Source organism: Arvicanthis niloticus, chromosome 2 (genome assembly GCF_011762505.2).
Source record: "Arvicanthis niloticus isolate mArvNil1 chromosome 2, mArvNil1.pat.X, whole genome shotgun sequence".
In the NCBI taxonomy this organism is placed as follows: Eukaryota; Metazoa; Chordata; class Mammalia; order Rodentia; family Muridae; genus Arvicanthis; species Arvicanthis niloticus.
The window spans coordinates 120,600,614-120,658,119 of NC_047659.1; the positions used below are offsets into that span (position 1 = coordinate 120,600,614).

The following is a 57,506-nucleotide window of genomic DNA, read 5'->3' on the forward strand; positions in this document are numbered from 1 at the left end:
AAATAAAGGAACGTAAAAGGATAGGGAGTGGAGAACAAAGTTCTCAAGAGGGAGAGAAAGAGAGCAAGAGACTTCTAAAACTCTGATTGTCCAACAAAGAAGTGCATAGACCAGGCAGATAAGTATAAGAGGATAAGAGAAGAGGAGGCTGGGTGTGGTGGCACACACCTTTGATCCTGGCACTCAGTGCAGAGACTGGCAGATCCTTGAATTCCAGGACAGCCAGGGCTACAAAGAGAAACCCTGTGGTATAAAGCGTCTTCTTCCTCTTTCTTCTTTTCATTTTTACTTTTTCACTCTGTAGCCCAGGTTGATCTCAAGTTGTAGTAATCCTCCTGCCTCAGGCTCCTAAGAGCTGAATAAAAGCTTTTAAAAAATAAAGTCTCCCAGCATGGTTGTACACTATAATCCCAGCAATCAGGAGACAGAGGCAGGCAAATCTATAAATTCCAGAACAGCAGAAGACATACAGTACGTCCCAGTCTCAAAAAACAAACAAACAAACAAACAAACAACAAAAACCACAACAAAAACCAAAACCACCACAACCACCAATACCAGCTACCAAAAGATTAAAAAAAAAAAGCTTCTGTGAGCCTTAAACGCAAAAAGATGATGTGCCAGACAAATTTCTCTTGGCCTCTAAATTTAGGGTCTCTTAGTTAAGAGTGGGGAGGGGAGAGGGAATCTTGTCAGGTGCCCACTGTTGTCCTTCCTTTAGAAGAATCCTTTGTCTGTGTATCAGGAACTTCTGCTGGCCACTTAGCTTTGCAGTATGTGGACCAGGCAGGTTGTCAGTCTCCTAAGACTCAATTTGTGCACCTAATGTTATAGTCAGAGGGTGTCTCCCAAGAGCACTGGGAATGGGAATGTAAATACAGCACTCAGAGCCATTCAGAAGGACTAATTTTTGGTGTTTTTAGACCCATTCAGCATTAAACACACTCCTGGGATGAGGCTAGGAAGTCAAGTAAATGCACATACCTCTAACAAACTCCCACTACATACATTAACCCTCCCATGTATCCAAAAAACTGCCACATACAACTTCATGGAACATCCCCCCCCCCCACCTTTAGCCGCATGACACTAGAACTGCTTCTCACATTGGTACCCAAAATTTCACTATGCATACTACTACATACACAGCTCTTCACAGCCTTCCCCTCCACTGTCCACATGGCTTTATTACTTACACACATACACACTCACACAGAGAGAGAGAGCAAACACTACTCTGGGTATCCTATTCACAGCCTGCTTTTGATTGTCTATCCAGGCTGTAGAAATTTTATTTCACCATTTCTCATGAAGATCCCATTGCTCAAGCAGGCTGACATTACGTCTTTGGAGATGACCTCCTCCTGGCTGCTGATGTGAACCAGTCCTGGACAGAATTTCTCTCTAATAATGTTCTCTTCCTTCTCTGCCCCAATCAAATGTTTGATTCCTTCAAAATCAGTTTAGGATTTAGGACCTACATAGGAGCACTCTTGTTTGACCTTCTTTTGCAATTCATCTATATAGTACCTGCTTGCTTATATACCAGGTTATCAGAGTCAACACTTCGAACTAAATGGTAGATACAGACATCAAAGCAAACCAGAGACTCCTTGGAGTTCTCAAAGCAGCTGGTGAGGGCCTGTTTCTTCCCAGAAGCCCCTTCTTTACCTTTTAAGAATGAGCGGAGAAAAGTAAACATATAAGGGAATTGATGGGAACTTCTCAGTGTTGGGGATGAAGCCCAGGGCCACACATGCTAAGTAAGTGCTCTACCACTAACCTGTAACCCACTGTGTTCCAGTCCTATCTCCTTGAAGAGCTTCTAGTCTATAAGCCCTTTTCTCAAGCTGAGTGTATAGTCCAATGGTGGAACTCAGGGTTGGAGAACAGGCATGCCTCCCTTGTAGAGCAAAAGTATGTAAGGGGCTTGTGGCAGGGTCATAAAAGACAATGGACAATATGGGTGGGATATACCTTCTCAAGGACAAAGAGATGAGGACACGGGATGTCCTCAGGTGTGTAGAGCACCGTTCAGACTCACTTTTGACGTCCAGTGATGGGATGACAGCCCCTTATGCAACAGCAAGGTGAATACTGATGCCTACGGTTGTGTAGAGAGGACCCACATATTCAGGAATTGGAGGCTAAGGAGGCAAACTCAGGACAGGGGCAGGGTTAATCCTCTCCATCCTGCTCCCACCAACCAAGGAGGAGGGAGTATGGGAAAAAGATGCAAGCAACCATTCTTTATGTCTCAACAGTGATGGCCTTGAAGGCCTGACCAGACTCCACTAGTGGGAAGGTCCACTGTTGCAGAAGGGAGTGGGTTAATCCTTTGTGCTGGGCCCATTCATACTTCTGAGTTGCTTCTTTGACTGACAGTGATCATACAGCTGTTTACTGGAAACAAGCAGAAACAACTAGTTTTTACTGTTTTTTTTTCCCTTGAAAGACTCCCCCCACTAAGTAGCTATTAGGATAGTAGGAACAAAAGAACAGACATGGCTAGATCATCTTTGCCTTAGGTCACTTCTAGATGGTCCAGCTGTGAAACATCCATTGTTCTCTGCTACCTGAGTGTGGACAATGTGACTGACTAGCTGTCTCCTGCTTTTATACCTTCCTGGACATGGACTGAAACTAAGGTTGAGAATTGCCCTTCATTCAGGGGAGGACTTTGCACTAGTGTCTATGACTAAATGTTATTGAGTTGATGATCTTATCTGTAAGGATAGGCTGACTTTCTGCAGGGGGAAAAATCACAATGACATTTTCTTTTGTCCACTGAGAAAAGGAATATTCAGGATATCTGAAAAAGCTCTTGAAAACTTGAAGTATGATATTAGTGGGGGAAAGGGCTATAAGGATTTCAAGATGAAGTTGAAGAAACATCTCAAAAAGTTAACAGGAGCAAAACAAAGTGTGGAAAGGGATCTCAACAGTAGTAGTTCCATTAAAAAAAACACAACACAACACAACAATCCCCACAAACCAAAGGCAGTAGAGAGGCTTTCAAACTAAGCTGGGCAGATGGCTCAATGGTTAAGAGCTTTTGCAAGACCTGAGTTCAATTCCTAGCACCCAAATAAGGGCTCAAACTATCTCTGATTTCAGTTCCAGAAAATTCAAGGAAGGCCCTCATCTGACCTCTGCACATATATGGTACACACAACATACAGGCAGGCAAAACATTTATATACATTCATAAAGCATTTCCCAATAACAAAGAGTATTAAGCTTTTGGAAGGGTGCAGAGGAACAAATAAAGAAAATTTCTCATCAATGCCACTACCGTTGACTGCTTGAGTTCCCAGAGCACAGGGGAGAAAAAGAACCTCACCACACACAAATGACCACTAGAGCACAAACCAATACCTTGGGCACTCCAAATGAAAATGTTGTCTGGATGTGCACTGTTAAACTGTCAGCAACCAAAAACACTTGCAAGCATTTATGATCTTGGTAATTTTGCCTCACCTTATTTCTCAGAAACATATACAAAAATGTCCAGCACCCATATGATAGAAATAAAAGGGTTCATACAAGACACAGATAACTGGAAATCCAAGTTAAGAGACAAAAGGGGAACCACAGGATAGGGCTACCGCCAGGTGGGGAGCAAGCCCGTCCAGATTGGGGCAGGGGCTAAGAATCTAGCTGAGCTAGCTTCCTTCACCTCATGAGCCTTTTTGCTATGCTCCTTTCCTCCAACTTGTGTATAACTAATGCTTTTTTCATATATGAATGAAATATATTTCTATTTAAAAAATGGAATGAAAACACCAGAGTACCATATGAATATATAAATAACATACAAGGCTGTGTTTAACAGGCATATATTAATATGCTCATTATAATTAAATGTGTCTAAGGAGTTATAATTTTTTTCCAGTACTAAGAAACAAATCCCAGGCCTTGTGCCTGTTGGCTCTCTACCATAGAACTATGTAGACTCTACCACAGAATTACACCACAGCTTGAAAAATGTTTACTGCGAGCTATAAATCAGTTTGAAGGTCATTAATCAACTACAAGTACTTCTTTAAGAAAATCCTTGCAGTAGATCAGTCCTTACACAGTGAAGAATGCCACAGACTTGGAACATACCTACCTGTGTCAATACCCAACTAAGTGCCCTGCCCACATCTCTAAGTATTCTAATAGCTACAGTGCTTTGGGACCTCTGGACAACTGAGAACTTCTGGCTTTGTATGAGCATGTCATTCCTGGGGAAACTATACAATAATATAAATGACAAACATTATTTATCATTGTTTAATTTTAAAGAATTCTAACAACCCAAAAAGCATTAGTAATACCATAGGCCTATTCAAATCCTTCTTTACTATCTATGTAACATTCCACTCAGAAAACATCAACGCTCTTTCCCGAGGAAGGCATAGAAAGACTGGGATGTCACATGCTTAACTGCCTGGGATATGCTATGAAGAAATAAGTTTACTCTTGTATTTTTCCCAGATTACTTTTGCTGAAGAATTGCTAACATCTTAGAAATGATAAACTTTCAGTTAGTATAGTAAGCATGACTTGGCATATCTGTGTCTACTACCTGTGGGGTGGCTAAAAGTAGTATTATTTTCGTTACCATTTTACCTGTATTAGCCATCCATTCTGAGCCTGTTTATGAATTCATGAGACGAGTCATCCTTTTGACTGGGGGAAATTCTCTGGTTGCTAATGTTACCTTGGCATACTAATCAAGCTCCCGGTAAGCTCTAGAGATACAGTGCTTCTTCAAAGTGTGAAAACAAACTTGAGACAGAGGTAACTGTGAAAGCCATTCAAGTACTTGCTTTTTGTTTGTTTTTTTGAGACTACTGTGTAGCTCTGGCTGGTCTTACAGCTCCATCTGGTTTTGGCTACTGAACGCTGAAAGGTGTGTGCCACTATGCCCGGCTTTCAAGCCTAATTTTCTCTCCTAGTTTGGTCACCTGGGGGAATTAGTTATCAGAGATCAGGCCAGCAGGGAAACGACCTGCTCCAGAGCACATGAAGGTAATTCTTTTCTTGTGAATCCAAAGGAACAAAATGACTTCTGGTGCTACATGGCCAGCACTTAACTTGAGCAAAATGTCCAATTCTCTCCACTGTGTGCTGGAGAAAAGGTAGTCTTTACTCTTTAGGAGCTACAAGCTCACTCTAAAAGTATGAAAATGGTGTGGAAAAAAAAGCACCATGGTTTGATTTTTAATAGTTTTTCCCCAAACTATAACAATGTCAGGTTCACGCCACAGAAAATTCAGCCCTCCAAAAGTCATGCAGAAAAATTAGATAATAGATAAGAACATATACACTGAAAGTAGGCACAATATTTATAACAAAAATTTGCCTAAAATATGCAAAATTTCACTATGAAATGTCTTGATTTGTGTGATTTAGTACTTATATTGATCCGATTCAGCTGCCTGAATCTCTATTTTAGAATATCTATTTTTAACAAAAATCTATTTCTGCTCTAGAAACCAGTACATCATCATATAAGCTATTTTGCCTTTCTTCAAGTTTTCTGGACTACACGACTGAAACCTGGATTTCGGACATGAACATAAGCCTATGGTTATCAACAGCAGCAGGGTTGGGAGGATCTTCACAGCTTGACTATGAATTCCTCCCTCACATTATTCTTAGAATTGAACAAAATATACAGGCACACAATTAGCTTTCCTTAGTTCTAATCCTGGAAACTGGCTCTGAATATGGTCACTGTGCCCCTCTATATTTACACAGACATACTGACTTTGCAATCTATGCTTTGCAAGAGAGCAGGTAATTCTAACACAGAGGAAACCATATAGTGAGGCATGGGGGATGATGTCAGTGGCACTCTTCCACTCTTGTTTATCCAGACTGTGGCTTTCAGTCCTGCATTGAGGCCTCCTTGTATATCGGTTTCTAGTGTGTCACCAACCATCACACAGTCCCCTGGCTGCACTCCCAGAAGATCACAGCAGTGATAAAATATGGAAGGTGCTGGTTTCTCTTCCTTCTGTTCTCCTCCTACAACAATGGCATCGAAGTAAGACTGGCAGGCACAGGCCTCGATCTTTTCCCTCTGTGTCTGTCTGTCACCGTTTGTTAACAAGAGTAGGCGGACCTCTTTTCGAAGTTCTGTGAGCATGGCTTTGACATCTTCTGCTAGGGTCATGTGCTGTAAGCGTGTAGATTTCCACAGGAAATAACATTCCTCAGCCAATTTCCTATTGTCAGCACCACCTTTGGTTTCCTGGATTGCTTCTTCCCAGTGTGAAGTCCTCACATCTGTAATGCATGTACTATAGGGATGAAAGCACTCCTTGCTCAGTTTAACTTGAACTTTATCACAGATGACTTCAGCCTCTTCTTTGTAGTGGTATTTTGATTGTAAGAGCTTTATTACCTAGGCAGAGAAAAATAACTTGGTCAGCATTCCTTGTCTTTAATAGTCATGTCATGAGAAGGAGTGACTTCTTCCCATTACCACAACATCTCTAGAGAGATGTGGCCAAATTAAAGACTCTATACCTCAGAGACAATCAATAATGCGTATATCATCTGTCTGCTCCACCCACCTTGCTCCCTATGTCTCTGTCCCCAGTATCTAGTCTAAAATGATTCTTCACACACAAAGCTAAAGACAAGCTTTTATTTGTTTGGTAGCCTACCATGTTTCATATTGGTTATGAAGATATGAAAATAAGAATTTCACTTAAATCTAATGAAATGTTTTAATACCTTATGAAAATCATTCTCTCTCTCTCTCTCTCTCTCTCTCTCTCTCTCTCACACACACACACACACACACACACACATACATACACACACACACACAAAGAATTTAAGGCAAAAATACAAAAAACTAGCCATTTCAATTCCATGGTTTTGTCACCATCTTAAAAAAAAGCAAAAATAAAAACAAATAACAAAACCAGTATTTATCTGATTTTTTTCAATTTATCTTCAGCTATAAGCAAAGGACACTCTAAAAGTCTCAGCAGTTACATGGTAAAGTGTCACAGGCCTAGTTGACAGAGAGTAGACAGCCACAATGCCCCAATGTCCTGTTATTGCAGTTGGCAACACCACAGCCTCACTCCTGAGACTCTGTAAATGTGGGGATAAACACCTCTGAAGGCACAGCATACCCTTCCCCTAAGTTCCAAAATCTTTCCTGATCACATCTTTAATTAATTTTCCCATTTGTCACACCATTACCGCTACATGGCAACTAGTCAAGAGATTTGTTTATTATGACCATAGCATTTTAATCACATGAGCAATAGTCACTATTCTATTGCTGTGAAGAGTAACTATGACCAAGGCAACTCTTATAAAAAAGGAAGCATTTAATTGGAGGCTTGCTTACTTTCAGAGACTAAATCCATTATCATCATGGTGGTAATCAGACAGCATAGTGCTGGAGCCAGACCTGAGAGCCACATCCTGATCTGCAGGCAGAGATGCTGGCCTGACAGGGGTTTTGAACCCTCAAAGCCTATCTCATGATACACTTCTTCGCACAAAGTAACACTTCCTAATCCTTTTTGAATTGTGTCACTCCCTGATGACTAAGCTTTGAAATATGGGTGCTATTTTTACTCATACCATTACATAGCTTGAGCAAGAGGGTGGGGTGGGTTGGCTCAGTGAGTAAAGAACTTACCTTTTGCAAGGACCAGGGTTCAAACTCTAGAACTCGTGGGAAAATGCAGAGCAATCACAAATGCTTGTGATCCCAGTCCTGACGAAGTCTAGAGGGAAGATACCCAAGGTTCACTAGCTAGCCAGTCTAACCTAATTGGTAAGCTCTGGTCCAGGAAGAGACCCTGTTACAAGGAGGGGATGGTGTTCTTGAGGATGACACAGTAGAGGCTCTCTTCCAGCCTCCACATGTGTATACACATGAGCATGTACACTCGTGAGCCTATAGCCATGCACATAAAAAATTAACATCTTTAGAAAAAATCAGTTACTCATGTTATTAGTTCAAACAGGAATACCACTTGAGTTGAATCAGCACATCTTATTACTTTCCTAACCCTTCACTGAGAATAAGTTTGGGCTCAATTGGAGGTAGAGGACAAAGGCCTCTAATTTGAAAGTGTGGAGGGCATTTTGTACGTGGAGTAAGACAGATTTGGAAAAGATTGATGTAATGAATGCCCTAGGTAACTGCAGGCTGGGGGCCTGAAGTGAGAGAGCAAGCACCAGTCTAGATTAAAAAACATCCACTTCAAATCTCTACCACTCTGAACACATATGAAAAGAAGTATCTTTCTATTTTTTACTCCCTGGACCTGGAACTAGTCTACACTGTCACAAGTAAGAGTTAAAGTAACTGTTATTTTGCAAGACCTTTTAAGGGTTAGTTTGGGAATGACATAACAATAATACTTTATGAGAAGTTATTTCCTGAATACCTGTGATTTGGATGTGAAGGGGCTAAATACACACACACACACACACACACACACACACACACACAAATGACTGTTACACAGCCCAGAAATTTAAATGACTTTTGTTACTTTAAGATTTCTTTTTATGTCTATGTATGCATGTCTACCACATGTGTGGGGCTGCCCATGGAGGCTAGATTCCCTGAAGCTGGAGTTACACGTGGTTGTGAGCCATCTAACATGGGTGCTGGGATATGAACTCAGGCCTTCTGGAAGAGCAGCAAGTGTTAATCCTTGAGCCATCTTTATGGCCAATGACACCTGTTTTTTGTTTGTTTTTCCTTTAAAAAATGTTTTAGAGACAGGATCTTATATAGTCTGGTCTCAAACTCTATTTGTAGCTGAGTGATGACTGAATTTCTGATTCTTTTGTTTCTACCTGATAAATGTTGGGATTATAGATATACACCACCATGGCAGTTTTCATGATTCTGGGAGCTCAGACCAGAGACTTGTGAAGATTGGGCAAGCAGTCTTCCAAATGAACTGCATCCTTAGCATTCTTGGTTATTCCTAGTTAAACCAAACATCACTCACTAATGCCAAATGTGATGAATCTACCTAAAAATGAAATACATTGCCCCCTCTACTTTTTCTAACACACCTGTAAATGCATTTATCATGTTCACAGCTATGTCCATTAGACATTTAATTTACAAATGATTTTTAAAAAATCTGTTCAGTGAGGAACTAACTATACATTCATGCCTTTTCTTCTTGGCTATGAAAGTATACGGCAGTTGTCTGATTAAGAATGGCCCCAAGAAGCTCATATATTTGAATGTTTGATTTCCAGGGAGTGGACAACAAGGTGTAATGCTGTCGGAAGAGGTAAATGTCATCTAGGAGTGGGCTTTTTCAAAAACTAGGCCTAGTCTTGCTATCTCTGCCTCTACCTTGCAAGTTTGATGTGAGCTCTCAGCTCCTGCTCCAGCACCAAGCATGCCTGCCACTCCACTCCACATCATGATGGTCATGATGAAACTGTAAACAAGCCCCCAAATTAAATGCTTTCTCTTGTAAGCTGCTCTGTCACAGCAAGAGAGCAGTAATAAGACAAAAAAAAAAAAAAAAAAAAAAAAAAAAAAAAAAAAAGGAAAAAACTTGCCCAAACAGTTCTTTAGAAAGTAAAACTGATATACCCCTTCCCCTAGGAAAAGGCCAGACATCTTCCTAGCCCCTCAGAAGTCATTCAGAATGGCTTATGACAGCTGGCATGTTACTTTGGGATAGGTCAAAATTTATAAGGAATGTTGTATCCTTACAAGATAAAGTATTTACAGCATTTAATTTTGCTAATTTCATAGACCATTTATAAGTAAAGGAGGTGGTAAAAGAACCAAGACTGGAGATATGAATTCTTATCCACCATCCACTATTCATTCAGCATTTATTACATGTCAAACAAAGATAATTAAGATAGCATATTCCCTTTCAGGAAACTTAGGATCCTGCTGCAGGCATGAGTTGCAAAAATTAATGATAACATCCTCTGACAGGTGCAGTGAGAGATACTGGAAGAAAAAAAAAGGTACAAAATACAGGGTCAATGCCATGGAGAAATATTGTGGGGTGGTGGTATTGCTTTGCTTAGACTGACCTCAAATTCGGGAGCTCAAAGGGTATTCTTGCCTTGTCTTCTAAGTCAATTTTGTTGTTTCATAAAAACAAAACAAAACCAAACCCAAAACTCACTGTAGCAGGGATGTGAAGAACGAACTGGATGTGGTCAGCTTGGAGACAAGACCACAGCAAAAAATTTACATAGGATGAGCCTTTCTGTAATTAAGTGGAGAGTAAGGGAGACTGGGAGACAAGAGTGGATGGGGACACAGTTCACGCATTAAAGCAATCTGACAGTGTTATGTAGACCAATGCTCAAATTTATGAGGATTTGAGGCTAGGCACAGACAGAAGAGAACTGTGATTCAAATAAATGTGAGGTTTAATAGTCCTATTTAACAAGAACCAGCCTAAAACAAAAAGAAAATGAGTATGAAAACACCAGGCTCAGCTGGATAAGGGCACCGGTTAAGTGTGCACTGTCTGCAGTTAGAGATAACGGAGGTAGAACACAGAAGTATGTACTTGTGAAGGTGTCAGAGTGCAAGGGACAATCAACAGTGTGGGAAGCTTCACTGATTCCAAGTGTGGGGAGAAGTAGCTCAGTGTAGAACCCATTTAAGATGGCAAGAAGGTGGGTTCAAACCTCAAAACCAAGAAAACACACACACACCCCAATTCAAAATACCTAGTGACGTTGGCACTTTGGGAGCCACCTAACCACTTGGCAAGCCTATTGTATTCTAGTGGTAGAGACAGAAGTTACCTCCCAGTGGATTTGGAAATACAGAGAAGAGAGACCTGATGGAGACAATGGGTGTAGATTTTTCTTAAAACATAGCTGTGCAGAAAAGCACAGTCCAAGAGAGGTATAGTGTTCGACAATTTTAAAGTAGGCCGACATGAACAAACTGTGTATGCAATGAGGCAAGATCCGGATAAACAAAACTACCTGAAGCAGCATAGGACCCTTAGTATTGAAAGGGCTGGCTTTTTTTGTAAGTGGGCTTTCCACGTCTGATACTCCTTCGGGTTCTCCTTGAAGCTGAAGGCAGAGGAAGGAAAGTAGGGGTGGGTTAAGGGCTGGCCCGGAGAAGGAAGATGACCGACAGCATCTGTAGCTATAGTTAGGAGGATGCAGATCAGCAATGCCTCACTAAAAGACTGCCCCGTCAGCATTTTATGTGCTGAGGGTCTCAGCACCAGAAAGCCTGGAAGACCACAGTGAGGCCTGCAGGGAAAAAAAAATTGCTATGATGTAGATTAAGTCCGGGCCCGCCTCTCAGAGTTATATAACTTCCTGGGCCAAAGCTTGTCTGAGCCTCTTCCCCCAAACCCACCGCAGCCCATCTCGCGCGGGGCTGCAGTGAGAGGAGGGCGGGGGGTCTCGTCCCGCGCCGTCCGAGCCCGGGTGACCGCAGGTGGCGGCGACTCTGCAGTCGTGGCAGTTCAGAGTCCAGCACCCGGCCCTACGCGCGGGAATGAAGCTCCACGGGCACCTGGCGGGGGTTTGAGGGTGCGGAGTGCTGGCCCGGCAGGGGAGGGCGACGGCGCAGGAACGTTACCTCCAACATGCCTCTCCTGCTCGCCCCGGCCGTGTCGATGAGTGTGTTGTCCAGGTCAAAGAAGACCGCGCGGACCCGACTCAGCCCCATAGCCTCGGGAACCCAAGCAGCGCGCGAGCCACCTCCGCTGCTCTGCGCATGCGCAAGGCGGTCAGAACTACCTGGGCGGAGTCTCGGGGTCACCTGACTCTTCCAAAGCTCCGGGGTCTCTGTGGCAAGATCCCGCGAGATTAGGACACTATAAATTTTATAGAAGGTGCGCGCAGATGAGGCCTAGGAAAGGTATCGTGGCTTCTTGCTGAGTGTGGCTGGATGGTTACAAGCGCGGCCCTCTCCGTTAATGGCTGGGTGGGCTTGCTTGGGGCTGGAAAGGACGTCTGAGCCAACCGTACTGGAGGAATTCTCCAGACCCTTGACTGGCTTGTCTTTCTATGATGACCATACAGTCACCATCAGGAGATGGAGCAGGAGTGTGTGCTCTCCAACGGAACCCTGTTGCCCGGTGACTTCTGCGCTTCACTTCTTGTCCATAGCTTTGTAGGAACTGGAGCCGAACATCCTTTTAAAGATGCTAGAAGAACTGAAGAGACGTGGGAGCCTCTGCAGTGTCTGCCAAATGGTTTCTTTTGTTTTGTTTTTTAATGTGTATTTGTGTTCCTGTGCACATGAGTGCTTGCAGAAGACGGGCGAGGTCGTCAGATCCCCTGGAGCTGGAGTTACAGGCGGTTGTGAGCTGCCTGCCCACTGTGGGTGCTGGGAACTTGGGTCCTCTACAAGAGCAGTATGAGCTCTTAACCACTGAACCATTTCTTCAGCTCCTTTTCCGCCATCTTTATTCATTTTCCTGAAACTTTGCAACCCAAGTCTTGTGTGCCTATTCATTGCATGGTTTTCTGCAATTAATTTTTTAGCAAGGAACCTAGACAGTCTGTTAAGAACCCCAGAAATGCAATAACAAGGTTTGCCTTCTGCTAGTTGAAATTAACCTCTAATCCTTTTTTTAATTAATGAAATTTGGAGTCACCTTCACTAACCTGGAATTTATTGGGTCAGTCAATGCCACAGACTTGATTTTGAGCTTTCGAATTAGGATTGGTTCTTACACTGTAAGCTGTTCAGAGAAAAGAAAAAGTATTTCATGACACATGAAAATCAATTAAATATAAATATGTTTATTTATAGTTTTAGTTAGGTTTGTTTGTTTGTTTGTTTGTTTTTTTGACAGTGTCTCATTGTGTAACTGATTGGCCTGCAGCTAGCTATGTAGACAATGCTGGCCTCAAATTCAGAGTGATTCACTTCCCTCTGTCTCCCAAGTGCTGGTTCTAAAGGCATGCATCACCATATCTGGCTTGCCTTAACTTTGACTAAGATCTTTGTCTATACTTGAATGATACTGGCTCAAAGTGGCTTCTGTTCATAGTGAACTGTACCCTACCTGGGTAATATATACAAATTGTAACAAAATGGCTGAACCTCCAGCCAGTTAGCCCCAAACTGCCAAAACTATGTAAGGTAAAGGCTGACTTTAGTCAGGCAAATTGTTCTGTATACCATTGTTTTTTTCATTGGCTACAAATTTAACTTTGAGCTTGTATTGTGTTCATAAGGAACTTGTTGAACCATCTTTGCCTGGCTGTAGAACTTTCTGTCTGTTGAGATAAATTTAATGGTGTTTAATGATTGGAATGCAACATACTTGCTTCTGTGTAGTAGTATATTTCTGCTTTTGCCTTAGTGATGGAGTTGAATAACATGACTGTGAGGTCTAAAATATGTACAGAAAAAAATGCTCCCATAACCTGGGGTACACAAGTCACAGATGGGTTTCTGATGCTCAGCAGAACGAGATGAATGGCAGACTGCCTACAATTTCTGTACTTTGTGGAGCAGAGTCACAGGTGGTGTACTTTCCCCAAAGTATTCCTCCTTTAATAGCCTGCCTCTCATTGTTGTAGTAGTAGTGAATCAGTTGTGTGCACTTGGCTAGCAGTCAGTCAAAATTATGAATGAATATTTGCAATTGCTTTTTTGTAGTTGCGTCAAACGTCATAATAGGTATAAAAGAAGCTTCTGATGGGCAAATGAATCTTAGAGACATGGAGCAGGTCTTTGACACCTTCTGATGTCCATATAACATCTTTCTTGATTCAGTGGAAAATCTAAACTTAGACAAGGTATAGCAGTCTACGTAATCAATCCTAGCAGACAGGTTTGTTTATCTTTGTGATACCATGTATTGGTTGGTATTTCAAGATTGGTCTTTACAGCTTAGGTTCCTTCTGAATTTATATGTCTAGAACCTTCAATGTTTTCCTATGGGATTTTAAAGCACTGGGAGATACACACACACACACACACAGAGAGAGAGAGAGAGAGAGAGAGAGAGAGAGAGAGAGAGAGAGAGATCAGTCCTCACTGAATTCTTAAGGGTAGAATTGGCCAGATGAGAGAAAGACACAGCTAATGAACATCTAAAAGGTTCTGGGAGCTTTTATTTATTGCCAGCCTCAACTGAAATGTTGCCCAGATGAGACTGGCTTATGGCTATGTCTGTAAGAGATTGTCTTTTGCTGTTCTTCATTTTGGTTCTGTGTTTTCCTTGACCCTGATCTTTCACACTTTTTATTCACATTTAGTTTTTGCTTTTAGTGTGCTCACAGAAAATTACAACACTGGGAGTAGGAGTTGAATACCAATGCTTACAAGCAAATTACATTCCAGTTCTACATCAAATGGGTCAACTGGTAGGCATGGAACAAAATGGCTACAGCTGTGCTGGGGGGTACATGACTGAAATCCCAGTCCTCAGAGGCTAAGTGAGATAGGAGGACTCCCAATTTGATGACATTCCTGACTATATAGCAGAGCCTGTTTCAAAAGGATGCCTAACTTGATTAAACATTACAGTGTACACATTAGTCATGCTTAAGATGTTCTTTAGGATAGAAGTGATGAAATTTTCTTAGTGATATAATGGTCTGTGTCTTTTTTTTTTTTTTTTTTTTTGGTTTTTCAAGACAGGGTTTCTCTGTGTGGCCCTGGCTGTCCTGGAATTCACTCTGTAGACCAGGCTGGCCTCGAACTCAGAAATCCGCCTGCCTCCAAGTGCTGGAATTAAAGGTGTGCGCCACCACTGCCCGGCAATGGTCTGTGTCTTAGTCATGGTTTCTGTTGCCATTATGAAACACCATGACTGAAAGCAAACAAAGAAAACAAAATGGAAAGGAAAGGGTTTATTTGGCTTACATTTTCCATTGTAGCCCATCACCAGAGAAATTCAGCACAGGAACTCGAACAGGGCAGGAACCTGGAGCAAGGGGCTGAGACAGAGGCCATGGAGGAGTGCTGCTTACTGGGTGGCTTCCCCTGCCTTGCTCAGCCTGTATTCTTATAGAAATCAGGACTACCAGTCCAGGGTTGGCCCTACCCACAATGGTCTGGGCTCTTCCACATCAATCTCTAATTAAGAAAATTCCTCTCAGGCTTCCCTATAGGCTGACCTTAAGGAGGCATTTTCTCATTTGAGGCTCCCTGCTCTCAGATGATTACTTTGTTGTCAAGTTGGTATAAAACTAGCCAGCACATTATTTTGTACTTTTTTATTTTGTTCAAAAATTTTAAGTTGTCAATAAATACAATTGAATGTATTGTGAAAAACAATGTCTTGACATCTCTAAACATTGGGGAATGGCTAAGTCAGGCTAACATACCTTGTCTTTAGTTGTAGTTTATGTGGTACAATAGATGTCCTGAGCTATTTCTCAAAAAATAGGTATTCTCTGACCAACATCTCTTCAGCATACCTTCCCTCACTCTCCCCCAGTAATCACTCGTTTATTCTGTTTCTCAGATCACCCTTTATAACTTCCAATGATCACACGGTTTCTTCCTGTGCTAGGTTTGGATCACTTAGTATAATGTTGCCTAGATTATACATGTCACAAAAGACAAGACCATATCTTTGTGTGTGTGTGTGTGTGTGTATGTGTGTACATGGTGCGTAGGAGTAGCGTTCATAATCTACCTGCCTCTGCTTCCAAAATGCTGGGATTATAGGCATTTGCCACCTGACCCATCTGTCTGTCTGTCTGTCTGTCTCTCCCTCCCTTCTTTCCTCCTTCTGTTCCTTCCTCCCTCCCTCCCTTTTTTTGGGGGGTGTTGGCTGTGCAGATGATCAAACACAGGGCCTTGTGCATGCTTGCCATATAATATCCTGTGTTTAATGCAAGGGTAGACACTGGGCAGACAGTGAGGGAGGCCACAGGTGGATGGCATGGACATAATGTGAAAGCATGGGGCTAAAAGTGGGGGCCAAAAAGGGGGGGGACCCAAGTTCAAGGGATATAGCACTAAAGTGGGGTGGCCCAAGTAGAAAGCAACATTCATTCAGGACACCTATGTGAGTTGAACACAAGGACTAGAGGCATCTGCCATAGCAACTGATGCCAAGGCTGGCATCTAGGTATCTGGCACTGAATATGGCTGAAGAGGCCTCTGGGAAAGGAAGTACTGATGCACAGACATATCATAGGTCTCCTGTCTAGCTTAAAAGTGAAATATTTGTTAAAACATTGGTTTCAATCACACTGGATTCATCATTGCTTGATGACTCTGCATCATAAGAGTCTTATTCTGTTACTAATTTCTGGAAAGGTTCAGTATTTTATAACACTGAATGACTGCTTGAGTCATATGAAGTGTATTTGTTCTTTGTCCCAGTTACAGAATACCCCTAATCCTTTACTACCCTGAGAGATAGGAATGCTTTCTTACTTGTAAGAGTCCCACTTTGATCACATCTTAATTTATATTGTCCATAGATAGCTTCAGGAAAGGCTAGGTACCACAAAGACCAAATGATTAGAAGATGGAAGGTGGAGTCCTTGGACTCACTCACCTAACATGGAAGGTCTGGGCAGGGTAAAGGATAGAGATTAATCTCCAGAACAATCATGATGCCACCCACATAGTTCCCGTAGTGCTGTGTGAATATAAGTCACTGTCATGCAATCTGATACATTGGCCTTTTCCTTCCACAGACCTCCCTCATCTCAGTTATTCTGGATTTATCAATCCAGTGTCACAAAGGATTCTGTGATCATCAGAGTCAATTTGAGCCAGTAGGAGAAGCTCAGAGGAGGAGAGGGCCCAGGAAAGTCACAGAGGAAGCAACCACGACCTTCACCATGTGGGCCAAGAAATGTGTCTCTTAACCTTTCTCACTTTCTCATCTGACCACAGGAGTTTCCAGGAACTGCACTGTTATCCTTCTTTGGTCCTTGCAATGCCACCTCCAGACCTATGTGAGGGCCAGGAGTAGTGAGGGCTCCAGATACACCCACTCAGGACCCTTTTTGCTCCCATAGGACTTAAACTACCTGTTTAAGTTGTTTGCTCCTCCTCTCTAGTCATGGTCAGGGATGTAGTTCTAGAATAGCAGTGAGTTATCCTAGGTTCCAGGAACCCTGTCCTACGTGGCCCTAATCACCAAATGAGGGAGGATCGGGGCTAAGAACTTTCACCAGAACTGACTAGAACATGACACAAGAACAGATCAGAGTTGGGAATGCTGAAGAAATGAACCCTTTTCCTAAGCCCTATTTAGAGATTCTCTAGACTGCCTGCCCCTGCATGCACACACTACCTTCTCTGCCTTCCATGATCCACTTGGAAGAGAAGCAGCTGACAGATCCCAGTGATCCTACTAACTGGTGACAGTGCTTGTGTGTCTGATCCCTGTGGAGGCCTTCCCTATATGCACTAACTCTCTGAAATCCTGCTCAAGCATCTCAACCGTACACATGATTCCCTAGGTGTCTTTCCAAGGCAATCCTCATTGATGTAAGATCAGCTGAGCCATTATCTTTAAAGGCTTTGTTCTCAATAGTTTTATGTCAACTTGATACAATCTAAAGTCACCAAAGAGGAGGCAATCTCAATTAAGAACATGCCTACATAAGATTGAGATGTGGCAAGCCTATAGGGCATTTTATTTGTTAGTGATTGACTAGAGAGGGCCTAGTTCATTGTAGATGATGTCATTCCTTAGGCTGGGTCCTGGGTTCTATGAGAAAGCAGGCTGAGTAAGCCAGGGGAGGCCAGGCAGCAACTAGCACCTCTCCAAGGCCTCTGCATCAGCTCCTTGCTTCAGGTCCCAGTCCTGTTTGAATTCCTGTCCTGATTTTCCTTGACAATGAGCTGTGGTGTGGAAATGTAAATGGAATCCACCAGGTTGCTATAGTTATGTTGTTTTGTCACAGCAATGACATTCCTAAGTAAGACAAACCTACATATATGAGCTCTGCAAGCGTCATATGTTGCCTTCATCCCACCCCCAAGCAGGAAAGGAAGTAGAGGCATACAAAGGTTGGGATCCTACCAGAAGCCATAACACTGTCGCTTTCAGTGAGTGACAGGTATTGTATGAGGACCAGGTTTGTCTTACTGCTTTTAAGATTCTTGATTTTAGAGCACCTTGACAGTCTGAGCCTCTACACAGACAGATGTCATACAGACCCTAAGAGCACAAATGCCAGACCAGAATACTATACCCAGCAAAACTCTCAATAATCATAGTTGGAGAAACAAGATATTCTATGACAAAATAAATTTAAACAATCTTTCCACTTATCCAGGCCTACAGAGGATAATAGAAGGAAAACTCCAGCACAAGGAAGGAAAATAAACCCAAGAAAAAGCAAGAAATTAATCTTCTCATAACAAACCCAAAAGGAGAACTAAACAAACACAATTCCTCCTCTAACAACAAAAATAACAGGAAGTAACAATCATTGGCCCTTAATATCTCTCAACACCAATGGGCTCAATTCTGCAATTAAAAGACATAGGCTAACAGACTGGATACACACTCATATTCTTGGGGCCAGCTCACCCACAACTAAGTACCACAGCTGGCTATGGGCAAGGTTGGTTCTCCTGCTCTTGTGGCCCCAAGGCCAAGTCTCCCATGATGCCTTTGTGAGGGGTGGGGCTAGTTTTACACAGCTCTCAGACCTCACTGACTGGCAGCTCAGACCAGGGATATCTGCCTGGGCTTTGGTGGTAACAGACCATTGCTACTGAATGGCCAGGGATCCAGATGTGGCCCCTTGTGGCAGCATAGGCCAGAACCCCACAATGGTCCCATGTGGTTTCACTGGCTAATCACATTCTTTACTGCCCTCAAGTCTCCAATTCTGCCTCTTTTCATTGTGCTAACATGGTTCTCTTTCTTTTCTATTTCTTCACCACTTACTTGCTCCCTTTACTGATGCCCAGGGACTCTGTGTGTCTGGGGTTGTCTCAGGAGTAGTCTCAGGAGCGCAATGCCCTGCTTGTGAATTATGGCACTGGGCAAGGGTTATCTTCAGCAGGGGTAGACTAGTTCCCTGTCTAGGCTCCCTGGTGCCAGACTGGTGGTTGTCTCAAGGTTGCTGTTTTTCAGGGATTGTCAGGCTACTAAATCATTCAGATATTCACAGATCAGAACACTGAATATAGACATAGCCTCTCTCCTCTCTGCCATCTACTGATACTCATGTGACACTAAAGCCACTCCTGCAATTTTCCTACACACTGGACCCTTATACTCTTTTTTAAAAAAAAGATTTATTTATTTCATGTATATGAGTACACACACTGTAGACACTCCAGAAGAGGGCGTCAGATCCCATTACAGATGGTTGTGAGCCACCATGTGGTTGCTGGGAATTGAACTCAGGACCTCTGGAAGAGCAGTCAGTGCTCTTAACCACTGAGCCATCTCACCAGCCCGACCCTTATACTCTTAATTGGCTTAATAAATATAACTGTTGGTAGCTCTCTCATGTGGATTTTCAACAGAACCTGACTAACTCAAAGGCAGCTGTATCACCAGAGAACTCATCCCAGGAAAGCTGGTCCCTGGAGCAGCCTATAGAGCTCACAGCAAGCTGAGCTGCCTGAACAGCATCCCCACTACAATGGCTGTTCTGGTTTTATAACTTAGGAGAAGGTCTCTTGAACCCTATAAATTTCAGAAGCATCCTGAACTTTATTAATTTCATTTACTTTTTGTGTCTTCTGCTTCTTCCTCCTGTTCTCTGTGGTCATTTTTGGTTTAGAAGAAATAGCTACACAACACATGTTGACTCTTTTTCTCATGGCCATAGTATTTTCCAGTGGGCTGCTGGCTATACCAAGACACACTTGTATTCATGGGTAAGTCCTTGATAGCCAGGGGAAGGACTATGGTGCAGGAGACCTCTGTGCTCTCCTACAATATGAAGATACTGATCTCACAGGATAGGAATACCAACACAACATGGATGAAGTGTGCAAGGTGTGGGATATGAGTTCCCTGACCCAATTTCCATTGCATGATCCAGATTTCAGACAGATGGTGCAGAAGCTGCACCATCTACGATACTACCCTCAGAGGCCTAGAGCACTGAGATGTTGAAGCCACCCAATTCCACAGGCCCACAAAGAGTCTTAGGCCAGAGCCCCAGGCTAGGGCCAGCCAGGAAAACACATATTCTCAGTACAATTGTCATCACAAGGTTTTTAACTGAAGGATCAAATGGCTCAAGAAAAGACCCAACACAGACCTACTCTACTTAACAGAAAGGCTTCTTAGCCCCATACTGCTGGTCATTGAGAGGCCCTGCAGCTGGCCCAGGAGCTTTTTAAGAAGAGCAATTAAAATTGTCAACATACTGTGAACACATACACACTAAATAAATGCAATAAAAAATTTTAAATATAAAAACATCTGTAAACTCTAACATTGATGAATATTACCGACAAAATTAAATACAGTGCACAGAATAGCGATTTATATGTTGTTTAGAAGATAAAAGATTATGATGTTAATTCTCTCCAGGAGAGCTGCAGGCTGTTTATTAATTTGCATGTTTATTTATTCATGTGTATGTTTGGATGTGTGCCTGTTGATCTTTGTCCAGGTATATATGTATATTGGTACATGTGGAGGCCAGGAGACAATCCCTGATTTTGATCCTCAGGAATTATATGGCAAGTAACCTATTGGCTAGCACTGGAGATTTGCAAGGCAAGCACATTACTATGTGAGCTATTTCCCTAGCCTCCAGTCTCTTTTAACAGACATATACATTTTGTAATCATTTTGTATATACATTGACCAACATTTGACTTATTTTGAACTTTTGTCAATTATGAATAGTTGTACCATGACTGTTCATGGACAGTGTGAAGGGGTTTTCAATCCTCTTTAGCATATCCTTGGAGTAAAAATTGCTGTTTCATGGGATAATTCTATTTAAACCTTCTGAGGATTTACCTGACTTTTCTTAACATGCTCTAGCATATTAACATACTAAGTTTCTACTAGCAACACTGTAAGGGTTCTAGTGACTCTGCATACTCACTGATACTTGTTGCTATAGGTAACCTGGTAGGATTTGGTACAGTTTTTGTGACAATAAGCCTACAGTGAATGGAGTTTCCCGTGTCCCTCATAGTATCACTCAGACATCCTGGGCAAGCTCCCCCTCTATTAGTCACAGGTCCCGCTCATCACAGGTTTCAAGAGACAACATAATGCCAATGCTGTCTTTTTCTTTTGGCTGTCTCCTTCTCAAGGAGGCAATGCTTCTCAAATGGTGTCCCTCAGAGAGCAGCAGCAGCAACAGCAGAGACACTGGAATAAAATTTAAAAGGAAAAATTTTGCACTTTATTCCAGGTCTATCCAGCTAGAGACTTGGGTGGACCCTAATCTGTGATTCCAGATTTTTCTGTTGCTTGCTCAAGTTCAGGGTAAGAGCTCAATTTTGGGGCAAGATAGTAGATTAGTGACCATTACTACATACCAAATCTCTCATGTCTCTCAAATAAGGATGGCAGTGTCATAGGAAATAATTTATTTGGGGGTTGCAGGCTGATTGAGTGATCCTATTTAGTCCAGGATAGACCTAAACTCCTGGTTCTACTTGCCTGTCTCTCAAGTGCTGGAATTGCAGGTGTTCACCATCCTTTTTGACTTCACTTTTTTTTTTTCAGAAATGTTCAGTCATGTAATCCCTGAGGAGATGTTTGGGTTGGACACTTTCTAGTAAAGAGACACACTGGATAGGAAATGTACACAATTATTTTGACCATAGAAACTCTAGTAAAGCAGGACTTTTAAAGCATTATCCAGAAATGGCTGGTGACGTAATGTCCCTCAAAAAGCTTTCCTCAATGTCCCTGCCATTCAAAAGTCCAAGAGCATGCTTCCATATTGCACTTCAGCTCAGTGAAAGTGGATAGCACAGAAGATTCATGAGGAAATAATTCCCAACACTCACAGTGGCCTCATTAATGACACTCTAGAAGGAGAACACTTTGGATACTCAGGATGGTTTTTTGTCTTGGTTTGAGTGAGGTGTATACCTGTATGAGTGTATGCATAGGATAGACCAATTCCAGAGCTTGCTAGATGGTGGTGGTGTGTGCCTTTGAGCATTCAGAAGGCAACTAACTGCAGGAGCCTTATAGGCCAGCCTAGTCTATAGAGCTAGTTCCAGAACAGCCAGGGCCACATAGAGAAACCCTGTCTCCCAAACAACAGTAACAAGAAAAGAATAAAGAAAGAGTAAAAAAAAAAGGAAAAAGAAAAAGAAAAAAAATCCAGGGCTCTGCTCTTAACCAGGTAATTGCCCTACTATTAAACTATATCCCACCTTTTTCAGTACTACCTTTTCAATTAGGCAGAATATAGTCTCCGAAGAAGTAGTGCATGTTGTTCACAAGCAGTCATTTAAATATTCTTCCACTTCTTACTGGTCTATAAACTTCATTATAAGAGCAGGTAAGCATCCTCGTGAATATGGTTTATCACCACTTTCTTTAAACACTGTGGATTCATGACTTCTCTTCATCTTCCCCAGGCAGCACAGCAAGATTTTCTTGCCTGGCAACTTTCATCCTGGATGCCAGGAAGGTATAATGCACATGGAACACACTCAAATGTGCAGACAGATGTGGAGTGTGCTTTATATTTCATTGATAAGCTGATTATAAAATTAACATTGTGGCTAGGGATTTAGCTCAGTGATAGAACACTTGAGGGCTGTGTGCAAAGACCTGGGTTCAATCCTCAGCACCACACAAAAACCAAAAGTGAAAAAAAATCACACAAACAAAAACCATTGTGAAATTACATATACAAAGTATTAAAATATTCTGAAGAATAAAATAGGAGACACAGGAGTTAATTTTAAGTATTATAAATGTACTGTTAACAAAACACTATGATACTAACATAAAGAGTGCCAAATTAATTCATTGCTCAGCTGTAAGTGAAAAATTTATATCATTCCTTTCAACACTCAGGGAATATTTTAGAAGAGGGGATGGAAAGAAAGTCAGATGTGAAGGAAGGAATAACATGGTATAGCATGCTGTCTTCTGCACATGGCATGGCCATTGAATTTCCTAAAATAGAGCACTTTGATCACCCACAGAAAACTCGTACAAGATTGGGACCATCACCACTTCATCATAGATAGGGAGGGACCCAGTCTTCCCTGGGAATTCATAGATGATTAATGTTTGGGAGGGATTATTATTATTATTTATTATTTATTTATTTTAGTGGTGTAGCCATTTGTAAGGTTCCCATGGTCCTGTTAATAGCTTGTCACTTGTACTTGTTCAACTTAATAAAATTCATTGGGACATACACACACACACACACACACACACACACACACACACACACACAGAGATATTAAAAAGCACTAGTTGGAAAGAGGAAAGGGATCAGCAGAAGTGAGAGGGCAACAAGGGGATAATTGGGAGGGAACTACAACCAGAATATTTTATATACATGTATGAAATGTCATAATAAAACAAATTATTATGGATAATCAATACACACCTAAATTCCAAATATAAAGATAAAATACAGTACAAACTACAGAAGTAGGTAAACATAGATGTAGTGACATATTTTTGATAAAGTCCCAAAGCCAACATATTGAATAAAGGACGAGTTTCCTTCTCCTTTTCTTTCCTGGTTTTTGAGATTGTGTAGTATTGTCTGTTCTGGAATCTGTTTTGTAGATCAGGTTGGGCTACAACTCACATAGGTCTGCCTGCCTTCACCTCTCTGTTGTTGGGAGTAAAGGTGTGCACCACCAGTGCTTGGCTGGAGATTACTTTTCAACAGATAGCAGGATCAAGTGAAAATCCACACCCATATAATAAACTTGGATCCATGATGTACAGAAGATACAGAAGTGAACTCAAATAAATCTTAGTTCTAAATGTAAGATCTAAAATTATAAATTATCTAGATAAAGATCTTTTTTAGTATAGTTGATAAAGGAACAGTATTAAGAATATACAACAAACTCTTAAAAGCTATCAAACAACCAATGACCTAACTTAATTGGAAAAGCAGTTGGACAGTTCACCGAAGAAGACACACAAATCAGATATAAGTACTTGGAAAGATCCTCAACAGCCTCCCCCTAGAGGCATTGCAGGTATGGCTGTGTGTTCCATGTGTGTCAGTAGATGACAGGAGAGAGACAAGTTTATGTCCAGTGGGCAGACCTGTAAACATGGGATGATTAGTAGCCTAACAGTCTTCGAAAAAGTGATGTCCTGTCTGCCCAGACTGGCTTCCAGCATGGGGAGTGAGCCCAAGACAGACAATGCCCACATGGGGCCACCTTGATTGCCTGTACTAGGAGCAAGTCTAAGATGACTACCAGTATAGCACCATGGAGCCCAGACAGGGAGCTGGCCCCGGGATGATCACCTGTTTGGTGCTGTGCTGGTCTGGGGGAGTGGACCATGCCAGACATGGTCCCGGGGAGGAAAGATGGTCCTGCAGATCCAGAACTACAGGGGTTCTACAACACAAGGCAACAGCAGTATCTGGGGAGGGTGGTGGGAAGTCCCAGTGAGGTCCAGTATTGATTGTGTGGGAGAAGTCTGGGTCATGGTACCAGATCAGTAACTCAGTACAATGAATATCTGGAAGCAAAGAAAGAAGTGTGCACTGTGGAGTGTACTATGGGATACACTAGGACACTGCAGCATCCACAATGTTATTTCTTTTTCTCTGATTTAGGGGAGGTTGTGGAGGTGGCAGGTTGTATAAGGTGAGGGGAGAATAGGTGGGATTGGGTCCATGATGTGAAGCTTATGAAGAACCCCTGAAAGGCTGAAAAAGGGATATTCAACATCATTAGTGATTAGCATGCACAGAAAAGCCATAGCCTTTGTGTGGAAACCCACATTCTTTAGAATGGCAAAGATTTTAAAAGATGGCAAAGTTTCAGATGCTGCTGAGAGTAGAGGAAGATGCTCCAAATACTGTGGAAAGAAATTATGGTATGTCTTAAAGGAGTATAAAGGAGAGTGAAGAAATGTGGGTGGTGGTCTTGTTAGTGTGGTGATTAAATGTAAGTTTGGCATATGTGTCAAAACTTAGCAAATGGCTTATTGTACCCAGGTGAAGTTTATCACATATTAAGAATACCTCATTAGAAGCATGGAACACATCAAGATCTATTGCAAAAACAAACTTCTAAGACAGTAGCTAGAAAACAGAAAGGCAGGGCACAGCTGTGACAAGAACACTTGTGGTTTCAGCACAGGATTAAGGTGCTCACAGCTGAAGTGATAATGACATGTAAATCTTGTCTGTGGACAGCTATACAAGCACACAGCTACAAGGTACTGCAGTGTTTCCTGCAGAAACAATTGTAACCTGACCTGACTATGACAAAATCCCCAAGAGAAAAGCAGAGACAAGGAGAGTGGCGCTTACACTGAGTGGCACTTAGAAACACAGAGAAATGTATAGCCGGCTGTACAGATCAAATGTCAAACATTTTCACTGGTTACTGAAGAGTATGGCTGCTAGGCAGTATGTGCACATGTTACTATCATGCTGGGTTCAACATGGCTGTATAAGGAAAGATGTGACACAGTTCCTGCACCTGGAACATTGCCAGGCCGTTGATCCCTACCATCTCCCCGCCCCCTGTGCTAATAACTGCTTTTGTCCTGGAACTGATCTGCTGTCACTTCTATTGTACTTTCAATCTCCTTTTGGGGAATACACTTCTCCAGTTACTCAGAGCCAATTACTTGACAATAAATGAAACAGATGTGGTTCTCAGGAATGAGGAATGAAGGTGTCATGAGGCTGTGGAGGACAAGGGAAGGCCTTCTGCTTGGCCTTTAAGGCCATGGGAAAGGATTTAGACAACATAAACACAGAGGCCATAAAAGCCTACATAGTCCTTTGTAGAAATGGCTCATTGCCAGGCTTGGCCTTTAACTTGGAATTATGAGGAGATACCTGGACCCGTGGATCCAGTGACTGCTGCATTAATTAGCCAGGGTAAACTTGGGGACATCAAGGATAGAGAGCTAAAGTGGTCTCATGAAGAAAAGAAATAGCTAGGAAAAGAAGGAATCTATAAAACACAAGCAAATGACAGATGGGTTTATTTTATAGGAGAAAGGCTCATATATGTTCTAGAAACAAATGGTATTAGAAAGAGAGCACACGGAGCCATGGAATTGCTAGGACAAGGAAACTAGGATTAGAGAATTAAACAATTAAACTTTTTATAATTATATAAAAAGTGAGTACTTCATTCTCCTAACTACTTGAAGGATTGAAGATGACAGAGCCTGGAGAGATACTAGAGAGAGCTAGCTGCTAAACTTGCATACATTTTAAAACTTTGTAAGAAAGTATTTTAACCCCAGTAGTCTGTCATCTTTCTGTTTTTACATGGAAATAGATACTAAAGATGCCATCTACTGTACTAGGAAACTGTAAGAGGTATGCCCAGCTACCCGTGAAGAAAGGCTGTGTAAAAACTAAGAGGAAATGTGCTTTTTCTTTGTGTTTAGTTTCTGTTTTAAGGAGGCAGGGGTTGGGACTAATGATTTGGAATTCATAGAATTTATATAAATTTAAGTATTCATAAAAATTAGTAACAGCTTCCTCCTTCTCTTCTTTCCTTCCCCTCCTCCTCTTCCTCCTCTTATTCCTCATCCTTCTTTTCCTTCCCTTCTTCCTCTTCCTTTTCTTCCTCCTCCTTCTCCTCCTTTTCCTTCTGACAGGGTTTCTCTGTGTAGCCCTGGCTGTCCCGGAACTCACTCTGTAGACCAGGCTGGCCTCTAAATCAGAGATCTGCTTGCCTCTATAGGTGTTGTAATTATAGTCATATGCCCAGCTAACATGGGCTTTTTTTATGTCGTTCCTTTCTGGGTATTGAACTCAGGTCCTCATGCTTGTATGGCAGAGCCCTAGTGCTTAGCCTCATTGCCTTCTCCTCTCCTTTCTGTGCCTCAGTGCCTCACATGTAAAATGAGGACCATCATGGTGCTATGCTCAAGGAACCCCTCCTCTGGCCTTGTCCCGCTGAAGCCTGAGCAGCTCCAAGTGTTCGAAACTCTGGAGGAGATCACAGGTTACCTATACATTTCAGCATGGCCAAAGAGCCTCCATGATCTCAGTGTCTTCCAGAACCTTCGGGTCATTCAGGGACGGACTCTCCATGATGGAGCCTACTCATTGACACTATAAGGCCTGGGTATCCACTGGCTGGGGCTGCGTTCACTGCAGGAGCTGGGCAGTGGACTGGCTCTCATTCACCACAGCACCCACCTCTGCTTGTGCACACTTTACCTTGGGCCAGCTCTTCCGGAACCCGCAGCAGGCCCAGCTCCACAGTGGGAACCGGCCGGAAGAGGAATGTGGTCTCGAGGGCGTGGTCTGTAACTCATTGTGTGCCCATGGGCATTGCTGGGGGCCAGGGCCCACCTAGTCAACTGCAGTCAGTTCCTCTGGGGCCAGGAGTGTGTGGAAGAGTGCCGAGTATGGAAGGGGCTCCCCAGGGAGTATGTGAATGACAAGCACTATCTGCCGTGTCACACAGAGTGTCAGCCTCAAAACAGCTCAGAGACCTGCTTTGGATCGGACGCTGAGCAGTGCGCAGCCTGTGCCCACTTCAAGGACTCATCCTTCTGTGTGGCTCGCTGCCTCAGTGGTGTAAAACCAGACCTCTCCTCATGCCCATCTGGAAGTACCTGGATGAGGAGGGCATATGCCAGCTGTGCCCCATCATCTGCACCCACTCCCTGGTGACATTCATCATTGCAACTGTGGTGGGCGTCCTGTTGTTCTTGATCATAGTGGTGGTCGTTGGAATCCTAATCAAACGAAGGCGACAGAAGATCCGGAAGTATACAATGCGCAGGCTGCTGCAGGAAACTGAGCTAGTGGAGCAGCCGACGCCCAGTGGAGCCATGCCCAACCAGGCTCAGATGCGGATCCTAAAGGAGACGGAACTAAGGAAGGTGAAGGTGTTTGGATCAGGAGCTTTCAGCACTGTCTACAAGGGCATCTGGATCCTAGATGGGGAGAACGTGAAAATCCCTGTGGCCATCAAGGTGTTGAGGGAAAACACATCTCCTAAAGCTAACAAAGAAATCCTAGATGAAGCATATGTGATGGCTAGTGTGGGTTCTCCATATGTGTCCCGCCTCCTGCGCATCTGCCTGACATCCACAGTGCAGCTGGTGACACAGCTTATGCCCTATGGCTGCCTTCTGGATCATGTCCGAGAACACCAAGGTTGCCTAGACTCCCAGGACCTGCTCAACTGGTGTGTTCAGATTGCTAAGGGGATGAGCTACCTGGAGGATGTGCGGCTTGTACACAGGGACCTAGCTGACCAGAACGTGTTAGTCAAGAGTCCCAACCACGTCAAGATCACAGACTTAGGGCTGGCATGGCTGCTGGACATTGACAAGACAGAATACCATGCAGACGGGGGCAAGGTGCCCATCAAGTGGATGGCATTGGAATCTATTCTTAGATGCCGGTTCATCCATCATAGTGATGTGTGGAGCTACAGTGTGACTGTGTGGGAACTGATGACTTTTGGGGCCAAACCTTATGATGGGATTCCAGCCCAAGAGATCCCTGATTTGCTGGAGAAGGGAGAACATCTACCTCAGCCTCCAATCTGCACCATCGATGTCTACATGATTATGGTCAAATGTTGGATGATTGACTCTGAATGTCATGTAAGATTCCGGGAGTTGGTATCAGAATTCTGCTGTATGGCGAGGGACCCTCAGCGATTTGTGGTCATCCAGAATGAAGACTTGGGCCCACCCAGCCCCCATTCTGCCGTTCACTGCTGGAGGATGATGACACGGGTGATCTGGTAGATGCTGAAGAGTATCTGGTACCCCAGCAGGGATACTTCTCCCCAGACCCTGCCCTAGGCACTGGGAGCACAGCCCACCTCAGACACCACAGCTCCCCGACCAGGAGCGGAGGTGGTGAGCTGACACTGGGCCTAAAGCCCTCGGAAGATGAGCCCCCAAGGTCTCTACTGGCTCCCTCGCAAGGGGCTGATGCCGATGTGTTTGATGGTGACCTGGCAGTGGGGGTAACCAAAGGTCTGCAGAGCCTCTCTCCACATGACCTCAGCCCTCTACAGCGGTACAGCGAGGATCCCACACTACCTCTGCCCCTGAGACTGATGGCTACATTGCTCCCCTGGCCTGCAGCCCTCAACCTGAGTATGTGAACCAGCCAGAGGTTCGGCCTCAGCCTCCCTTGACCCCATAGGGTCCTCTGCCTCCCACCCAGCCTGCTGGTGCTACTCTAGAAAGACCCAAGACTCTCCTGGGAAGAATAGAGTCGTCAAAGATGTTTTTGCCTTTGGGGGTGCTGTGGAGAACCCTGAATACTTAGCACCCAGAGAAGGGACTGCCTCTCAGCCCCACCCTTCTCCTGCCTTCAGCCCAGCCTTTGACAACCTCTTTTACTGGGACCAGAACTCCTTGGAGCAGGGGCCTCCACCAAGTACCTTTGAGGGGACCCCCACTGCAGAGAACCCTGAGTACCTAGGAGTAGATGCACCAGTATGAGGTCACGTGTGCAGACGTCCTGTGCCTTCAGGGTGGGCAAGGCCTGACTTGTGGTCTCCATCGCCACAGAGCAGGGAGAGAGTCCTCTGGCCACATTACATCCAGGGCAGCCAGCTATGCCAGGAACCTGTCCTACAGAACCTTCCTTGCTGCTTGAATCCTGAGTGGTTAAGAGGGCCCCACCTGGCTGGAAGACAGTGCACTGGACAGCCACAATGGATTACAGTCCTTGGCCTGACAGACTATAGGGTCCACTGGGTATCATGGTCATGGCTCCTTACCTGGCCTGGCTCTCTTGGTTCTGACTCTTGGTTCTGAGGACTGAGGGAAGCTCAGCCCAGAAGGAAAGAAGACCCAAGGGAATATCCTGGGACCAGGACACCCCACTAGGACTGAGAAATGTGCATCCCAAGAAGGAGGCAGCACTTGCATCCAGACTGGTCTTTGTACAGAGTGTATTTTGCTCTGTTTCCTTTTGTTTTCTTTTTCTTTTTTTTTTTTTAAGATGAAATAAGGACCCGGTGGGAGAATGGGTGTTATATGGAAAAATAAATAAATAAATAACATTAGTAACAATGATCAAAGCCTTGATGATGTAGTTTTAGTAAATAAAAAAAAAACTGGATTCAGGCTCTCGGGTTGAGAGAAGAAAAAAGAATAAGAAGGAGAAGACAAAAAAATGAGAAGGAAGGAAGGAGAAGAAAGAAGAATGATGAAAATCCTTGGGGAAAGAGGGAACACTTGAACTCACAGTTGCACCCACTACTGACTTTGTGTCATTATTGAATTTGCGCTGCCCCCATTCCTGCATTTCTCAGGACGCTCTTCATACTGAGGCTGGACCTTGGCACTATTATACATAGTAAAGTGTAATATTAACACTAGGGGGCTTAGAGTTCTGACAGTGGGCTTACATTCACACTCCATTCTGTGTTACTGACTTAGTACCAAAACCAGTCTTATAATGAGGGTAAGACAAGTTACAGGACTCTGAGGTCTTCTCAGAAGTCTGGGGTCACTCACCAAAGTACTGCATAGCTGCTATTTCATTTATACCAATGTAATAAAGTGCCCATAAAAATCTTATCATATGGTGCTGAAGAGATGGCTCAGGAGTTAAGAGCACTGACTGCTCTTCCAGAGGATCCAGGGTTCAGATCCTAGCATCCACATGGCAGCTCACAACTGTTTGTTACTTCAAAATCTAAGACCTCCACACACACATACATGGACATTATATACCAAGTCACATAAAATAAATTATTTTAAAAATCCTATTGTACACTATAAGTACAGCAAAGCAGGAGATTCTGGTTTTGTTGGAGACTCAGTTGTGTCATGTGATGTCTTTCTCAAAACTGTCTTATAAGAGAACTTCTGCTGAAGCAGACACATGGTGTTTTTCTGGAAGCTGCCTGGAGAAAGGGCTTGTAATGTTTTGCTAGGCTGGATGCTTGAGAGGACATGTGATATTTAGAAAGTGTATAAGTTTAACCCTCTGGCATTGGTTCACCTTGCCACTCTTTGCTGGTCTTAGTTGGGCTTTGCTGATCCTGGTCTTCACTGACAATGCTCTGGCATTGGTTCACCTTGCCTTCTTTGCTGACCATTGCTTATCATGACTTCATAGAGAGAAACACACTAAAGAACTTATTGTGATATTTCAGTGGCTTCTTGCCACTTCTTGTCACTTCCTTGGACTTTGGCAGATTTGCAGAGCCTCAGAGTTTCTTCTGGATCGAACTGCCATTGCTGATTCACAAATGGTGCTTGGCAGTGGACCAAACTACCACTGCTGATTTGTGTGAACTGAACTGCTGATATCTTCACAACATTTGGAATCACACCAAAGAACTATTTCTAAACAGGTCCACACTGTCCTTTGCCCTATTAACCTTTCCTTTCCACCAGCTCTGATGGCTGGTGGGCTAGAAGGGAGGTTAAAGTGTTTAAGAATCCATATAATGTAAGTTTCGAAAAATCTAAGCCTACAGTACAGAAAACAATGGTTATCCATTGTTTTTTGCTTAAGCAGAAAGCACAGATAATTACTCATGAAAAATAACTCATTGATTTCAAAAGGATACCTTTCCCCATGACTGTAATTTCTTAATCACACTTGTAAAGTAAATGGCTTACATGACAACAGATTCCCTGTTTTCACTCTACTTTTTAAAATATGTTTTCAATTTATATTTTATTAGTAGATATTTTATTATACGAAGTAAAGGAATTCACTATGATATTTCAGTGTATGAATGTGGACTTTGTCCATATTCATTCCCTCTACTTCTTTAATATTTCTCTTTCCACATCCTAGAAGATCCCTTTTGACTTAAAAAGCATCACTATAAACTTTACTTACTTATTTATTTATTTATTTTTGTTTTTTCGAGACAGGGTTTCTCTGTGTAGCCCTGGCTGTCCTGGAACTCACTCTGTAGACCAGGCTGGCCTCGAACTCAGAAATCCACCTGCCTCTGTCTCCCAAGCACTGGGATTAAAGGCGTGCACCACCACTGCCCGGCTAACTTTATATTTTTTAAGCTTTAAAAAAATTATTTATTCACTCATGTTAGTGCTTTGTCTGCATGTATATCTGCTGCCAGAAGATGGCATCAGATCCCTTTTATTGATGGTGATGAATCAGCTTGTGATTGCTGAGAAATGAACTCAGGATCTCTGGCAGAAGAGCCAGTGCCATCTCACCAGCCAAAACTGTATCTTTAATTAAATAGTATTTTTAAAAATTACTACATATTTTCACTGTGGGTTTGCACATCCATAAAATCCTTTCAGGCAAGGATTAAGAGTAGGGGAATGCTAGGAAACTGAGGCAGGAGTGGGTGGGTGTGGGAGCACCCTCATAGAGCCAGGGGGAAGAGGGAAGAGGAAGGGGGGTTGTGGAGGGGAAACTGGGAAGGTGGATAACATTTGAAATGTAAATAAAGAAAATAACCAATAAAAATGAAAAAAAGAAGAAATTAGAAAAAAAAGACACTAACATTGACGCTATTAATGATATTCTGGAATATTTGCAGATAGGAGCCTAGCATAGCTGTCATCTGAGAGGCTTCACCCAGCAGCTTATGGAAATTTATGCAATGACTCACAGGCAAACATTAGATGGAGCTTGGAAATCTTATGGAAGAGAGTAAGGATTTGAATGAGCCAGAGAGATCAATGGACCTGTAGGGGCTCACAGAGACTGAACCGTTAACCACAGATCATGCATAGGACACACTTAGGCCCCCTGTACACATGTAAGAGACATGTGGGTTCCCTAACAGCAGGAGCAGAGACTGTCTCTGACTTTGCTCTCTGCTTTGTATACCTTTTCCCCAACCGGGGCTGCCTTGTCTAGCTTCAATAGGAGAAGATGTACCTAGTTTTACTGCAACTTAATATGCCAAGGCTGGTTGATATGGGGGAAGGGAAAATGAGAAGGTGAGACTTGGAGGAGAGGAGGGAGGGGAAGCTGTGATCCAGATTTAAAGTAAATAATTAATTAATGAAGAAAGAATATCTAAAGTATTGCCTTTTAACCTCTCATCATCATTATTTCTACCATACATAAAGTTTATAGCTAATTTAAAAAGTGTTTTCTGTACTAGGACATTTAACTCTCAATGAAAAGAATATAATGAAGGGACAGATGCTGGTACAACTATTAATATCATAACAAATACATATAGGTCAAACTTTTAGTCAGGCAGAACTAAAAAGAAATATAACACGTGTATTATTTGATAAAATGGAAAATTGCAGGTATTTTTATTGCCATTTCCTTAAGAATATTTTATTGGAAATCCAAAAATCCATTTGGAAAATATTCCATTAAATCCTCCTTATATTAGGCAAACTCATTCACTTTTAATAATTTTTTAAAAAATTCATGACTGTGTTTCATATTTATGTAATTTCCCCTTTCTGTATCTCCCAACTCAAATCCATGACCTCTTTTTCTTTAATTATTTCTGCTACATGGTGCAAGATTGTATAATCTAGGAATCTCTAACCATACCTCTTTACAATATGGTTTTCTAGACAAGATCTGAATGATGACTGTGCCAGCACGATCAGGGGAACTCCCACAAGGCCACTACATGAAATGTTGGAGACAATTAATGACTACCAAGGGAGGAAAAACGGGTGTACTCTAGGGATGAACCCTCTAATGGGATAGATATCCAATACCTGGTGGTCAGTCAGCCCTAAAAACATATGAGAAACACTAAATGCACTCAGTGATTTGTATGTATATGTTTATTTGTGTGTATATATATATATATATATATATATATATATACAGATATATATACACACAAATATATATATAAAGAGGGAATCTTCTTTTTAAAAAGGAGTAGGCTTTCCCAGGTCCTGCCATGGGGGAGTGAGGCATTACTCAAAGCTCTGTGCCTGTGGTGACCTCACTGAGGTAGGTTACATTCAAGTGTTATAAGGAAGAACCAGGCCGGACAAGCAGGTTCCCTTGTTTATGCCCAAATAACGCTCTCTGGACAGCCCTGAATGTCAGTCCAGGATTCTGGCCCCACAGCTGTTGGACACATGCTGAGACAGCAGTCTTTATCCAAGGGCTTGCATGCCAACAATAGCAGAGGATTCCAAATCAGTCTGTTTATCATGATAATCGATAACAATAGTGTCTGGATCTTTCAAACCTTTCTGAGTATAAAGATTCCAACAAGGTAATGCCAGAAGACAGTGCTGACTGTGCATAATCCATGTGTTCAGCTGCTGAACTGTACCTCAGCACTTACTAAGCAACACTGTAGGAGGTTTAGACTTTGCTTTCTCTGCTTGATTGCCAGTATTTCACTTTCTATCACACAACTTCCCCAGAACCCAAACAGCCCTGCAATTGACACACTTGGAGGTCTGCAGGACCTTGGAATAGAGTTCTTCCTGATGGGCAAAGTGTTCATATCAAGTCACATTAGGTTTCTACAAGTCCATGGCTGCAATCACAGTTGGTTTGTACCTTAAAACTCACACCTTTCTCATAGGACATGGAATTCTTTTTAACTCACTTTAGGTCTTCAGAAATTCATCCTCGTAATCCTCATCTTCCGCTTGGAAAACGAAGGCTCCGTTTGCCATTCTGCCACGTCCAGCTAGAGTGGTTTTCTGTCAGTGGTGATGGCAGAAGTCTTTGCTACAGCCTCCAGTACAATGGCGATGGGTAGAAATGTGTACCGGGAGCTCCTTTGTCTGTGGTGCAACCCAAGGCGCGAGGTCTCTGGTGAAGCATTTAGCAGGGCATAGCACCAGGGCACAAAGGCCTCTGGGTGGAGCAGTTAACTGGGAGTAGCAGGAGGGCGCAAAGGCTTCTGGGTAAAGCGGTTGCTCTGGTATTGCACGAGGGTTCAAAGGCCTCTGGTGAAACAGTTGGTAGGTCTTTCTGTTTCTTGGCCCTGGAGATCTCCGGGAGCATCTCAGCAGTTGGGCTCCGTGGGCTTTTTTTTTGCCATAGGTAAGAAGGGGTTAAGTATGAGAAAGATTAAAAATAATTATGTAATGGTAATGTATAATACAAGTACCATTGCCTGGGTCTTTCAGTTTTTTATGTAGCAGAGCTTTGGGCCTATGTTACTTTACGATGGTTTAAAATAAGCTATCTTCAGTAATTTCCCACGTGTACACATTGTAGTTAGATAAGATTCATTTGTTTCTCCTGCATCCAACTGCAAGAGGGCATTTTCCTGTTAACCAGGTGAAGTGAGTGCTGTCTCCTGTGTTTACATCTCAAGTAGCCACAGCTTTGCCCTCCTGCTTCTTACTATAAATATTTTGGGTCCCTGTAAAGTAGGCTACCGATGTTGTATAGACGTTGTTTACTGAAGCATATTGCCAAATCTTAACGTCCAGCATTCCTGTTGCTTTCCACAGACTCCATAAGTGTGTGTCCATGTCTACCATCACATAGTGAGGAAATCAGTGGCATAAATAGAACTTTATTAATATAATCTAAGGGCTGAGTGAAAAAGAAAGGTAAAGGAACATGACTGCTGCTAGGTAAGTCTGAGGAAAATATTGGTTATAGAGATGTGGTTGAGCATCTCTATAGCCAGAGGGAGTGGCTTGTGGAAATATCTAGAAGATCCCTGAGAAGCCTGAGCTGGGCCATATGAGGAGAGGGCGAGGGAAAGGGGGGAACAAGGTGAAGCAGCCAGAAGCCCAAAGGTTCAAGTTCAATTAAGCAACATGTTTGTATTACATAGGGAAAAGGAGACAAGCCCCCTGGGCTGTGGAAATTTAGGGTTGGGGCCAAATGAATGAGGGATGTAGAGAGGACCTGGCTGCCAGTTTGATATTTGAAATAGGCATCTTACTTGAGAAACAGTCAACTGGGTTGTTTGTCCAGGATGCTCTTAGAAACTGGGCTACTACCACTTATCCTTCAGCTATTGGTTGGCCATCCATGGTCCTTTGCCTTGTAGAGTCATTGTTTCCAAATCTGTCTGTCTTTGTATCCATTTTCTTACTTCTGATTTTCCCCTCTATATCCTCTTCCTGTTGCAAATATTACTTTTCCCATAAACATCAATTGTTTAGTGTCTGCACTAACATGAACTCAGTCAAGACGATTCAGTCTTTTAAGACCTTTGTTTTGGTTAGACTGAAATGTCTCCAAAAACTCTTATTAAAATCCCCAAGTAGTCCCTTCTCTAGCAAGTATTGCTGCTTTGGAGAGACTATGAAAACTTTAAAATATGAAATCTCAATTCAATGAATAGGTCACTGGGGGATGGATGTTGATATGTGGTTGTCTTGGCTGGGGTCACTGTTAGTCCTGGTCCATTGTACTCTAAGCCTCTGTCTTCTTCCCACACTCTCCTTCAATGGAAAGATGTTCTGCTCAAATAGAAAGGGCCCACCTATATGGAGTAAACACTGTGATAGAGTGAGTCAAAATAATTTCTCCCTAATTTTGTTTGTACCAGGAATTTTATTTTATCCATGCTTAAGTAACTAAGACAAATCTAATTACAAAGAAGGCCATAATGCTAGCTTTTGGAGGTAGGGGTCCATTGTATATTAAAGAAGACATCATTTAATCCACAATAGCTTAGAGCCTACTGTTATTTCTTCAAGAGAAAACGTTCCTCTGGAGACTGTGGTGATAGTTCAATTGGAGCCGTGTTTTCCTCTCAAGCATAGAAACCTGATATTGATTCCTTGAACCTTTAAAAACAAGAGCAATGTTATTATCACTGCTTGTAATCTAATCACTGCACAGATGGATCCTTGCATTGATCAAGTCCTTAGAGATTAAGTCCTAGTAGCCTATAATGCATCCTTGTGGAATTAAGACATGGAATAAAGTTCTTTCTTTCTCTTGGAGAAATTTAACCAAGAGTGAGTTCAGTTTTGACTTCTGTCTCTCATGCTCCCTGTGTCTCCCATTCTCCTACAAGGGTATCTGCTTTTTATTTATGGAACTGTATAGAAATATCACATGAAGAATAATGGGATACTTTATGGAAATCTTTAACAGAGGTTTAAAATTTGATCACAAAGTGACCAAAACCAAAAGCAGTCACCTACATATCATTTATCAACCTTATCAACCAATAACCAAATATTGAATTCAAAATGTATGAGGAATATTCGTTTTAGAAGATTATTTTCAACACTGGTATTTGTTGCTTTCATTAATGATACACACACTTTGCTCCAGGTCACAGTCTTGGAACAATGTACAATTTGAGATTCAAGCCATGTATTGGCAGAGGGTGTAAAAGCTGATTGCATCCAGGGCAAGGAAGGTTTACTGTTACATTGTTCTTGTAAAGCAGGATTTTTTTTTTTTTTTGAATTTGCATCAAGGAGACTTTCATCCCTCAGTTTATTGAAATTCTTTCTGTGTTTCAGGTCACAGAAAGCCTGTTGCTCCACATCCAAATTCAGAGGTCAACTCTTAGCACTAACCTGCCTGTGTTAGCATTAGCACAGTGCATCGCTCAGCCTTCTGTGATGTTGTCTTCATCTGCTCCTGGTGACTCTTGACTTTACCTCACGTCCCAGTGGCTACTTCTGAGTCCTGCTTGCTGGGACTCCTGTCTGAGGTGATGATTTTGATGGAATTTCTGTAAAATTCTTTGGATTCTTTTCATTTTCATGAATGTCTGCATTCTTTTCCTTGTGGTGCTAATTTTACTCAAATCCTTAAGGCACAATCTTTTTAATTGTATTGATTGTAATTTAAATATCTTAGTAGAATTTTTATTGTTTTGTTTATGGAATTGGTGAATCCAGAACTTGCTTGACATATTCTGAACTAGTTGCTAAATGTTTAGAACAATGGAAATATTTTATATACAAATTTAATTAGATGGCTGCTCAAAGGGTGAACTGGGAAAGACACCTGTCACCAAGGCTGAGGATGGGAGCGTAGTCTTTGGAAGGAAGGGACTCCTACAGGTTGTCTTCTGACCTCCATGTGTGAACAGTGGCTGGTGAACATGCACATACAAACACATAGACACATTTAAATAAGGAATGATAGAATATGAAAATCTAATTGGAATAAACATTTTTTCTTCCTTAAATGCTATTGGCCTCTTTCTGAACCACTCAATGATTTATACACATGTAATAATAGAAATATCATTTAAAATCTAGAAACAAAGTCTGGATCAAATTGAACCTATGGTCCTATGATTTGTTTCCACAGAACTCACTGTGTGATATGCTGTCAAGCACTGACATGAAATAAGGGTAAGGAAATGAATAGCAAAAGATGAAATATTCTGGAACTAGACCCAGCTCCCAGCATGGCACTGAGACTGATCATTTATAGCAGCACACACATGTCTCAGAGCACAGTTGACTCCTGCAGTATTATTTATTAAGAGGAGTGAGTGGTTGCCTTCTGAAGCAAGGAAATATGGGCCAATAAGGGATTTCTTTTACAATCTAACAGGATCTATTGAATTGCTCTGACACTGGATTGTCACAAACATGTAAAATATTTGCCTCGGCAAATCACATAGAAAGAAACGTGATGCCAGAGTTTACTGTTGGTTTGTCAACCATTGTTTTTGACTAAGATAAGCCAGCTTCCGAGAGAGGTAGGTATTCAGCATAAGTGATGTGGGATTTGTAATTTTAGGCATTTGGTAATCCTATCAGAGAATGTTGGGAACTCTTGGCAGCCTGTTTTCCGTCTCCCAGGCTGCCAGGCTGAGTACACATAAGTAAAATTCAGGCTTTGAGAGAAGCTGTTCTTTGTTCTTAAGGCATCCATGAACAAAAAGGGTAGAGTCTCAGAGTATGTCTCCATTGCTAAGGGAGAGGGTCAATGACAGTCTATGATCTTTTTGTCTTGGTCCTAATGATGGGCCAAGGATGAAAGTTAGTTTATAGTAATAGCAGGAGCCATTCTTGAAGCTAAAATATCACAGCAAGAATGGTTTTACATTTAGCGAATTATTTAAACAAAATTAATTTAAAACTATTCACATATTTTATATGCTTTGCACTTTTATATAGACTATTTCTTCTGCTACAAAAAGAGTACTCAGGATGTAGCAGTGGAAGTGGAGGAACTTCAGTAGTAAACTTGCATTGGACCACATAACCTAACATCAGATCCCTCCCAAGTGAGCAGGATCACCAGCAACACTCTAACAGCCACTGTAGCCTTAGCCCTTGGTTGATTGAGAACTATCAAGTTGTCTGAGTATGCATATTCACACAAGATCTCCAATCTGCTGCCCAGTGTCTTTGAGTTGCAGTGTGATTTACTGAGAAACCAATTGGGCAACTTTGGGAGGTTATGGAGGCCAGACCTCTTGCCTCTTAAAAGCATGCATGTGCAAATGAACAAGGGTTTTTTTTTTTTTTTTTTTTTTTTTTTTAAATCAGTCTGAGGGCTTGTACTCTTTTATTTGATTCCTAGGCCCCACCATTTTCTGTGTGGTAGTGTCCTGGCATGCTGGAAGGTCATGTTTCCTATAGATTAATAGGTCTTCTGGAAACATGTGAGTCACCACTCTTGGCATCCAGGAGTCTGGGGTTTTGACAAACTGGAAACTGGATAGGGGTGAAGAGTCAGTAGAGAAGGGACAAAGAAGGTAGTCAACTCTTGGAATGTAAATAAATAGAATATCTAATAATAGTGATGATGATGATGACGGTGGTGGTGGGAAAAAGACACATAGATGCTGATGGCTAATACCTGAGGGTGTCCTCTGACCTTCATATGCTTCTACATACATTGCAACATTAACTTACACATGCAAAAATCCTTGAATGAATCTTAAAGGCACTATGATAACTGAAAAATTATCCAGTGTAAAAACTTTTACACATTGTATTATTGTATTCTGATGTTCTTGAAAAGAGAGGTATAAGTACCTCACATTAATGATGACCAGTGGGAGGGACAAGTAAGGAGGGTGAGTCAACTAAGGGGGGAGAGGCAAGTAAGGGGTGACTGTAAGGAGTGTCACAGGGATTATTTAAGAAAATGGCACTATTCTTTCTCCTGATCACAGAGGTGCTCACATAATTCTGTATATGTATTGGTTTGCAAAACTATATGAAAAAGACCAATTTTACTCTGTGTTAATGAAAATAATCTCGGGGTGAGCACCCTCTTCGGGTCACTGAGACACAAAAATACATGCTGTGTTCTTGCAAAACAACAAAAATAGAAGAATAAATTTCAGTAAGAAACTAAGGACTCTGATAGAAGAGCAGGAAAAGTAAAAGTTTAGTGAGATGAATTCACTGAGGCCCAATTCCATCATTTCTATGTATTTCCACATCTGATGCCAGTTTTGAGTGTTTTCTTTTGTGCTATATAGTATCAGATGACAATAAGAGCCCCCATGGCTGCTGGGAGATGGAAATACCATATGAAAAGGATGTAGTGACCAACCACCGACCCATATTGGCTACTAAAAATGAGCTCTGTGGAAGGAATTTCCATGTTTGATGATAGAAGGAACTCGAGCATCAGGAACCTGATTAGAGGATGTGATGAATCTTTTCGTGTACACCAGGGGGAATGAAAATGCTCTACAATGTTCTAGGAAGGTGTTAGGCAGACAGGGGCACTTGGTATAATCCCCACTACTATTGTCCTTTGAAACTTTAAGCAGGCCAAACAGTGAGAAATTCACAACAGAGTGTTGGAAGAATGAGTGTTGGAAGAAGTGAAAGGGATGAGAGGGGGTCAGTAGGGAACACAGAGAGAAACACAAGGAATGAAAAAATCTATTCATGGTCACAGAAGACACAATTCTCGAGGGAATTTCATGTTTTATAAAGAAAGAAAACAATATCCTTCACAAGGGTAAAGTTTTATCTTTTGTTTTGTTTTGAGTCAGAATTTCATCATATAGTTTTTTCCACCCTGGAACTTTTACTATGTAGACAAGACTGGTTTAGAATCCACAGAGATCTGACTTCCAAAAAAGGGATTGAAATCAAGTGTCAACAATTTAATGAATGTCTTTTGACATCTGAAATTTCAGTTGTAGATTTTATGCAGAGATATTTTCAGTAACTGTGTTGTTTGTATGTTTTATGCATTGTTGTTTGCAGTATTTGCTCACTTTGCTGGCTTGCTAATGGTAGCTAACACATAAACTGTTTTCTGTATGTATCATGTTTGTGAGGTCACTGAGAAGGGCATGGGCAGAGGCTTAGGCTCTTGTGATATCCCACTGTGTTTTAAGAAGCTAACTGTCAGGCCACCACAGATGAACCACTGTGTGGAGAGTGGCTTAGGTGCCTGAGCCACCACATCAATACCCCAAAGCATATAATGTGCATGCTCCTTCTAGTGCAGTCATAACACAGAAATCACTATATGCATGCATGATGCCACCAAGAACTTACCATTAGCTGAGAGGCTGCAAACACACTGCCGTCCATTGCTAGCCCTGTTATCAAGAGGCTTCCTGTATGAAAAAGCGTAAGATGTGAGTGTACAGCCCAAGACACATGCCATAGGTGTAAAAGCAGTAGGTTTTAGGCTGCCCTCACAATGCTCTGAATGGACCAGTGACCAGGATGCCACTGGGATAAGGCTCAATAGGAGAAACCCAGTGATGAGTGGGCCAACTGCATGCTGCTCCACTGTGGTCTGGTACCTGGGACACCAATCACATGCTGACATCAGTGAAGTACTGGCTATGCCATAACACTTAGGCTGCCTAAATGTCCTTGGCAATAGAGGGTCCCATAGCATGTTGATGTCTAATACAGATCTAGTACTCAGGATCCTATCTCATACTCCTCTGCATGATGTAGTACTAAAAGTCCAGGCATTGGCAGACCAAGTACAATCTACGTGTAGTGCTATACATGAAGGAATGGAGAATGCAACCCATTCATTCAGTGTATGCCTTCTTTATCTAGCAAGCCTCTCATCCATCCATCCATCTGTCTGTCTAGGTGTCTGCTTTTCTACTGTCTTATTAACATGCGCTTGTCAGATGTCCTAGACCTGTCTTCTCTGGGATATCACTACCTGGCTCTTTCCCAAACCCTATGGTCACAAGTCTATTCAGAGTACTTTGTGATGCATGGCCTATCAACAAGATACCAGTTCATATCTACACTTACAATCTAATTTGATAATTCTCTCTCAGAGCTGCCATTTTGAGAGCTTTAGTACCTGGAGGTTAGATGGAAGTGTACAATTTTAGGACAGCTCTGTGTAGGCAGGAAGAAAAAATTTCATTGATTTATTTATTTCACTTTACATCTGCATCACAGCTCCCCTCTCTTCACAATCTGCACCCTACAAGTCAGTGACAACGCTGTGCTCCAATTGTTGATGACCCTGCATGAAGACTGTGGTGTAATCTGTTACTATGACTTGGAAGGGCTAGGTCCAGTACACGTATATTGTTTGGTCAAAGGTTAAGTCTCTGTGAGCCCTTAAGGTTTGAAGTTAGTTGATTCTGTTGGACTTTATGTAGATTTCCTCTCTTCTTCAGGTCCCCCAATCATTCCCTCAACTCCTCTAAAGATGTCATGAACTCTGTCTAATGTTTGGCTGTGGGTCTCTTCATCTGTTCAGTTCTGCTGATGGGTGGAGTCTCTCAGAGGACAGTTTTGCTGGGCTTCTGTCTGCAAGCATAACCTAGATTGGTTCTTGTCCATGGGATGGATCTCAAGTTGGGCCAGTCATTGGTTGATCATTCCCTCAGTGTCTGCAACTGCATTGTCCTTGCATTACTTTTAAGCTTACAAATTTAGAGTTGAATATTTTGTGAGTATGTTGTCCTTTCCCTCCACTGGGAGTCCTGACTGGCAACAGCCTGTGGCCACTTTAGATTCCATGTCCCCCACTGCGAGGAGTCTCAGCTGAAATCACCCTCATAGACTTCCTGGCGTCTTCCCCATCACAGGTCTCTGGCACATCCTAGGAATGAGACCCCCACCCCACAAGCACACTTCTGGTCACCTTTCCCTACCCTCTCTTTATGGTTTTCCCTATGTCAGATGTCTGTATTCTAGTCACTATTTTCTCTCCCCTACTAGCTCCCCCCCTCCCTCCTTCCCTCCCTCCCTCCCCTTTCCTCCCTCCATCTCAGGCTCCTTTTTATTTCCCCTTGGGTGAGATCCAAGCATCCTCCTTTGTACCTTTCTTGTTCTTTAGCTTCTTTGGGTCTGTGGCCTGTAGCATGTGTATCCTGTACTTTATGGCTAGTATCTACTTTTAAGTTAGTACACATCATGTCTTTTTGGGTTTGAGTTACTTCACTCAGGATATTTTCTAGTTCCAAGGAGGAAGATTTATTTATTTACTCATTCATTCATTCATTCATTCATTCATTCATTCATTTACTTATTTATTCATTCACTGAACATCCAACTCACATGAAGACCAAGGTGCATATCTGCTACATATATGTAGAGAGGCCTCGGTCCAGCCTGATAACGTTCTTTGGTTGGTGGTTCTGTATCTGAGAGCCCCAAGGGTTCAGGTTAGTTGATACTGTTGGTCTTCCTGTGGAGTTCCTATCCACTCAGGGGCTGCAATCCTTCCTTCTATTTTTCCATAAGAGTCCCAAAGCTCCATCTACTATTTGACTGTGGGTGTCTGTACCTGTCTGAGTCAGTTGATGGATGGAAGCTCTCAGAGCCATGTTAGACTTAATGTCTGCAAGTATAACACAGTATCATTAATTGTATCAGGGATTGGTGTTTACCTATGAGTTGAGTCTCATGTTGGGCAGGTTATTGATTGGCTGTTCCTCAGTCTCTGCTCCATCTCCAACCCCTGAATTTCTTGTAGACAAGATATGTTTTGGGTTGACATTTCTGTAGGTTGGCCTATGTCCCTATTGCTCCACTAGGGTTCCTGCCCGGCCACAGGAGGCAAGCACTAGGGTTCCTGCCCGGCCACAGGAGGCAAGCTCCCCGGGCTTCATATCCCCAATATTGCGAGTCACAGCCAATAACACTCACATTGATTTTGGGCACCTCCCCTACCTCAGGTCTCTGACTCTTCCTGAAGATGCCCATATCCCCCCTGCCCTGTTAGTTGCAGAACTGACAGGAAGATTTTTTTTTTAAAGATTGTTCTTCTATGAGGTCTGGATACCTGCAGAAGGTCACTGACTCTTGTGCAGGTACTTGAAGGAGAGGTATGAGAAATAATGTGCAGAAGCACAGGCTTTATGGGAGGCTTGTATCCCAAGGCTTCCATAGCACTGAGAACCAACAGAAGCATCTCAGGGCTGTTTGAGTTACTTACAGTCTTTAAATTTTGGTTTCCCCAGAGTAAACATCTCAAGTGCTGCTTCTCTCAGAAACTGACCTGTGCTTTTCATGTCTTCCAAAGTATCATGACTTTAGAACAACAAATAGTAAGTTCTTTTAGTCACTTGAGTAAAGCTCTCTTTGATGCGGTTTAGGAGATAAGCTGGCTGAAGGACAGTTGTCCATGTTTTATGCAGTAGACACATGGTTTGGAGATAATTTAAAGTTATACTACACATAGATTCTAAGGCTGGAAACTTGCACCCAGCATGGCAATACTGAGAGACAGTATAACCTCTCAGATGTGGTATGATTAGGACACTAGATGCCAACTTTGTGCTAGTTCCCTTGGTGTAATGATACATTATTTTGAATGTATGTATTTTTTTCCTAATATACTGGAACTTTTCCGGGACCTCAGAGCCACAGTTAGTGACACACCATGAGATCACTTAAGACTGATATTCTATTGTGAAGTCAATCTGTCTGCTTACTCTGTCTTTAAGAGAAAAATATGACAAATAACTTTTCTTGCCTTGAATCTTTCATGCAAAGCCCTCTGTCAAGCTAAGCTTTAAAATGATTTACTCTTCAATGCTTCTGACCTATTAGCAATGCTTATGTTATAATTGATAATAAAGGCTGGGAATAGAAAATACAGGTTCCAAGCACTTCTACTGAATGGTGATGGATCAGCCATAAAAGGGTAAAAATCTCGCTTTGTTACCTGTGTAAGTTGGGGTCAGCTGTAGTCAGTGACTCAATCCCCTGTAAAACTGTAAAAGATTTCTGTGAAGTATTCCTTATTCCTACCCTGTATGATATTTTCTGTGCTGTTCAAGAAAAGAGATAGTGAAATCCTTGTTTTGGGGCTCAGGCACACAGAGACCGAAATGAAAACACAGACATGTAAGCAAATTAACGAGACAACATTCAGGCAAGAACCAACTCAGACTCTTATAACACACAGAAACAACTCAAGACACAGGGAGAGAAGTAGAGAATTCTAGTCTGGGCTCGCACTTGGGTATATTCTAGTCTTGAATTTATTTTCCTTATATGCAATGCTGACACATTTGGGGTGCTCTAGAGATTATTCATGCATTCAGGCCAACACCTTTGTAGGAAAGTAATATCTCTGACATCATTTCCATCCTGCTATATGTTATGGATGCACGCCTGCTGCAATGATGCCACTGCTTGCTGTGAGGTTGTCCTCAGAGAACGAGCAAGTGGTGGTGCTTGTTCTTAGTCCTTTTAACTCCAAAACTGGATGATTCTTCTCTTTTCTTTGAGGTTTAATTTAATCTGGGTGTTTTATTTTTTGATTATGTGTAGTATATTTGTATCAGTATTGGGTATGGCGGATAGGTGCACAGGAATATAGATGAATAAAGAGATCAAAAGAACACTTCTTTACCCCAGGAACACAGACCATTTTTAGCTACCCATGTGGTTACTGGGAATTGACATGTAGAGTGCTGAGCCATCTATCCAGCCCCCAGATCAGGATTTGTTAGGTAAGTGAAAAACAGAGTGCCATTTAGTTTGCATTGACTGATGCAGAACCATAAATCCACTAAAACTGTCAACCTTGTGCTATGAAACTAACACTTGGGTTTCTTCTTTCATTTAACAGTTGGCGAAACTGAGGCCCAGAAATAGGAAATGATTTTCTCAAGGCATCGTGTCTATTTCAGCAGCACACTGGCCAGACAAGATTTTTGAGTTCTTGTTTTATTCCTGAGGTATGATCTTCAGAATAGTTGCTCAAATGAATGTTGGTGGGACAGAGGAGCAGGCAGAGCATCTGCTGGAGACCTATTGTGTTCTGAAATCCTGCCCCCGTCTCCAGTGATCTGTCACTGCAGTGCTTCTCAGCAGAGGGCTTTCCTACTGCTGTCCTTCATGGTGATGTGTGTGGAAAGACTTTGGGAGCCTGGTGACTTGGCCATTGCTCCACACACTGAACAGAAATGGCAGAGAGAGGGCATGAGGGCTAGGAAGAGAGACAGTTCTTAGGAAGGCAATGGAAATTATTCTGGGATGTGTAGGCATGGAAAGCTTGCCACCATCCCATGTCTGGGGAAGTGATTTATGTGTTCTTGTCACCTACAGGCTCTCATGATCTTCTGTAAGGAAGAGCTTTGGTAAGAATGTGAATGCATTCACTGATCCAGAGCAGAAGAGTATCGGATTGGATGTGCTGTGGGGAGGTTTCTGAAGAACAGTCATTAGGACCCTGTTTTCTCACTCTGGAGTCTGTTTTGTGGGTAGGTGGATGACACACTTGCTGATCAGTAGCAGTGACAAAAATAATGGCATGATGCTGTCCACCATGTCCCTTCTCACCAGGAGCACAGCTCTGTAGTGGAAACCAACTCCAAAGAACTACACAACTTGCTGCTGGGGCAAGCTCACCTTATCATGCTTATGACTCATTTATATTTAGGCCTCTTACTGAGACCATGTAGCAGCATGCCTGAGGGCTCTGGTGCTGCCACATGATCTGGCTGGAAGAGGCATCACTGTGCCTGAGATGTAGAGAAAAGGGGGGTGAGAGTACAGATCACTGCAGAGGACACACACAGGGACTTTTGGTTGTGCTCATAGGTAGTGGAAGGGAAAGTAAAAGCCTGTGTATAACGCATTCTGCTGGGGCTAAAGGGCAGTCTACACAGGGAGTTGAAGTGGTTTAAGGAAAGTTGATGTGCTAGATAGTTTTATGTCAACTTGACACAAGCTAGAGTCATCAGAGAGAAGGGAGTCACAACTGAGAAAATGTATCCATAGGAGCAGGCCATGTGGACCAAGCCAGTAAGCAGTGCCCCACCATGACCTCTGTTTCGGCTTTAACCTACAGATTCCTGCCATGTTTGAATTTCTATCCTGACTTCCTTTGATGATATATAGTGATGTAGAAGTATAAGCATCATACACACACACACACACACACACACACACACACATGAGCGCGCACACACACAATGTACATATATGTGTGTATGTATACATACCTCAGAATAGTTGCATTTAGGGTAAGTAGAAAAGAAAATACTTCAACAATATTGAAATATTACTGAAATTGAAGAGACGTTTTGTTTTGCCAACCCTTCATGTGGCATTCTGAGTAGTACTTCTATAGGAACAGTCTTGAGTATAACTCTGTGTGCATATGTCAAACAGCTTCATTGAAATGCACAATTGTATCAGTGACACACTCACTGCCTTCCAGGTCATTTTTAATGTTGATAAAAGAAATAATTTATTAAATTTCAAACACTTTATTTTACTGTGTCAGGACCAAAACCTGAGCTAGATGGTACATGTTGTATTCTGCTTAAATGAAGAGTCCATTGATTCCTCTTCTCTCTATATAAATACTCTTTCACTTTGACAGGTATCAGATATGATCTGGTAATGGAGTCCTGTAGAAGACTTCTGAGTGCTTGTGAGAATATTCCCAAAAAATCCAGACAAGAGCCTTGTGACCATATTTTCTTCAAAACACCAAATTATCCATGGAATGTCTTTTCATGCTCCTCCCTGGTGTTTTGGATAGGAGTGAGTTTATTCCACATTACTCACTATTGCTTGCTGTTGTAATTCAATTAAGTGTTTAAATGACCCTTTATGAAAAAACATAATTTGGCCATTTGTAGTTAGTTCTTGTGATTGTATAAATCTTGAACTCATGAGAATTATATGTTGAACTCGAGAGTATATAAATATTATCTAAGGCTTTGAATGAAGATGGCTTTAGCATAAGACTTTAATAATATCTTTGGTTGGGCTCCATTCTCCTAGGTCCCTCTGCCTCTAGAGCAGTGATGGGTAGGTGTGAATGAACTGGGTAAAGAGAGCATGGAGGCAGGAAAAATTTAATGTTACTTTGTATTTTGAACTGAGCTCCTTGGAAACACACAGTATTTTATTTTCATTATTAATGGTACTAGGGTTGCAGTATTAATACATAATTTTGCATGAGTTGGTTGCAAATGTAAACACTTTTATCTTTAAATCACTATGTTATATTTGTCCCTGCCCTTAATCTGCCTGTTAGGATTACAGAGAGTCTGGAAGAATTGAAGCAATTTTTATGTGATGCTTAACTTCAGGGCTAAAATTAATTTTAATAAAATTTAGTTCTGTAATTATTTTAGCTAGGGTTTTACTGCTGCAAACAGACACCATGACCATGGTAATTCTTATAAGGGTAATATTTAATTGGGGCTGGCTTTCAGGTTCAGAGGTTCAGTCCAGTATCATCAAAGCAGGAGCATGGCAGCATCCAGGCAGACATGGTACAGGCTGAGCTGAGAATTCTACACCTTCATCTGAAGGCTGCTAGCAGAATACTAGCTTCCAGGCAGCTACTGTTTTAAAGCTTACACCCAGAGTGACACTCCTATTCCAACAAGGCCACACCTCCCAATAGTGCTACACCCAGGGCCAAGCATATACAAACCATCACAATATAGTTTTGCAGTTATAATTACAGTATTTCATCATGTAGCCATCTTTATCTTTGGTTAGACTCGAGCTTGCTCTATAGACCAGGCTTGCCTCAATTCACAGAGCTCCATGTTCCTCTGCCTCATGGTTCAGTTCTGCATTTATTGATTAAGGTCACTGCTATAGCAGACACCCATATAAATAGCACACATAGTCACCATCAGGTTTATGTATGTTTGGCCCTTTCATTTGGTATCTTTTTTGCATCATCTTATTGAGGAAGTGGTGTCCCTTCTTAGGTCTAGGATTATAGTAAAACCAGTGGACTCTCAGTGCCCATGTACACAGCAAGGTGAGGTGATGGATAAGGGGACTTGAGCAGCACCCCACACTTGGCTCCTGCCAGGACAGAAAGGCATCAGCCTCAGTGAGGAAGGTCTGCAAGCTTCCAGAGACACTATTCTTTTACAACAAGGGGTCAGAGCCAAGGGCTGGGTACTCCAGAAATCAGCAGCCATTTTAGCCATTTTCATTTATCTTGCTCCGTTTAGTTCATGAAATTCTGAGTATCTTGATCTGGCCTTAATCTAGGTGAGGATGCAGGAGCCTGTTCATTCAAAGAGACCTGAAAACATAGGTTTCAGTAAAAAAAAAAAATACAAAGTGTTCTTTTGTCCACCCCCTTGTAACTGACCACCGATTTCCACTGGTCTGATCCATGAAGCAACACCTGAGTGCCTCTCTTCCACTCAGTGTGTCTTGTTCAAAGAGTTAGCTCTAACCCTGGCCTTGTTTATGAGGCTGGTCTCTGGCTTTGCCACATGCTGTGTGGGTATATCACTGAATCTTGCTGATACATTATCACCACCCCCTATATATGTGTCTTAGTAAATATTTATGTTAAGAATACAGTATTCAACGCATACATGATTAAATACAAAAGGGTGTCATTACCATTCTACCTGTATATGTTAGCTGGTTTCTCTGTGACCTCCCTTATTTGCTGCCAGGATTTTACTTGTGCTCAAAAGTCATTGGCTTTTTGTTTTCTTACTTATCTTGTTTTGTTTCATGCATGGAGAGGCAAGAACAGCAGCTGTGTAGGCATTTTAAACTTGTATTGATGGTACCCTTTCTTCCTGCTTTCTTAGGGGGAGTCCAAAGTAGACCTTGGCACTGCTAGCTGAGATGCTGCTGAGGGTGTGGTTCCCAGGAGGATGCGCTGCTGTCCTCTGAGGCCTCTAAACTGGGATTCACCCAGAACTTTCTTGATGGAAAAGAAACCCAAGGAGCATGTACTTGGGTCCAGATTCTGAGTGCTATCCATGCTGTTCTGATAGTCCTGCTATGTGCAGACATGCTTAATGATTACAAACCCTGGAGCAGATACTGGTCTCAGTCCCTCTCCAAATTCTATTTCCTGAAGTCAGGCATATGGACTTTTGTTCTAGTGTACAATTTTCCTGGGAAATTCCCTCTTTAGGTAAAGTCCTCTTCAGAAAAGAAAGGGTGGGAGGCACACTATATTTTCTTCAGTCTTTCCTCTCCAGACAGATCAGATAGCTGATCAAAGTGAAGGTGTGAAGCAAGGGGCACTGGTTCCCCCTTTCAATGCAGAGGAAGGTTGGGAGGTGGTGCAGGGGTCATCATACAACCCTGCCCTCTATTTTAATTACCTTTGTTCTGCCATGTGGACTTATTATATATAATTAAATGTGTTGTCATTGCATAGTTGTAGTTTTGTTGGTTTAAAGCATCTTTGAATTACTTTTTTCTGTAACCCATTAGAAACATTGTGAAAGCTAGGTTGAGATCTGGTTCCCTTAGAATTTTGACTGAGGAAATCTTTAATGAGTGTACATCAAAGCACAGGCAAGGGTGTCCAAAACACCCATGAGCAGGGAAACTTCATGGAATCCACTTATTAGTATTCAATTAAGTATATGTGTAAGCTTTGGGGGAAATAACCCAGGACATACGTTTCAGGTCTGATATTGGAATTATATACTTTGTCTTTCTGACTGGGGTGTGACTGCTCACTAAAACTTAGAGGACCACTCCAAGGCTCAACCTGAAAATGTGATCTTGTTCTGCTCCTTAGAAGCAGACAAAGTACAGAGGTGATGAACGTTTCATTTTCCTCCCCTGACCTTGATTGTGGACAAATTTGTGCTTCCAATAAGGACTTTATCTTCAGGATAAGTACGTTTCCATTTCATGCTATTGTTGCTCTAAAAGACTTTGTTCTTTTGTATTCCCTACCACATTATAAAGATTTCTAATGATACCTTTGGGCAAGGTCTTTATAGATTTTTTTTTTTTTATAAAAGAATCACTGATGGAGCATCCAAATGATGTGTCATGATGTGATGATTGTTGCTTTCTCTGTGGCCTCGCTGTTAGTGTTTGATTAACTGAATGTTCAAGCTCTTAAAAGAGTTTATTGAGTATAAAAAAACAATAACTTTTGTTTATGGATAAAGAGCTGTAATTTGAAATTTCTGTTTTACTTAATGTAAATTTTTTGTTACTAAATAGCTGAGGACCACCGCAAGGCCCAAGTTATCTGTGGGCAGCCCTTCAGCTTATGCTCCTGACCACCCGTGCAGCACAGTATTTTAACTACTCACACCCTTGCACAGCCTCCACAGGCGCTCCTGAGCATCTCTTTCTATGGACGATGGGCTGCTGTCTCTGAGGATTCTATGCTAGTGCTCTTACTCTGGACATCTCTAGAAAAGTGCCTCAGTACATAGAGGAGCCTGTGTTTGGGCCTTGGTTCTTTGTGCTGTCAGTGGACACAGCATAGTTTGAAGTTGGGAAATATGTGCTTCTTGTTAATAATTCCTCACCTCTAATAATCCTCCTAGTCTCTGTGTGAGTCCTGTTTTGAGACAAGGCCTAAGTGACAGGGGCAGGCTTTGTCTGGGAACGTCCTCTTTAGCATACATAGGGTAGGAGCAGTGGAAAGTGTAGAAACACTGGTTTCCCTCTTTAGAAGCAGAGGGAATTTGGGAGGTTTTACTTGGGTCTTTGTTCCCTGCTTTTATTGTGTTCAAATATTCATTGGCAAATTAAATGCTTATATATGATTAAATGTGGTTCCATGTATTTTGTTGCTTTAAAGCATATTTGCTACCCTGTAGTTTGCACTCCACTTGAAACGTTTATAATTCCAGGTTGGAGTCTGGTTCCTTCCATATTTCTTCTGTGGCCCTAGATCATATACCTTCAGCTTGGTGTAGCTACAGGTGTGCCAGAACTTCCAGTATGATAAGCCTATTTTTGGCATCCTCTGCAATTTATTGATTATGTAGACATTCAAGCTCTGGGGATTGATGATGTTAGTTAAAAGTTTCATGAAAGTATCTACCGATTAGTCATTGAATTCTGTCTCTATGGATGGGATATTTATTGAGTTGCAGCGTCTGTGCTTCTCAGCACCTCAGGGACACAATATTCAGTTTAATACAAACCCTGGTTCAAATTCTGGAAGTGCTCCAGAGGGTGTGTTTAATTGGAGGACAGGCTTCTAAGTTTTGAGGATTTCTTTCTTGTGTTCTTCCTGTGGGCATCTTTCATGAAAAAGGACCTAATATTCCTGTGAAGAAATGCTTTATCTGGGTTCTGAGCACTCTGAGTGGTTACATATTGTGCTTTTTCAAAATTGAAGTTTGTGAAGAGGAAAACTCTGAAAGCATGCTGAACAGCAGTGAATCCTTGAAGCTGATGCTGCACTCAGTCTTTCAGGAACTGCTCTCCGTGAGGTGAGGATAATGTCCATGCTGTGGTGGAGTTTTGGTTTGTCAAGTTTTACTTCAGGGAAGATAGAGTGGAAGACACACTCTGCCCTCATGTCTTTTCCTTTAATCTCCTGGATGAAAGTTTAACAAGAGTGGTTGGAGTGAAAGTATGAAGGGCAGGGGCACTGGTACCCTCCTCAGATGAAGTGGGAAATTGGGACATTGTGCATGAGGTCAATGTACTGCCTCATGTGGTCACATTGACATTGCCTGGTGACATTTTTCAGTCAATTATTTTCTATGACATGGTTGGACTTTGGTTGCTTTAAACTATCTCTGAATTTCTGTAATCGCTAACCTATCAAACGGATTTCTAATGCCAGGTAGAGGTATGGGTTCCCTTTGGATATCTTTTGAGGAAATTCTTGTTGTGTTCATTATGGATCAGCCTTGGGTGTCCCTTAGTATGTCACTGGGCAATATGGTGACTATGCAAAACTATGATAGCCAAAGTAAGTTCTCTAAAGAGAGGATGATATGAACCTGTAGCAACCCCTTTCAGCAGGGTTCCCATGCTCCATGTTCCGTAACCAGGTAGGATTCTATTCTCATCTCCATGGCCTGCTGCAGTTGTGTGATGTGAGGATGATGCAGGAGCCCAAGCTGAGAGCTAATCAAGGCACCTGTACCCTTGTCACTTTTAGAATATTGATGGCCACCGGTAGTCCGTGATAGGATGGAAACAAAATGGGCCCTGAATATAGGATGCTAAGACATAATAAAAACTTGTTCTCATTAGAGGAACTAGCCTTGAGTTCCCATATCAGTATCACACTTTTCTTTTGTTTAAAGACATGAAAAATAGCAACAGCAAATACTGGTGCTAGGGAATTGTTATGTACCCAGAATAAATCACTTTTTGGAATGTTTATAGATGTGAATCCTAACATTAAGAATCAGATACACTTAAAGGACCAGTTGCAATACATTGAAGGGCTTAGGAATATAAGAACAAATCAAAACAAACAGGGTGTGTGGTAAGAATGATTAAGGATCATGGCAGAAAATCAAGAGAAGGAAAGAAAAATGAAAAGCCAGGCATTCACTGTCATTAAATGGTTAAGTATATCCTTAGCTCTGGGAAGAAGTGATCTGGGATACAAGATTCAGCATAGAATCTGCCCTTTGATTTGTTCAGGGAAGACAGGATCGAAGAACTCTGTGCTTGCTACAGCCTTTTCCTCCCATGTTCAGGCAGCTCAGGTAGAGTGGGCAACAGGAAGGTGGAAAGGGAAGGGGAAGTGGTTCTCCTTGGAAATAGAAGATGGTGAGGTTGTGAATGTGACATGGTACCACTCTGCTCTTTATTGTGCTCAAATTTGCTCTATCAGAATTTCATTTTCAGAATTAAGATAAGTTGCCATTGCTTGGTTGTGGCTTTGGCATTTTGCCAATGTGTTTGACATCCTGTATTGCCTACTCCAATAAAACATTTCTGATGCTACCTTTGGGTAGGGTCCCTCTGGATTTCTTCTGAAGAAACCTTTGATGAGTTGCTATCAGGGGGCGTCCACAGGTGTGCCATGCCATGATGATTGTTGGCCTCATTTTGTACCCACTGTTAGTATTTAAACAAATGGATCTTCAAACTCCTGGAAGAGATAATGACGTGATCATACAAAGGACAAATTCTAACTACATTCTTATTTGGACTTTCTGTCTCCCTTAGTTAAGAAACCTTATCACTGAAAGCAGAGGACCACCCCAAGGCTGCAGATATCAGTGAGAACCCCTTCAGAGTGTATGATGCTGAGTGCCTGTGGGGCAGTATATAATGCCTGTTTCACACCCTTGCACCGGCACCACAGGGCTCCTGTGCATCTCTTTCCCTTCAGGATGGGCTGCTGTCTTCTGTGGATTCTATGCTTGTGCTCTTACTCTGGACTTCCTCAGTGGAAAAGTGCCTCAATACATAAAGGAGACCATGTTTGTGCTTGGGTTCTTTGTGATGTCAGTGATAATAGCAAAGTTTGAAATTTGTGACTATCTACTGGTTGATAAAAATTCCTCTAAGTTTATGCTCCACTCAGTGTCTCTGCATATCCTATTTTTGAGATGAGGCATACGTCCATGATGGGGCCAGATCTCTTCTGAGAAGGTCCTCTTCAGTATAGCCAAGGTAAGAGGCACACTCTACCTTGTGCAGCACTTTTTCTTGTCTCCTAACTGCTCAGGTAGAGTTTCACTACATACGATGGTAATGCAGGAACATTGGTTCCCCTCATTGCAAGCAGAGGAAGTTTGAGAGGTTTTACAGAGGTCTTTGTTCCCGCCCTCTGTTCTATTCTAATTTTTAATGGCAGGTGAATTTCTCATTTATGATTAAATATGTTGCCATGCATTTTTGTCCTTTCAAAACATATTTGATACCCTGTATTCCATATTACATGTAAATTATTTATAATTCAGATTTGGAATCTGGTTCCCTCTGGATTTCTTCTGAGGATCCTTTTTAATTGTCTTCAGCTTGGTGCATCTACAGGTGTGCCAGGCCTTCTATTATTATGGTGCTCTTTTTGACATCCACTGTCATGAATTGATGAAGTACATCATCAATCTCTATTTGGTGGTGTCATAGGTGATGTGGGCATATAAGATTTCAGAATGATATCTGCTATTTATTCTTTGGATTCTTGGTCTCTCTGAAGGGAAGGTGTCCAGTTACTATAGAGCACCACTCCAAGGCTCCAGATGTCAGTTGGAAGGGCATCAAATATGTGCTACACAGCATTTCTGGGATATAATATTCAGTCTAATACAAACCCTGGTTCTAACCCTTGCAGTGCTCCAGAGGGTGTATTTCTTGGAGGATGGGCTGCTAACTTTATAGGCTTTTATGCTTGTGCTCTCACTCTTGGCTACTTCCTCGGAAAAGGAAGCGATCCTGCTACAAATGGGATGTGCTTGTGTCTAGGTTCTGAGCTATGAGTGGTCACATCTTGGGGTTTTTTTCCTTCTTAATATTTGTGAAGATGAACGCTTGGCAAACATGCTTAGTATCAGTGAATCCTTGGAGCTGTTGCTGCTGTTCTCTGTCTCGCGGGATCTCTTGTTCCTCAGGAGAGGAGAATGCCCATGCTGTGGGGAGCTTTTGCCTTATACATTCTTATTAAAGGACAAAAGAGTGGAAGACACAGTGTTTCCTCTTGCCATTTCCTCTCATCTCTAGGCAGCTCTAGTAGAGTAGGTAAAAAGAAGGTTTAGAGGGAAGGACACTGTTTCCCCTCAGAGGCAATGGGAATTTGGGGGGTTGTGTGTGTGTCATTGTGTGCCTTCTCTAATTGCCACTGTTAGGCAAACTTCTACTTTTTAATTGTTTGCCATTACATGGCCATATTTTTGTTGCTTTAAAGCATCTCTGACTTCCTGGGTTCAGTAATCCACTAAAAAAATTCTAATGCTTGGTTGGAATCAAGGTTCACTTTGGATATATTCTGAGGAAATCCTTGTTGTGTCTTCATCATATCTAAGCCAAGGCTGTGTCCTAAGTACCAGGGTTATATGACTTTATATGATTCTGCCTTCAGTTCCTCATACAGTAGGTCTTTAAGTTCTTTGTAGAGGTGATCTGTCATATAAATTGGCTTAAATTAAAATCTGGCTTTTGATCTTTGAGTTTTCTGCCTCTATGAATGAGAGGTCCAGTCTCTAAAGAGTGGAGGATCAAAACAAGTCCTGGGTTGTCAGAGGGAATCCCCTGTGTTCTTGCACACCCCAGGAGAACAGTATTCAGGTGTTCAGTTGAAGCTCTTGACCAGTTTCCCAGAGGTGGGTCTTTTCCTCACACCTAGTCACTAAGCCTAAGGAACTCTTTGTGAGCTATTGAGATGTTTTCCTGCTTAATAACTCACTTGGAAATAGAGTGTATAAGTGAAGCTTAGATAGCCATCACCAGTTCCCTAAAGAGAGTATGGGCAGCATCCTCTTCTTCCTCCTCTAAATAACTACATTAAGTGACATGCTTCAGTGGGGTTAACTTTGCTTCCTGCTCCATAACCAGGTAGGATTCATCCTGGTGTCAATTACCTGTAACATCTCTTTCATGTTAGAATGATCCAAAGAAAGATTTCATTAGGTCAGTATCAGAGACAATTAAAAAGTCTGTACTGCCTCCTGTCAGTATTTGGATGGGCACCAAGGTCTCCGACATGAGATGGAATGACAAAGATCCCTGAAACAAGGGTGCCCATGACATAATTTTTTTGCGAGATGTTTTCTTCAAAGGAACTGGCCTTAAGCTCCTTGACACTTTCACTATTTGCTTGTGTTGGTAGAAGTGATCAGTTAAAGTAGCAAAGAGAGATGTAGATAATTGATATCTTCCTCGAATAAATCATTTCTAGGAATGACTGTGTTTACAGATCCTAACATATTACCCTTCAGAGATTCCTAAAAGGACTGTAGTGCTGAGGAATTGTTAGTGATGCTCCTCCCAGCCCCCTCCCCCATCAGACAGGAGCCGATCTGATGTAACTCACAGAAGGGTATTTATTCTATATGAGCTAGCTCAGGCCCCTCAGCTTACCCCTGACAGGCAGGAAGGTTTTGGGTGGAGACAGGAGCCTGAAATACCTATTGGGGCAAGGCTTCATAGTTAGCCACAATGTGGGGGTGAGTGTGCAAGCATCTAATTGGAGAGTTATCCTGGCCTTTAACAATATTGGCTGGTGCTAGGGGTCATATTATAAACTTAATTTCTACTTCCCTCTCCATTGTTGGTCCTTAGGCAGAGGCGTGATTGTAACCTAGGGGTGCAGATTTGTTGGGAGAATAACCTGAAGACACTGGTCTTGTTGAGGGTTAGCCTAGAGACTGGAGCTAGGCTGGGGTTTATTTGGGGGATAAATTGGCAACTAATGCTAGGTACCAGTCTTTTAGTTTACCTGACTTCAAACTTATGTCAGATTCTCTAAAATGAAGTCTAAATTTAAATGATTCGGCCTCTCATCCCCCACTTTCTCTTATGACTAGATGGCCC

The 57,506-nt window shown here is 42.2% G+C and overlaps 1 protein-coding gene, 1 non-coding gene and 2 pseudogenes across 3 annotated transcripts; 2 read left to right on the top strand and 2 right to left on the bottom strand.

The window, feature by feature from the left end:
• Positions 1-5,183: 5,183 nt before the first annotated feature.
• Positions 5,184-11,748, bottom strand: Nanp (N-acetylneuraminic acid phosphatase). The gene is made up of 2 exons (XM_034496440.2): positions 11,588-11,748; positions 5,184-6,400 (listed from the first exon to the last, which is right to left on the bottom strand). Exons 1-2 carry the CDS (start codon positions 11,675-11,677, stop codon positions 5,744-5,746), a joined length of 747 nt encoding a protein of 248 aa, XP_034352331.1. The 5' UTR covers positions 11,678-11,748; the 3' UTR covers positions 5,184-5,743.
• LOC117703236 (receptor tyrosine-protein kinase erbB-2-like) lies at positions 11,737-30,087 on the top strand (annotated as a pseudogene). The gene is made up of 2 exons (XR_013108900.1): positions 11,737-12,333; positions 26,923-30,087. The product of XR_013108900.1 is annotated as a receptor tyrosine-protein kinase erbB-2-like (transcript).
• Positions 19,037-19,169, bottom strand: LOC117704793 (small nucleolar RNA SNORA17). Its single transcript, XR_004606321.1, has one exon. It is a non-coding gene; the product is annotated as a small nucleolar RNA SNORA17 (small nucleolar RNA).
• On the top strand, positions 24,061-24,185 carry LOC117704805 (small nucleolar RNA SNORA17; annotated as a pseudogene).
• Positions 30,088-57,506: the final 27,419 nt, after the last annotated feature.

Excerpts from the sequence above, each read along its gene's own strand:
- Nanp (XM_034496440.2), bottom strand. The coding sequence starts at position 11,677 with ATGGGGCTGAGTCGGGTCCGCGCGGTCTTCTTTGACCTGGACAACACA. Across the intron at positions 6,401-11,587 it reads GCAGGAGAGGCATGTTGGAG|GTAATAAAGCTCTTACAATC; the intron begins GTAACGTTCCTG and ends TTCTCTGCCTAG.